Raw genomic sequence first — 70,211 nt, 5'->3', positions numbered from 1 at the left:
ACGTCTGCGTGTTTTACGGTTCACCCCCTCGCCCGCTGCTCGGTGGTCTCACCCCACAGACAGTGCTCACCCTGAGGTGACCAGGGGTGTTGATGCTGTGTGTGGGGACCCAGTGCCTCTGGCCTTCGTGTCTTTGTCTCCTGTACTGACCACCGGCCACCCCCATCTCTGCCCTCCCCCCTGCGGGGCAGACTCCCCCCCTCTTACCGCCCTCCCCTGGCCGACCTCCCCTGGTCCTCGGCGTCCTCCTGGATCCTGGCCATCGCGCCCTGTGGGCTGACGGGTTCCCGATCACGGTCTGCACCCCTGTCCTCCAGCCACGCCGCACAGCTGAGCACGGGCCGGGCATCCGCATCTGGACGCGCCTCACCCCCCACAACACTCCCCAGTACTTTCTTCCTCCAACCTTTTCTGACGTCGCCATTCTGCACCCTGACTGTGCGTTTCTCCAGCCGCCCATCTCAGAAGCCAGAAATCCACATCCGCACCCCACCGACGGCTGGGTCTGCCCGCTCCCTCACCCCTCGCCACGCTTCGGTCACGCCCGCGCCCGCCGCTGTCCTAACAATCTCCGCGAGCCCCCTGCCTCCGCCGGCTGCACCCGCCCCCACTCACAGCCAAGCGCCACAGGGCCCCGTGGGGTGTCCCATCCCCAAACAGCCCTGTTATGCTGTCCCACCGGCTTCCCGTTGCCACAGGTGAAGGCCAAACTCCTGAGTAATGCGTCCCCTCCGGTGTGACAGGCAAGGTGCCCCTCACAGGCCCGCCTGCGCTCGGGGCCACCTGGTTCCATGCCCAGGACCTCCCGTGTGAGCAGGCGCACGGACGGAGGGGGCTGTTAGGGGACAATGACCTGGGAAGGAGCATGGGGAGTGACCACCCATCATAACCGCCCTCATGAGCTGGTCTCTCCCTGCAAGACAGGAGCACATCTGTCGTGTGGGCACTGCGGGGACAGGAGCCGTGGCCGGCAAGGTGGCCCGGGCACCAGAGGCGTGAGGCAGTGGGGAGGGACCCCACCGAGAGCAGCGGGCCGAGGGGTGGACTGTAAACACGCAGACAGGGAAAAAATGGTGCGACAGGACAGCCCTGGGGAAGCCGTGTGGCCGAGGGACAGCTTCCTTTTCCTTCCTACAGCGTCTGACCCCCAGCAGGGGCTCACGGAGGACGGAGGGACCCGCCCGTTAGCCAGCCCGGCGGCCGTTTCCTCTCCCGAAACCGCAACAGGCTCAGGGAGGTTAAGGGGAAGAGGAGCGTCGTGAGTCCAGAAGAGCGATCACCTTGGCTTCATCTCTCGCGCCGGTTTTCCACCGCGAGCTAACTTCTTATCGGAAAGAAAAGGCGGTCAGCTGCAGGGACGCTGCCCGTCAAAAACGGGGACAATCGTAGATGGCGCTCTAAGCTGCTGTCGCGGGCACGACGCCCGCGGGGCAACTCCGAGGGGCCACCCCAGTCCCAGCCCCGGGCCCGCACCCCACAGGCAAGCTGCTCCACGCGGCCGTGGCAAGTGGGGGTCTCGGTGGCTGTCACCTGCAGGCCGCCCCAGCTGGGCCCCCCACCCCTCCTGCAGGGGGAGGGTCTCTAAGGAGGTGGAACAAAGGGAAAGAGAGGCCAGCGCACACCGCCTCCTCCAGGCCCCGAGCCTGACCGACCGGCGCATGGCACAGCATCGCGTGGCACAGACACGGATAACGCTCGCTCGCCCGCAAGTGAGGGGCCGGAGGCCTGAGGAGCCGAAGCAACGGGTCCAAAGTCGGGGGAAAGTTCTTCCCGGGCCTGAGCCTGACCCCCGGTCCTGGGTCCCAACCTGCAGGGAGAAGGAGTGGAGGCAAGGCGGCGGCGGGAAGGCCGAGGGCCACGTGTGGTCAGCAGGCGGCTTCTGCAGAGGCTGCGCGGGGAGGGGAGCCCACGGGGACCGGCTGCGCCTGATGGCACAAGGCAGTGAGTGGGGTGAGGTGGGGTCCATCAGGCCATCTCCAACCTTCCTCCCAGGGGGCGGCGCCTGCAGCCTCCGGCGCGCCGCCAGGGGGCGCCGTGCCCACGCTAAGAGGAGCGGGCCGCCCGCTGGCCCGTCTGGAAGGGAGGGCGGGAGCCACATCAGGCTTCCGCCTGACTCCAAACATTGGCAGTTCCCACCTGCTCTGATTTTCAGAACGAGCCCGTCGGGGGCTCCAACACATCAGAACCGTCTTCCCTTGTCTCCAGGGGAGGGGCGGGAGACCCGTCCAGAGGAGAAGGGAGGGTCCCGGGCCCCCGCACCCCCCCCCCCGAGTGTCACCTCCGGCCACAGGTGTCACCCTCGGGCGAGACCCCTGCTTGCTCTCTTCGCTCTGAAAACCCAACATTCTGAATCAAGCGAAACAGACACAACGTGAAGGCAGGGCATCAATGTTCAGTCTCAGATGAGGAAAATGTTGGAAAACACAGAATGCTCTCTGGGCAGGGGACGGCCAGCGGTTTCCAGCCCTGGGGTCCTAGCAGGACAGCTTCTTCCACAGCTGGGCCTGGAGAGCGGCCCGACAGTCCCCTCTGAGGACACCCACCTCAGGGGAAAATCCCAACCGTGGAGCCATTGCGATACACAAAGATGTTCACAGAAGTGCCTCTGCATTGGTTTCTGCACCTGTTAAGGAGGCGAGAATACCGCCCGCTCCTACTTCTTGGGGCTCTTGTGAAGCTTTAAATGAAATGACTCGTGACAGCACGCTCCTGCAGATGATAATTACAACCACAGAATATCGCAAGCCGTAGATGTGAGTACAGCATCCCCTCCAGGTGACAAGTGCTAACGCATTTATTCACCAAGCATTTCTTCGTCTTAGTGAACATACTGAGCATCAGTCGCTCAGTATGAGCTCAGCGCTGGGGACGTGAAGCCGGGGGAGGCATCGCTTCTTCCCCAAAGGCTTCCCCAAAGCCTTTTACAAATTCCTTCTGGAAAAGCCAAGCAGACCCAGAACTTGCCCATGATGCAAGAACTTTTCTCCTGGAGCATATGTTAATCTTCAACTTTAAAGTAGCTTCATATCTCGGGGTTATGACATAATTCCTTTATTTTTAAAGAAGTATATTTTTAAAAGTCCACTTCTAGAATTTCCGGCAATCACATTGTTCTGGTAGAAAAAGGATCATTTCAGGGCACCTGGTGGCTCAGTCGGTTTAGCGTCCGACTTCAGTTCAGGTCATGATCTCGAGGTTTGTGGGTTCGAGACCCGCGTCGGGCTCTGTGCTGACAGCTCAGAGCCTGGAACCTGATTTGGATTCTGTGTCTCCCTCTCTGCCTTCCCCTCCCCTGCTCATGCTCTGTCTCTCTCAAAAATAAATAAACATAAAGAAAAATTTTTTTAAACAGAAAAAGAATAATTTTTCGTTTTAAAGAAAACCACTTATCTCTGGAGTTTTGACGTGTTCACATGCTCTAAGTGGCCAGCGGGAACACAAGTAAATACCCATGTTCCCAAAGAAGTTCAGGGAAAGCCTCCTACCCTCAAGTCCTGTGGATCATCTGCTTTCTCCGTCCTTGAACCGTGAGCAGCTCGATGGCTCCCCCTGTGCCCCTGGGTCATTGCCTACCCCCTGGTCTTCACTCATCTTGACATACATCAGGAAATGGGGCTCAACGCTCTACCTACAGCCTTAGACATCCCAGCATCCAGAATCTTCACAAGGCGGGAAAAGAGCAAAGCACTGGTCCGGAAGGGAAGCCAACGCTGGCCAACGTCTTTCTGAGCAGTACTCGAGGTTTTACGCCTAAAGATCCAAGTCATTTGCGTGGTGCCCCTGCTCCCTGGTGGGCTGGGAAAGGCCACAGACAAGGTTTTTCTGTTCGGTTCTAGAACCGTGTTACCTCATTGCAAAGCGCCTCAAACTCTCCTTACAAATCACATCACAGTAAACACAAAAGTGCACTCTACGTGTCCTTTGTCATAAGTCACGGCAGCTTTATCGGTGATGGAGTAGCGGTGCCCAGAGCCGGGTGAGGGGACAGGAGAACCAGGAGAACCAGAGACCGTTTCTGTGCATTTTCACTGCGGAAGCATCCGGGTTCTAGAAAGGCAGGGCCGCCGGGGGCCCTCCACGCCTGGGGCTCCCCCTTCGCTCTGCGTACTCACTTGCAAACTAGCTGAGCATGACGTGCGACTCTTTCTCTCCTTTGACGCCCAGGATGGGAGCGAGATGAGCCTTTCTCCAGACTAACCTCCGCCCCCCGCGGCCACCACCACCCAGAGCCCTCCCTGCTTTCGGTCTGCCCCTCGGCCAGGTGAGAACCCGCCTGGGACAAGGGTTCCCTGCATGTTCTGTGAGGGACAGACGACTGCCCCATTTTGATTCGGCCCCGTTATGTTTTTTCAGCCAGGGTTTGCAACCGAAAAAAAAAAAAAAACTTTTTGAGCGTAATTTAGTCATAAGTGAGACTTATTTATAAGCAAGAATTGCTATAGGCGAGCATGAATTGTGTGCAGGCCCCACAGCAGGGAGCTGGGAGCCACACAGGGCTTCGTGCCGGAGACAGCGGCAGCCTTCAGAGCCCGGGCCCCGAGCCCCGCACCCGCTCCCCCTGCAGACCCTCTGCTCTGCACCCCTCTTCCTGCCCGGGTCAGCGGACTCCGGCCGGCCCGCCAGCTGTTCTGTGCAGCCCGTGAGCTGGGGATGGTGTCTACGGCCCTTAAAGAGGGGGAAGAACAACCAAAAGAAAAAACCTGTTTCTGAAACTCCGGTGTCCGGGCCACGCGGGAACTGGCTGCGTCTCTAGTCCTCTGAGCACCTGCGGGATTGCCTCGGTTTTGTCTTTGTCGTCCGCCAAGAGGAAAGTACTCGTGCTGTGACGCTCCGCGCAGGGAGCCTGTCCCCACCCCGCAGGTGCAGCTGCCTTCCCTTCTCGATGCGGCGAATCCGCAGGCAGGAGAACGGCTGGAGGTGATGTTGAAGCCCGTGTTCCGGCCTCTGGACAGACAGGAGCCAGTGCCCCCCCATGCCTCCCCCTGCCCCTGGTGGCCCCAGGCTGTTCGCCTGTGAGGCGCTGCTGTCCCCAAGGAGCCGCCGGGAGGAAACGGGCAGATGGGCTGGGTGTGCGGAAGAACCTCAGAAAAACAAGGCAGATCGACACCAGCTAAGCCGGGGTCCTCGTTCCTTGTACTCAGAGTTCGGGGCCGGAGCTGGTGAGGATTTGGGGGCTCGGCCGCCGCATTCCTTCAGCTAGAATGAGACGTCGCGAGAAAATCTAACAATGAGGCCAGATCTGCTTTGTTTGTCAGGAGAAAGAATAATTGTCTCGACTCGCATGTTTTCTCCACAGCTCTGTCCCTAGATCCTTGGTGGCACGTGCTGTCGGTGTCCCCTGTGGGGGAGGGGGGGCTCCTTCTGAAAGGCCCACGGGAAGCCCACCCCTCGAGGGGACCCTGAGGACAGACGTGGCCAGCCTGGCTTGACTCCAGGCAGAGCAGGAGAAAGTCACACAGCCTGGGTGTCGGAATTCAACCACCGAAGCTGAAACGTAGATCAAAGGGGTCCTGGGGCCCAGGGAGCATGAATCCTACCTGACCGCACATGGCCTGGGAGCACGGAGCTGGGGAGGACCCAGCAGCCTGGGGGCACGGAGCTGGGGAGGACCCAGCAGCCTGGGAGCACGGAGCTGGGGAGGACCCGGCAGCCTGGGAGCACGAAGCTGGGGAGGACCCGGCAGCCTGGGGGCACGGAGCTGGGGAGGACCCGGCAGCCTGGGAGCATGGAGCTGGGGAGGACCCGGCAGCCTGGGAGCACGGAGCTGGGGAGGACCCAGAAGCCTTGGGGCATGGAGCACGGGAGGACCAGGTAGCCTGGGAGCATGGAGATGGGGAGGACCCGGCAGCCTGGGAGCATGGAGCTGGGGAGGACCCAGAAGCCTTGGGCACGGAGCAGGGGAGGACCCGGCAGCCTGGGAGCACGGAGCAGGGGAGGACCCGGCAGCCTGGGAGCACGGAGCTGGGGAGGACCCAGCAGCCTGGGAGCACGGAGCTGGGGAGGACCCAGAAGCCTTGGGGCATGGAGCACGGGAGGACCAGGTAGCCTGGGAGCATGGAGCTGGGGAGGACCCGGCAGCCTGGGAGCATGGAGCTGGGGAGGATCCAGAAGCCTTGGGCATGGAGCAGGGGAGGACCCGGAAGCTTGGGAGCACGGAGCAGGGGAGGACCCGGCAGCCTGGGAGCACAGAGCAGGGGAGGACCCGGCAGCCTGGGAGCACAGAGCAGGGGAGGGGAGCACGGAGCTGGGGAGGACCCGGCAGCCTGAGAGCACGGAGCAGGGGAGGACCCAGAAGCCTTGGGGCACGGAGCAGGGGAGGACCAGGTAGCCTGGGAGCATGGAGCTGGGGAGGACAAGGCAGCCTGGGAGCACAGAGCTGGGGAGGACCCAGAAGCCTTGGGGCACGGAGCAGGGGAGGACCCGGCAGCCTGGGAGCACAGAGCAGGGGAGGACCCAGCAGCCTGGGAGCACGGAGCTGGGGAGGACCCGGCAGCCTGGGAGCACGGAGCAGGGGAGGGGAGCACGGAGCTGGGGAGGACCCAGCAGCCTGGGAGCACGGAGCTGGGGAGGACCCAGCAGCCTGGGAGCACAAAGCTGGGGAGGACCCAGAAGCCTTGGGGCACGGAGCAGGGGAGGACCAGGTAGCCTGGGAGCATGGAACTGGGGAGGACCCGGCAGCCTGGGAGCATGGAGCAAGGGAGGGGAGCACGGAGCTGGGGAGGACCCAGCAGCCTGGGAGCACGGAGCAGGGGAGGACCCGGCAGCCTGGGGGCACGGAGCTGGGGAGGACCCAGAAGCCTTGGGGCATGGAGCAGGGGAGGACCATGTAGCCTGGGAGCATGGAGCTGGGGAGGACCCGGCAGCCTGGGAGCACGGAGCTGGGGAGGACCCAGAAGCCTTGGGCACGGAGCAGAGGAGGACCCGGCAGCCTGGGAGCACGGAGCAGGGAAGGACCCGGCAGCCTGGGAGCACGGAGCAGGGGAGGGGAGCACAGAGCTGGGGAGGACCCAGTAGCCTGGGAGCACGGAGCTGGGGAGGACCCGGCAGCCTGGGGGCACGGAGCTGGGGAGGACCCGGCAGCCTGGGGGCACGGAGCTGGGGAGGACCCGGCAGCCTGGGGGCACGGAGCTGGGGAGGACCCGGCAGCTGCAAAGGAGCAGATGTGGGAAGCCGGGGCAGGAGGCCTGACAGAAGCGGGCTGACCCTCGGCCTGGGAAGGCTCGGCCACCAGCAGGAGATGCCGGGTCCAGGTGGCCCGGCCGAGGGGCACCCCCAGTCCCGCCGGCAGGGCCCCTGCCTGGAGCCACCCCCTTGCAGGCACAGCTGGCACAGAAGGCAGGGAGGCCTCTGTCCGCCCCGGGCTCCCCTGAGAGCGCGTCCTTCTCTGCTGTCCTGGCCTGAGCAGCCGGTGCCGCGTGGACACCCCAGCGGGCGTCATCTCCTGGAGGCGTCCTCACCCTGCAGCTGATTCACATCACGGTGAGAGCGTCACTCACCACTTGGTGCCGCCCTCGGCCTCACACCCTCCGCCTGCCCCCCACCCCCGGCGCCTGGGGCCTCCTCTGTCTGGGACGTCACTCAGTGCCCAGCCTGACACAGGAGCCACACCCGAGCTCCCCGCCCTGTCCCCACAGCCCACGTGCCGGGGAGAGTCAGACCTGCTCCCCCTCCGTGCTAAGAGCACCCTCTGCAGAGCCGGCACCCGTCCCCCACCCGCGCACTGTTCCTGTGGGTTCACGCCTCTGCCCATATTTGCACACCACCCTCAGTGAAGGTGCCCGGCGGTGGCTGGCATGGAGCAGACCCTCACACGGCGGCTGATCTCTCCACCCCGATGTAAACGTCCCCAGACGAGGCTGCCCCTGCAGCTCTGTCCCTCCCAACGCGGGCGGGTCTGGGTGGGTGCTCATTCACACACACTCGGTCACTTTTTACGCCCACGCCTGGAGGGGGGGGCTCCTCTTGGGGCCCACGGTTCACAGACATAGGAACTGAAGCACTGAGGGTCCCTGCACCCCACAACCCGAAAGCGGCTTGAGCCTCGAAGCCACTTAGTGCTTGCGGCTGGTTCCCGACGAGCCCCGCTGACCCCGTCCTTTCGGGTCTGGACATAACTCCTCCACCCTCGTGGGGATGCAAGAGGCAGGTGACCTCTGTTTACAACAGTCTGAGGAGCCCGAAGGCGCCTGACCCTGAAGTCCGTGCAGTTTTAGGCCTAGGAGTTCCCGCCATCCCATAACTGGCGCCATAACGAGCCTGGTGCCGAGGCCGCGGGGCCAAGAACCGTCGGCATCCAGGATGCCCCGTCCCTGCCAAGATCCGTTATTGAGAGCGAAGCCGGACACCCAGTCGACGCCTCCACGGGGAAACCGAGGCGGGAGCCACGGCCGCGGGAAGCCGCCCGAATCTGAGCGTGTGCTGTCCCTGACGGGCAGCACTCCCTTCGCAAGAAACCCTCTGGTGCCCTCACAGCCCGTCAAGGCCAAACTAATAAACACGTGGACAGTTTAAGTACCGCTGAGCCCACCACAGCGGGCAGCTGACAGGGGACGGGGTGGGACCCACACGTGGACACTGACCCCGCGACCTGCCCCCACGCGTCGGCATCACCTGGGGGTTTCCAAGCGGGGCCAACGCGCGGGCTCTTCCCGTGTCGACAGTCTGAGCAAACGGTGTGAGGAGGGGAGGGGCGGGGGGCAGCGGTCATTTCCAGAGGTTTCCCGGAGAACCCTCCAGGGCGGGGCCCGGGGACAGCCTTGGAGAAGAGAGCAGGAGGCCCTGGGGACCGCGGATGGAGACCTCTGCCACGTGCACACAGCCGTCACCCGCCCGCGGTCCCCCCCCCCCCGCCCTTCCGTGGCCCCCACTCACCGTCCCGGCCCCTCCGCAGAGCTTACCCCCGAAACACCGTCACGTAATGAGACCACATCGCTCAGTGTAGAGAAACAGAGGGAGGTGAGCCCACTAGCCGTCCAGCTGGAGTCTTCCTCCTTCTGGCGGTTTTCTCCTGCCCCCACCCCACCCCCACCCGCGATGGCAGAGCCATCTGTCTGTCCCTCTGCCCTGCCAGGACGTCTGGGGGCATGGCCCTAGGGCCGCCTGTACACGGCTCCGCTCCGTGCATCGGGGACCCAGGCAGGGCTGACCTGCCGCGAGCTGCCAGCCTCCGGGCACAAGCCCCCGCTTCCTCACCCGCGTGGGCGACCGAGCAGACCCTCCTGGGCCGGCGCAGGGCGGCTGGAGCCCCGTGGCCCTGCCGCTTCCCCTCAAACACCGTGCCTTCTGCTGAAAGGGCCAGATGTTGTGGGGCGTCCCCCGGTGCGTGGGGAGGCCGTCTCCAGAAGGCGAGGCGAGCCCGCGGCCCCAACACACGGCGGCCGTGCTCCCCCGGCTCCACACAGAGTGACAGCGGGGCGCCCGTCGGGGTGGCTGTGGCCGGCGGGAGGGAAGCTTTGAAAACCGTGCACGCCTTCTCCGCCTGCACGGCGGCCGCACCCCTGCGGCAGGGCCTTCGCTCCCCGGAGGTGGACACCCGCGTCCGGATCCCGCCGGGAGCCCCGGGAGGCCCACCGTCCACCTGCCGCTGCGCCTGCACGGACGGCTTCTCCTCCCGGCATCTTGGGGGCTGCGCGCAGTTCCCGCTCGCCCGCTGGGAGCCACGGCCTCGAGGTCCACTGTCTCCTGCTTGTGCTGACTTGGACGTCAGACGCACTCGGGCTCTGGCCTCACGCAGGTGGAGCGACAGCCCACGGCCAGCGTCCTCAGCGGGTGACGAGGACCAACGCGCCCGCAGAGAGTGCCCCTGAGCCAAACCCAGGCTGCTGTGTGCAGAACACGGCTCCCGACTCCCGGAGACACGTGACGAGACGGAGCTGCGGTCTGAAAGCTGAGAGGCTCCGCACGGAATCTGATTCCCTTTAAGTCCTTGCTTTTCAGGATTACCTAGTAATTTAACACTTATGTTTAGTCGACTTTACTAAGTTATACTTTTTTAACAAACGACAACGTTAAAGGTAAGACTCTTCACTGTCCCCAGGTTGTGTGGCCACGTCCCCATCTTGCCGGAGGAAGTCACAGTGAGCAGACATCCCGAGGGGCAACTTTGAGTGCGTTTATCGAAAAAACGTACACGTGCCGATGAGCGGGCGTCTAACAGCCGGGGGACTCGTGCCAGCGGGTACCTGGCAGAACGCGCACCACGATGTGACGGAGGCTTTGGCGTAGCTGCTGGCTGTGTACTAAAGGGAAAAGCCGTCACAGGACCCTGGGACGTCACCGAGGCAGCGGCTGCAGAAGGCAACTGACCCCGGAGGCCGAGGAGGACAGGCTCACAGGACACGGGGGCTTGGGGGGGGCAGGGGCCGCGCAGGGGTCTCGGGGCCGGGATGTGGCTGCGGTGGGGGCCCCGCTCCCCTGGACTCGGGGTGAAGGTAGGCACAGAGCGGCAGGGAGCACTCGGGTTAGGAGAGCGTCCCTCGTCTGCCCCCCCGGGGTGAGGCCCGCACACAGTCGCTCGCGACCGGGCTGGCAGGTAACCTGGGTCCAAGTGGGGATTCGTAAACAAATTGTTTTGTCCAAACAAGAAACACTAAACGCACATGACACGGACACCCTAAATGGCACAGGGGAGAGTGCCCAAAATCACAAGTGGAAAGAGTGGGTTCAGTTTGCATCACATGATTTCATTTTTATCATAAAACATAGGGCCCCAGAAAAGTTCATAAAAAATCAGACAAAATTGGTCATGGCAGTTAAGCTCTGGGAGTTGAGAGCTTTTTGGGGATTTTGGGAGATTTTTTTTTTCTTTTTTTGCTTGTCAGTATTTTTCCTTTTTTTTTAATGTTTATTTCTTTTTCAGAGAGACAGACAGAGACAGAGCACTAGCAGGGGAGGGGGAGAGAGAGACAGAGAGAGAGACACAGAATCCGAAGCAGGCTCCAGGCTCTGAGCTGTCAGCACAGAGCCCGACATGGGGCTCGAACCCACGAACCGTGAGATCATGAGCCAAAGCTGGACACTTCACCAACTGAGCCACCCAGGCGCCCTGCTTGTCAGTGTTTTTCAAATGTTGCATGATAAACATGCATTACTTTTATAATAGCAAGAAAACAATAAAACATGTTTTAAAAAATAAACTAAATGGGGCGCGTACTACACGTTTATTTCTTCCACCACTCGAGTCCCACCGTGCTGTATACGACTTCACATGACGTCCCTTGAGCGTGTATTGACATACGACACGACTACAATACATGGCCAACATTCAGCCTCTTTAAGTTGAAGGAAAACCAGTCATTTCCTACAGTTCAACCGAGTAGGAAGCACGATTTGATACTGAAACGGGTTCTGGAAATTTGTGTGGATTTTTAGTTTCATCGAGCCGTTCCCATGGAGTCTTATCGTCCACGGCACGGGCTCTAACCCAGTCCTGACACTGACTCATGGAGCAGATCGTGGCTGCCTGCAACAGCTGTTACCTTTCCTCTACATTTTTTTTAATGTTTATTTATTTTTTAGAGAGAGAGAGAGAGAGTCAGAGACAGAGTATGAGCAGGGGAGGGGCAGAGAGAGAGAGAGAGGGAGACAAAGAATCCGAAGCAGGCTCCAGGCTCCGAGCTGTCAGCACAGAGCCCGACACAGGGCTCGAACTCACAAACCCCGAGATCGTGACCTGAGCCGGAGTCGGACGCTTAACAGACTGAGCCACCCAGGCGCCCCAGCTGTAACTGTCTTCTATTCTTGTAAAGTATTGCTTTTCTCCCTCTGACATGCTTCCTTCCCACGGAAAACACTCTGTTCTCACTCATTTATATTCTACTTATTTATCCTCTCCAGTTATGGTCACTTACTAGATCTATTAAAATAGTTTTCTAATGTTAAATGTGTGTCATACAAACATAACCATATGTGTGTACAATATGATACAGAAAGGAAAAAACTCGTATTTCTTCCACAAATATTGAGATTCCCAGTGAAACTTCATGTTTAAAAAAAACCCGTTTCCAAAAGTATTCTTGTACGATTTCTAATACCCTTTCCTTACACAGAATGTCCTACGATCACGAGCGTCGTCACGTCGTTATGCGGACCGGCCACATCTTTGCATACCTTCCCTCGTCTGACGGTTTTAACCGTTGGGTCCATAATTGCAAACCTCATTTCTACATCCTCTCTGGAAGGGGCTTGGTTTTCCTCTCCCGTTCACTCTCCTTGGCGTGCAGACGGGACGCTGCGTGAGCGCGACGACCACGGGAAATGCCTTGGGTCCCGTTCACCGAGAAGACGTGAGTAAGTTCCACCGCCAGCGGGGCCCCTCCGTGCGCCTCTGAGTATCTGGCTGCTTGATCTCCTGCCCCTTTTCTTCCTCACCGTCTCCGCTGGCAGGAACTACTGTTAGGACCCTTACTGCACGGATACTGAAGCTGATGCCAGGAGAGACCACGCTGGAGGTCACGCGAGGGTCTAAGCTTGACTGGTGACTTGCAGAGAAGACGACCTTGATGTCGGAGACGCGCATGAGGACGTGAACCTCGGACTGAGCAGCTCTAGGTGCGGGGAGTCGTGGCGGCCACGAGGACCCAAATCTCCACACGCCCCCTTCGGAGAGAAGGTGCGCGGGAACTCGGCGGGTTCGTCGAGCCCTGAGGCTGTGGACCAGCCAGACCCGTGTGCCGATCTGCACACCGCAGGACTCAGAGGCCTCGGCCAGGGGAGATGCTGGTCCTGTTGCCTCAAAATCCGTGCAACCCTGCACAGCTTGTGGAACGCCTAACTTGAAGATCGACCACGCCAAGCACAGGCCAGGATGCTCAGCGGTAGCAGCCGTCCTGCATGCAGGCTGAGTGTAAAACGCACAGCCACTTAGGAAACTGGCGGTTTCTTACAAGGTGAGCACGTGTGCATGCGATGAGCCAGCTACCCTCACCCCTCCAGAGACTCGGAAACACACAGCCACGGAGAGTCCTGCACCCACAGCCACGGAAACACACAGCCACAGAGAGTCCTGTGCCGACAGCCACGGAAACACACAGCCACGGAGAGTCCTACACCAACAGCCACGGAAACACACAGCCACAGAGAGTCCTACGCTGATGGCCACTCGGTCCATTCACAACAGCGAGGACCAGAAACGAGTCGTGAGCAGATACACAGGACCATCGGCTGACTCACACAGCACGGACCACGGTCAGGAATGTCGCGCTAAGTGAAGGAAGCCAGACACGAAGCCTGCACTGCGGGATTCTGGGAAGCAAAAGTGATAAAACACGTTTCTAAACGAGAATTGTCCCTTGTGGCCTCTGTGCAACCCTGGCCCAGACCGCAACCCAGAACATGTTACTGAAATGCAGGGTGGGTTTCCAGACGCCTTCACCTGGTCAGGACTGACATTGTGCATGGGGGCAGTGGGGCCGGGGGTGCGGGGAAGGGGGGGTGTGGACACGGTTCACGGGCGGGGTGGGGGGTGGACACAGGAAGATGAGTCAAGAAAGGCCAAGGAGCAGGAGCGCGGCCTGGGGCAGCCCCAGGTCCCCGTTTCTCTTACAGCAATCACCAGAGAATCCAGACGGTTCCTGGAACAAAGGTACAGACAGAACCACGGCAGGCCTCACGGCTCCAAGAAGGATTTCCAAACAGCGCCACGGGGAAAAATACATCTTTTGTTTCCTTTTTCACAAGTAGCTTCAGCTTTTCACTGTTACTCACTGCCCATAACCTTCCACAGCCCGAGCAAAAATGCCAGTGTTTTCCACTCGCTTAGCGCTGAATCTCAGAAGTTGCTTTTCTTGTGATCAGCTTCTTTGGAGACTCACGCTTCCAGGATGCTATGTTTCCGGTCTCTCAAAGATTAAAGTGCATCCTTATCTTCTAGTCACCGCTGAGTGTTTGTGACACTGAAGCTTCTGTAAAATGATAATCGTGGACACATCCACGCGGTACTTTTGGGGACCCCCGAGCCCTGGGGGTGTGCCGTGGAAAGGGGTGCCGGGGACCCCCGAGCCCTGGGGGTGTGCATGGAAAGGGGTGCTGGGTTTGGACACACAGGAAGGTGGGTGTCAGGACCCATCATCCTGGCCAAAGCACTGACACCCCATTTCACTTTCAACAATTTCAATAAGCTTTATTGTGACACATAATTCCCACTTAAAGAAAATACAGCTACTATAATCGCTTCTCAACCAGTTAGGATCCTATGCTGAGCAATTTTTCGTTGTTTTCATCGTATTGCCAACGGCCCGGCACGTTACTGAGCTCGGTCCCTTACGTTAAGTGGTCCCAGATTTCTCCTACTTTACAGTATTTTTCACAACTTCTCACATCTTCAATATAGAGCCCTTACAGGCCCGTAATAAATATCCCAAACGAATATCAGACAAAAGGCTTGAACAAGGAAATACCAAACACGACATACAAACATGTAACATACATGAAAAAAGATGTCCGATCTTAATATTAATGTAAGAATCACATAAAACTGGAGCGAGTGTTAAGGACAACACCTTCTTCCTGGGGGTGGGTAGGAACGAAGCACTTCTATCCAGGATGATTTAGGGCAGGGAGAAAGCTTTATAGAAATGATGGTTATATAAATGTCCATCAATAGGGGGTTAGTGAAATATGCTGTTGTATAATCACAGAATGGAATGTGTACGTATTAGCAGGAGATAGCCAAATATCAAGTAAGAAAGAGATTCGATTCACGTTAAAAATTATATGTACGCAGAAATCTCTGGAAGGGATATAATATATTCAAAACGGCGCACAAGGGGGTGCACTTTATGGACAATTTTCTCCTGCAACACATTTACCTACGTGTCATTCTACATTTCTTTAATAATCAGCACAAACGCTAAAGTTATTTCCACATGTGGGGAGAATACAGCAGCCGCCTCAGGAGTGTCGACCAAGAGCGCTGTGTCATCGGCACACAACCACCTTCCTCCAGGGCCTCCTCTGGTGGGTGGACGCACATACACCCTGCACGCCTGAGGGTACAACGTGGCATAATGTGCACAATGTGCCCACGTCCCCTGGGACACGGACGACACACACAGCTTACTCAGACGACTAGACGTGGACATTTTGTAACAGCCGGGTGGATCACCGGGACCCATATGCACCACGGGACAACCGGAGGAACATAAAATACAGTCACCACCCACCATTGTCCACGTGACGGACGGCCTTAGATGACAGTCATCTCCGGCGCTTACGTGTAATAATGCTTAGGGCACCCTTCATTGAGGACTAATTACTATAACTGAAGTTATAGGATGGCTTTATCTTCTTTAATTCGATTTCCTCCTTTAAAAAGTTTATAGATTGGGGCGCCTGGGTGGCTCAGTGGGTTGAGCGTCCGACTCCGGCTCAGGTCATGATCCCACGGTCCGTGAGTTCGAGCCTTGCATCGGGCTCTGTGCTGACAGCTCGCGGAGCCTGGAGCCTGTTTTGGATTCTGTGTCTCCCCCTCTGTCTGCCCCTCCCCCACTCGTGCTCACTCACTCTCTCCCAGAAATAAATATTAATTTTTTTTTTAATTTATAGATTTACTATTTTAGTCCTAGAACAAAAACAACGGTGCATTGACTACGAACACAGTGCATCCTTTTGGTTGTTTTTGGTTTTTAGCAGGGGACACACACACACACACACACTTTGCCATCCATATCTATACTCCCATGTGCCACTGTACGGACACACACAGACACCTGGAGCCTTTGTCACGGATTATCTGCCATCTCAAAAATCCTGGGGCAGTAAACGAATTCACCCAGGAGGTCATCGGGAAAGGAAGCGATATTAAAGTGTTACTGAAATAACACTATAAGTCACTGAATACGGGGACAGAAACCAATGAGGAAATAAAGGGAATTAAGATAGGACTTCATCTTTAATAACTAGGGAGACTGCCGGAAGTACGTAGATCCATTCATTTGGCTACTTGGGACACGCTTTCCATGTTGTAGAAATTCACGGTGCCTCTGCAGATCAAGCCACGCCAAATCAGGTCAAAACCCCTGAGTCTGAAACAGAGCTTTCATTTTATGAGGTTTAGAGTGGCTTTAGGCAAAACACAAACATGGAAATATCAGTCCTGTCAGCTCTTCCTTGCTTATCCTGATCTATTCCGTCCCGCGCGGGGGCCTCTTCTCTCTGGTTTGCACACGGGGAGTCCTTTCTTGGGCACAAGCTTCTCGGAAGTTCAGTGGGCTTCCCGCACACACGTCGTGCCTTCTTGCTCTCCACCAGGACACGAGGATGCGAGTATTGCTTCCAAACAGCTGAATCCACAGTTTACGTGGAGAAGCCAAAATACGGAGAATTCTTAAGGCACCTCGTGAACATCAAGAAAACAGAAAACTTATACGAAAGGGAACTCCGACCCAGAACATCATCCTTTAAGAGTTCTGAGACCAAAAGAAGCATCATCGTGGAACGACCCCCGTTAACCGTGCACGGGAGCCTCGCCAGGCAAGTGCCGTCGCCGGCTGCACGCGGAGAGAGAAGCACGACGTGACCCCGTCCCTCCCGCGTCCGCCTCCATCCGGGGCCGCGTGGCTGTCTGCACACGTGTTCGTGCAGCGTGCACACATGACTTATTGCTGCCTCGACGGTGGGCCACCATTGCCCTTTTTAGAGAGGTAGGATCGTCTGCAGGTGCGTCAGGAGACCCTCCCCCGCCCTCCAGGCAGCAGCCTCCCACCACGGCGCACGGTGGGATTCCACGCACAGGAACCACACAGACATGGGGCCAAGCGAAAGGAACGTCCGCGCTCGGAGCCCTAGACACACACAAGTCCTACCGACAAGGCTGGTAAAGGCTCAAAAAAATGAGATTATTTTATAGATAAAGAAAACTCTATCTGCTGACTGGTGCACTTAAGCAGTACCTAACTGCATAATCCCTACTTGCCTCTGGCAAAAGTATAATTATTAATACGGTTGATTTGCATGCATAGAAGCCAGTGTATATTTGCTACTTTATAAATGTGTCATTCCTGGGGCGCCTGGGTGGCTCAGTCGGTTAAGCGTCCGACTTCGGTTCAGGTCATGATCTCGTGGTCCGGGAGTTCGAGTCCCATGTCGGGCTCTGTGCCGACAGCTCGGAGCCTGGAGCCTGCTTCGGATTCTGTGTCTCCCTCTCTCTCTGCCCCTCCCCCGCTCATGCTCTGTCTCTCAAAAATAAATAAATGTGTAAAAAAAATTACAAATGTGCCTTCCCTTTAATCAAAATAAATACACTCTTACAGTCTTTATTACTAGGTGAGGAATATCTGTAAGTTTCTTTGCTTTTAAACTTTCCCTTGATTATTGTGCAAATGTGGCCATATCATAGCTAGAGGGGCTTAAAGACAAAAGGAAGCTGGTAGGTTTTATTTTGTAAGTCAAGGAGAGTCACTAAATTTTTAACTTCTTCATTTAGTTACTAGGTAATGCTTATAGAAAAATAAAAATACAGGAAGAAAAGCACTCGAGTCACCTATAATCACTTTACCCAGATTGAACCACTGTGAACGTTTCAAGCGGATAGCCTTTCACACTCCTCTATGTACGAAATACACACACACACACACACACACACACACACACACACATTCCTGATGGAGCCACAGTGCTTTGTAATCTGCCGTTTTGTCTAAAGAATATACCACGAACATTTTCCATGTCAATAATTACACATTTGCTCCAGTGAACGTCACCTTCAGATTCGACAGTAAGTGATTGGCATCAGGCCTGACAAACGGTCAGAAGGACAAGTGAGGCAGCATTTCAATTCAGTAAAAAAGGGAAGTTTGTTTAAGCCAAGGTGGTGGGGCTGGGATAATTATATAATCATACGGGGGAGATGTCAGAACCTTCCGCTGCGCCGGGTGCAACAATAAATTCTGGGTGGGTGAACGATAAATATGTAATATCAGAATAACGTTTGCCAAAACGCTGACCTAATGTTGAAATAAGGAAGGACGTTTTGAGTCATCATAAAAGACATCAAGGAAAACATATTAAGTGCTGACGTGTCCAGCATACCACAAACAAAGCTGGAGAGAAACGACAGATTGGGGGGGAGAGCATGTCTAACACATCTGACAAATACCAGCCAGGACACACAAAGTTCCTGCCAACTGACGAGACGAAGACAGACAGGCAAAGACCGGGGCAGGCAGGCCCCGGGGGGAGAAATGAAAGTTGAAACAAACACATGAAGAGTTGCTCACACTCACCAGGGGTCACAGCGCCGTGCACACAGATGAACACCGAGATACTGTATTCTTACCACGCAAAACAAGGTTTCAAAACGAAGCATTCGGCCTTGGCAACAACGCGGGTTTGGAGTTTGCGTTCGCACACCGCTGGCTATTGCTCGATCTTTCTGGGAGAAAATCTGGCCAGGTTCAGATAAGAACAGAGATGCTCGTGGACGTCAGAAATTCCACTTCCAAGAACCCGGCGCACAGAGACAAAGGCAAGGCCATGTGCGTGAGAATGCTTTCTGCGCTGCCGCCGTGGCAGGAAGAAAGGAGACAACCAAAGGTCCGTCAACACAAGCGTGACTCAAGTGTGTCCCTTCGGTGAAACATCGTTCATCTGGTGAGAGTGGACGCTGATGAAGCTCTAGGATGAGGTGTGTGCTGTAAGAACTGAGGAGATGAGGCGGATGATGGACAGGTGGAGAGGGAGGAGAGACAGATGGAGAGAGAGGAAAAAGAGAGAGAGGTGGGTACAGACAGTAGACAGATCACAGGCAGATGATACATAGATAGATAGATAGATAGATAGATAGATAGATAGATAGATATAATAGATGGATGGATGGATGGATGGATGGATGGATGAATGGATGGATGAATGGATGGATGGATGGATGGATGGATGGATAGATGGGTTGGCAGACAGGTGACAGAGATGAAGTGATCACGGTGGGAAGTGTCAGGAATAGGCATGTTGAAGGTGTGTGCCCCTCAGTAGGACCCATGACAAGAGCACAGAATCACTTCTGTGACATTCCTGCCTCACCTGCATGACAACCTGAAGCAGGAGGAAACAAGGCAACGCCAAGGAGTGGCCTACAAAATAACTGGCCTGTAATCTTTGAAAGTGCAGCCTTGAGTCAAGAACAGTTGGGCCCCTGCCCCAGGCTCACAGGGGGCAGCAGGATGGGCCAGGTTAAACGCCCGAGTCTGGATGGGATCGTTCTGACCTGAAGGACATTAACAGGATAATTGGTGAAACCTGGTAATTAGGAACCAACACCAATTTCCTGATTTGAATTATTAAATTTTGTTTGCTTAAGATAATGCCTTTGTGTGTAGAAAACGCACACTAAGGTTTTAAGGGCAATAGGGCCACAGGTCATCAAAGTGTTCTCAACGGTTCTGGGAAAACAGGAGAAAGTTCTTCGCACTGCACATGCAACTTCTTCATAAGCTTGAGACTTGCAAAAAAATTGCTTAAAGGCAAAAATTTCTAGCGGATTCTGACTATTGCGAAAACTTTGCTTAAAGGCAAAACTTTCTAGCGGATTCTGACTGTTGCAAAAACTTTGCTTAAAGGCAAAAATTTCTAGTGAATTCTGATATAAGATAGTGCATGGAGCACATGTCTTCCTCCTGAAACCAGATGAAAATGACCATAAACAACAGTGACAACAAAACCAAAGCATAATCTACATGTATGGCCACATATAAATGAGATAAAATGCCTACCTGGGGGTGTCTGGTGCCGGGGCCACAAGGACGGCCCTGCACATCTGACTCTGGGGCACACAGAGCACCCCGGTCTGCTCTGCACTCTCTAATCCCACCGCAACACCAAATTCAAGGACGATGTACCCCTTCCTACCGCCTCACAGGAAAACCGCATCCGGGAATCGTCAGCCACGTGAGGAAAGTCTACAGCATGAAAGAGCCAAAGGCAAACAGAAATACTGACACTATGCAACACAGAAGTCACTAAAAACAAAATAGAAAGTCACTATTCACAGAGCTGCAAGAACCTACTGTATCCACAGAATAAAAATGGTGTAACATAAAAATCATCCAGAGAATAAGGTCTATCACATTTTTAACTTTGACGGATACGTATCTTTACAGAGAACTGTGTAAATACTAATAGTTTAGACAATATGACTACAGAAGAACAGACGTGGTTAAACAAGAGCAGACAAGGGCACCTGAGTGGCTCAGCCAGTTGAACGTCTGACTTCAGCTCAGGTCATGATCTCATGGTTTGTGAGTTCAAGCCCCGCATCGGGCCCTGTGCTGATGGCTCAGAGCCTGGAGCCTGCTTAGGATTTTGTGTCTCCCTCTCTATCTGCCCCTTCCCTGCTTATGCTCTCTCTCTCTCTCTCTCAAAAGTAAAATAAACATTAAAAAATTTTTTTAAAAAAGAAAAATAACAGATGATAAAGGGGTAAAACTCAAAAGCTCTCCCTCTTTTTGGCCGGTCTATGTCCTTATGTGACAGAACGTGGAGGATGGTGCTTACGTAGTGAACAATAACAGGTAGCAGCAGGTTTGCCTGTTGGGAGAGTCAGACGCATTGGCTGAGGACGCTGGATTCCCGACAAACACACCCTGGTTCTGACTGGCTCTCCAGGAACCCAGGAAACCATGTTCTCTCCGGGTGTAAACAGAGAAAGATAAAGTTCCTCAAAAATGGACAAGGATTTCAAGTTCGTGGAAAATGAAGGATAGGAGCAATAAAACAGGAATAAGGTGAGCGGTGAGAAAGCCAAAAAAAATACAGACCGTCTGTGAGGGAGCCTGGGGCCAGGGTGCAAACCCAATGTGAAGACCTAAGTCAGTCCTTCCCGCTGGGCCCAAAAGTGTCCCCTGGGCTCAAACCCATTCTCAGGGGGCACATTTCTCTTGCGTGTGAGAGACAACAGAATCCACTATTGTCCTGATTTCACAATGAGAAATGGGGAGAGGGTTAGACAAGTCAGTAAAAATGAACTTTTCGGGCCTCTTTCCCACCTCTGACACGAGGGACAGGAGACAATGGCGGAAGAAAACAGCACATGGTCGCTAAAGTTCCTTTTATCTCTCATATTCTAGGCCACCCTAAGATTGTATCCACGACTTCCCCTCTCGAAAGCCAGTCCACGAGAGTCACACTCATTGTCCTCTGCAGAAAGCTCCGAACACAGATGTCGTCCAAGCAGGAAAGGCAACCCCACACTTTGTTCTCAACGTTAAGACTGTGCACACAATCTAAGATGGGGCAGGACCCAGTGTTTCTCCAGGTACAAGTTCTTGTCACCACAAATGAGCTCTGAGCACTGTCAAACGGAGGAAGATGTCAGTGAGCGAAGTTAGAAGAGGTAATCTGATAAATTATAGCCAGAGTAAATAGGCTGAAGGAAAATAGATTGACGGATGAGAAAACAAACGAAAACAGAGGATCACCAAAGTCTAAAGTCGGTACTTTGAAAACACTGATAAGATTGTTAAACCTTTGCTAAGGATGACCCAGGAGGAAAGGGAGACGAAGCACAAATAACCAAATGGAAAAAATAGAAAAAAAGAAAAAAGTCTGGGCAGGGAGACACATCACTATTACAGAACATTTACGTCAACACAATTGAAAATATGGTCACAATGAGAAAAACACTGCAACAAACTGACACAAGAAGAAACGGAGAATCTGAGTAATTACACGGCTATTCAAGGACTTCAGTTCACTATTTAAAACATTTACACACACACACACACACACACAACCCAGACATAGATGGCTTCATTAATATTCTACCAAACATTTAAGAATGAAATTGTCTTAATCTTACACAAACCCTTACACTGAGTATCAAGAAGGAATATTTTCGCTCAGTGCGTGAGGCCAGCATAGCATTGATTCTGAAAACCTGAGAAAAAGTTTACGAGAAAAAAGGATGGCCTGACCCAGTCTCACGAAAATGGAGGCAGAACTCTAAAACAAAAAACTATCAAACGAAATCCAGCAATATGTAAATGAGGAAAATAAGTCATGACCAGGTTGGTTTATCCAGAAATGCAAAGTTAGCTTTGCTTTTGTAAATCGACTAACATAATTCATACTAATAGAAAAAAAGAAAAAAATAACATAATCTCTTCCAGGGTAGAAAATACATTTGGTAAAATTCAATATCCATTTTACGTAGAAGACAACTTCCTTCATCGGATAAAACACATACAGCAAACATCCTTAATGGTGAAATGTGGAAAACTTTCCCACTGCCCCTAGAAATGATATAAGGATGCTTGATATCATCACTTTCCTGACAGTGTACTGGAGGTCTTATCCAATGCAACCAAACCAGTAGAGAGAGAGAGAGAGGTGATAGATGATAGATAGATAGATAGATAGATAGATAGATAGATAGATAGATATAAAAGAAACATAAAAGATATGAGGATGGAAAAGAAAAAATCAAAACTTCCATTAGTCACAGATAACATGAACGTATATGGAAAAAACCTAAAAAATCTACGTAAACTATTCAAGTGAATAAGTTTAGCAAAATTGTTAGATTTCTTCCAAAGTCTTCTAACTTTGTTCTTTGTCAAAATTGTTTTGGCCATTCTGGGCTCCTTGCATTTCCATATGGATTTCAGTATCAGCTTGTCACTTTCTTGCTTATTTCTACAGGCTAGCAATGAACATTGTAGAAAATCTTTATAAATAAATGAGTAATCCATGTCCATGGATTAGGAAACTAAATATTATAAAGGCATCATTTCTCTCCAAACGTAACTCTGAAGTTGATGTGATCCCCATCAACATACCAATAGGATTTTTGTAGAGATCTACCTGCTGATTCTAAAATTTACATAATATTGTCAAGTGCCAAGAATGCTCAAGACATCCTTCAAGAACAGGTGGCGGGACAGGCTCTACTGAGCATCAACACGTCATAAGAAGCCACGATGGCTAAGACAAGTGCCAGGAAACTAATCAAACAGAAGAGGGTGTGCAAAACAGACCTAGAAACATTTATGACAAAGAATGCACAGCGAACCCTTACATCTCGATAATTAAAAGTCAACCCAATTTAAAAAATGGGCGAAGGATCTGAACACACATTTCTCAAGAGAAGATACACAAACAGCCAAAATGTACACGAAGCCATAGGGAGATGCAAATCGAAATCACAGTGAGACACCTTTTCGCACTTACCAGACGGTGGTAGCCAGAAGGACAAATGCCGGCCTCCGCGTGGCAGAACTGGACCCTCCATACGGTGCCGGTGACAATGCAAAATGGCGCGGCCGCTTCAGAAAGCAGGCTGGTCGTCCTTCAAGAGGTGGCTCTCAGTAGTTACCTACGACCCATCAGTGCCACTCTGAGGTCTGCACCCAAAAGAAATGAAAATAACTTTCAGCTAAAAACTAGCACATGAAAACCCAGAGCAGAATATTGCCAGTAGCCCAAAAAGTGGCAACAACCCAAATGTGCACCAGTAAGTGAACGGGGTACGTAACAGTGGTCTATCCAAACAATGGGATATTATCTCCCAGTGGAAAGGAACGACGGACGGAGATCACGCCACAACATGAACGAACCTGGAAAAGCCTAAGGGAAGAGAAAAAAGCCAGGCACAAAGGACTGCCTGGTGCATGATTCTATTGGCAGGAAACGTCCCGAACGGGCTGGGGAAGGATGGGGGCGCGGCGGCGGAGGAGGCTGAGGCTAATGGTACAGAGTTACTTTTTGGAGAGGTGAAAATGTTCTAAAACTGGTGGTGGTGACAGTTGTACAGCCCCGTGACGGTTGTGCACACACTAAGAACCATTGGACTGTGCGCTTGAAATAGGTGAATTGTAATGATTCCTGCACAGCATCTCAAAAAGAGCGATTATTAAAAAAAAAAAAAAAAAAAAAAAAAAGACAAGCTGAGGATTCCGACTGCAGATACGCATCAGGAAAAGTGGATAACACGCTTTCCGAGTCTGTAACGAGTTTACGGTGGTAACGTGGCCCTCACAATGCGCTACTGGGCCAAGAATGTATATTTTTACTTTAAACCTAAACACAACCTTTCACCGTGTTCCCCCTCCGGCCCTTTGCGGCTCTGCTGCTGGGCTCCCCCTTTTCCTTCGGTCCCCTCCGGCCTCCAGGGAGAGCTTGGGTCCCAGGGCCCCCGAGGGCGCGGGGCTCCGTCGACGGGGCGGGCCCGGGGGCGGCCGCTGTGACCTCGGGGCGTGTGCAAACACCGCCCTCCGCGGCCACCGATAGGTCCCACCCCACCTTGGCGACCTGCGGGGCGGGGGCGGGGAGAGGCGGCGCAGGAGGCCGCGCGCGCGGCCGGGAGGCTCCGAGGAGGCTCCGGGAGGCCGGGGGAGGCCGGACAGGCGCGGGGCGGGCCGGGCGCGGGATGTGGGCGCCGGGGGGCCCGCCGGGGCCCGCGGGCTGGGACCGCCGCAGGGTGGGCGCCCGGCTGCGCGCGGCGCTCGCGGGGCTGCACGAGCTGCAGGGGCTGCGCGACACGCAGCAGGCGCGCGTGCGGGGCGCCCTGGCCCTGCACCCCCCGGCCGGGCCCGCGCGCCCCGAGCACCCCCGCGGCCCCCGCGCGCGCGAGCTGCGGCTGGAGGCGGCGCTGGCGGCGCTGCAGGAGCAGCTGGTAAGGAGCGCGGGGCCCCGGGGCGGCTGGGGCGCGCGCGGCGGCGGGGGGCCGTGCCACCTGGTGGGGGAGCGCGGCGGGTAAGGGCTGTGCGACTGAGCGAAGGGCGCCCTTTGGGACCCCGGGGGACTGCGCTCGGTTCCAAATGACGCAGCCAAGCACCGGGATAAGGAAGCCCGATTTGTGAAAGGCGCCCTCGGCTGCGCCCGGGCTCTGCCTCCTTCCCCGCGCGGACGGACTCTGAGCGCGCATTGCTGTTTGTTTCACTTCCAGTGCTGCTCTGGCGAGAACGCCTGAGGTCGGTTTCCCTTGGCGGCGGGGGCTACGTGGGGTCAGACCCCGGATACCAGGCGTCCCTGCCGCGTAGGTTCAGGGACGACATAGCCAGCGTGCCGAGCGCACCCCAAATTGTCCCCGCCTTGTGCTCAGGTTAAATGGGATCGCGTCGTTGAAAGAACACGTTGAGGAAAAAGCTTGTATCCCATGAAAGCGTCGACTTTAAATTGCAACCTGACCTGTGAAATGAGGCGTGTTCTCTGCAGCCCAGAGGCCGTAGGTAGAACCCGGGACCCTCTTAGGATTGCTTGGCCTTTGTGTCTTCTCCTTGGCCCCCTCCAAGTGCCAGCTCCTTTTTACAGGACTGAAGACACTCGTCCAGGTTTCAGTCCGCTGTGTGCTTTCACTTCGTCCCCTGGAAACAGCTCGGAATTTTTCCAGTATTGCAGTGTTTTTTTTTTTTTTTAAGGAAAAACAGAAAGGCTGTATAGAAAAATTCCTATCTGATGGGAGTTAATTCCAGGACTCTTCAGTGGAATTTTCATTTTTTTATAATTAGAAATTCAAATCTGTTCTGTGTAAAAGCTGCTTCCTTACCAAAGCAGGCCTGGAAGGATCTGCACCCTCACTGTCAGCTTAGCTCAGGCAGGTGACGGACTTGTTCACCGTTCCTGGACTCAAGAATCCGGAAGTGCAGTGCCCTGAGATGCCTGCCAGGACTCCGGTGGGTGGGTCGGGGGTCGGTCGTCTTCCCGAATTGCGGACTGCAAAAACCAGGTGGCAAGATCGGAAAATCCAGAGCCTGCCTTTGCAGACCGGCCTCTGCCTCCGGAGCTGCGGGGGCACAGAGGGCAGGGGTGGGCTCTCAGGGCGGCCTGCTCTCCCGTGGCGCCCGCCGCGCTCGGCAAGCCGGTGGTCCCCGTGACCCGGAGCTCGGCGCACAGCGGCCACGGGCGTGCAGGACAGTGAGCTGGAGTGTGGACCTGCTCCTCGCTGTCGGAGGGCGGCTGATGGTTAAGTAACACACAGATCAGCCTTGTGAGTCGTCAGCCTCCAGTTTCCAGTGCCCTTTGGAAGAGATCAAACAGGGCTGGGGTTTTTGTTTAATTTTTTTTTTAACGTGGCCGCCAGAAGGAACACGCGGACTTTGTCTTCAGACGGTGCTTGGCGTGGATTGCGTGATCAAAAGAGAAGAGGAATTGCTTTTGTGTGACATCAGCTCGGGGCTTAACGCTTTCACATCTTTCTCGCAGGGAAAAAGGTAGGAGCGTTACCAGTGCCGTGATCAGAAGCCTGTTGTGCGCAGCACAGTTGCAGGGAGACCTCACGGCTGGGGGCCAGGCCCACCCGGCGTGGACCCCGCGTCACCGTGCAGGCATGAACGCAGGAAGGACGTTTATCTGACCCTCGGCGGTCTTGTCCAGCAGGGGTTCCCCAGGAAGCGTTGCTCGGGATTTGAACTGCCATTAGGAACCCGGCAGGTCTGGCACGTTAACGCTTGCCAAAGTGGCTGTACCTTTTTAATTGCGGCATCTAAAGTCTCCAAAGAGCGCGTGGTAGGTGCCTCGTGGTACTCGGGGAGCAAATGAAGGAACAACTTCTGTTGCTCTAACAGAAGAGAACATTTACCGTCCCCTCGTCTGCGTCTCTGATGCCCCGTGACCTCCGGTACTCCGCGGCCAGGCCTGTGCTTATCTGTTCATATGTTCAGGGAGATTCCTCGTTCCCTGAGAAGTGGCTGCTGTCCCCATCTCCGCAGGGGTTAGGTGCCCCGCAGCGCCCACAGGGACAGGGATGCCCCAGGGGAGGCTGGGAGCTCCAGCTGCCACCAGGAGGCGCTCCGGAGTCCGTGGGAGAGGTGCCCTCCAGTGGAAGCTGAAGAAAGGGTTCTGAGGACCCTGCAGTGAAATCTTTTCCGGAAGAATTTCCCAGTAGTTGACTTGGCTGGTCGTGACTTGTCCTAACAGAGGCAGCGTGCGATGATCCCTTTTCACTGGCGGGTTCTGGCATTAAATATACCGCAGGAGCGCGCTGACTCTGCAGCTGTAAACATGATGTCTGGGATGTTCCCTGGACCCGCCATGCCTGCTTCATGCACTCACAGGGAAATGAACTTGCTCGAGGTCGCCGGTGAGGGCAGGGCATCCACAGGACCGTGCGCAGCTTCCGTCTCTTATCCGTGAGGCTGATGTGTGTGTGAACCTGGACCCTTTGCTGTTGATCGACGGACCTCTTTTCAAGCTGGGTAGTGACACGTCCCTGCCCACGGGGTGCGTGTGCTAGCCACGGAATTCCTGTGTGTAATCTTTCCTTTGCGCAGGCTCAGCTTTCAAGGAGAGAATAAAGGGGTTCTAGAGGCCATCGCTTGTCCTGAACTTGAGGGCAGGTCTCAGTTTTTACCCTTTGAATCTGCCTTAAAGGTTTAAGGAGACAACAGTGCTGAGTTGCGGATGGCAGGCAGGAGAAACAGGTGGGAACCAGGCCGTTCTCCCGCGGTTCACAAAGCAAGCATTTCAAAGGAAGGGATGAACCGAATATTTGTTTTTAATGGCGTTCCCTGGATGCAGTTGTCAGACTTTCTCATGGTCACAGAAAGCCTTGGCGGGAGGCTTGTCAAGATGCAGGTGCCCGGGTGTGGCCGAGAGTCTCAGGTGAGGGGGATGGGGGGATCCCAGGAACCTGCACTGATGCCCAGGTGATCCCCGTGCCCGGGGAACCGTGGCTGTGCTGTCCTCACCCCAGGCCCCCTTACACAGCTTTGGGGGACTCTGACACCATACTCCACCCTGATGGTGAGCCCGAATGCTGGGGACAGGGCTGGGGAGGACGTGACCCCAGCGACTTGCGGGCTGCTCCGAAGAGAATCCACGTGACTGCCACGGTCACGTTCACCCAGCGAGTTTGGAATGATGTTTTCCCTGTGGAAATACACGGGTGGAGATACTCTGCGGCCGGCTTGCCATGGATTATGCTTTATCCTGGTGTCAGAAGGGACTTTTGACTCTTTGCACAAAGTTAGACGCCAAGTAGGAGTTAATGAAAAGCTGAGACATAAAAACCCCAAGTGAGGGAGGGATGGGGGAAGGGTTAAGGAGGACGGTGTAAATCCGGAATGGTGAAGCCCTGTAGACGTGCAGGGCCCTGAGGATGTGGTAAATCATCTGTGAATCCCCGGGACCCTGTGTGTCCGTGGCCTCTCGACATTAATCAGAAACCACCCACTGAAGGCCTGGTTGGCCAAACATTAATCACAAAGCAGTGAATCTCAGCACAAGCACACGGGGGGACTTTTTTCTTTTCGGAAAGGGGTTCAGAGAGGGAGGAAGAAAGCCGACTGGGGCGTCCGGGGTGATCTCCTCCTTCAGAAGGATGAGAGCACGGTGATTTGGAAGAGAAGAGGTCGGGTCGATGCTGGTAAGCGTCCAGGTATGACCTGACAGGGCGACGTGGTTGATTTCCCGTTGCCACTGACAGGAAAGGAAAAGTCATTTGCAGTAAAAATCTACACTAGCCCCTTTGCCCGATCTAGTATTCTTTACGTGAGAAGCCCATCTTTGCCTGGCTCTCTCTGCGACCGATGTTCACCTGGGTAATCAAGGTGAAAAATAATCAAGGTAAGAAGCCAGGATGTTTAGGCTAGACTGGATGGTTCTGGGATTATCACGTTTTTGTTAAATTCAAGTCTGGTCTTCGCTGTGTTGTCTGACCGTGTTGTGGCTGTGAGACTCTTGCTGTAACACTTGGAGCTTGTTCTGAGAGCCCTGGTTTGGGTCCTGGCGGAAAGGGAAGCTCAGCACGGTGGCTCAGGACGCACCGGGGGCAGCATCAGGCCCTGGGCTTCTCACCCACTTAACCTCCCCGGGGGCTGGGATTTGAACACTGTGCCCACGTGATTCCCTCGTCGGAAGCGCACATTACTGCCGCCTGCCTCTCCCTTGGACCGAGTTCTCACGGTATTGGGGTTGCTGGAATAATTCATTCCCCTGAGTCCCGTAATTGGGGGCTCGGGAATTGTTCACTTTCTATATAAAAGTCTGAAGCACAATCATTTTCTCAAACAGGGCGAACCACGTAATTACATTCATTAATTATTTGCCTTAAACTTCATTGTTGACGAAAACAAGAAATCGGCACAGCAGACCTTGAAAACGGTGTTGTTTTATAATCGAAAGAAGGAAATCCGCGTTGGTTAAACGGTCAGTGCTCTGGGTGTCCCGCACGTACGTTATCTACGTGTGCGAACATGTGTGAGTACGGACTATGAGTATTAACCACGTACACGTGTTACACGGGTGTAACATAAATACACACAGGTGTGTGGCTGACGCTCATAATAACCCATTTTATGGCTGGGGAAGCTGAGGCCTGGAGGGGAGAGAGCCTCTGAAGGCAGGGCTAAGATGTGAGCCTCCAAACCAAGAAGATTTCAGGCAGATCTTGAGGCTCATTGAGTGCAGGCACTGTCCTCTCCCGCCGTGCCTCTGTCCCTGTCCCTGAGGGCTCCGTGAAGCCTGGAAGAGCCTGTAAAATGGGATGTGGGACACATGCGGAAGGGGGACCTTTTCTCTCCGGGGGGGGGGGGGGGGGGGGCTTCCTGTCAGTTTCAAAAGTCAGAAGGTCACCCGGGGTCTGCTGGGTAAATGAATACGGCACTGCGGGCACCAAACTCCAGGTCTGTCACCCGTGAGCGTGTGGAGGCAGCTTCTTGCGTAAAACTGAGGACAGCAGCACACATATCCGTGGCGCGTGCCGGGTGCCGCTGTTTAAAAAAATTTTTAACGTTTATTTGAGAGACACAGAGAGAGTGTGCGCGTGCGTGGGGGGAGGGGCAGGGAGAGAGGGAGACACAGAGTCCGAAGCAGGCTTCAGGCTCCGAGCTGTCGGCACAGAGCCCGACGCGGGGCTCGAACCCACGAACCGCGAGATCGTGACCTGAGCCCAAGTCATGGAGGCTCAGCTGACTGAGCCACCCGGGCGCCCCAGGTGTGGTTTTGGATCCTGACTTTGTATCCGTCTGTCCTTACAAAGAAATGCCTAACTGGGAACTGCGGATTTTTTTAAGCCTGCCGTTGAGGGGGGACAGGGGTGTGAAGAGGGAAGGGTCGTGGACATTTTCCTCCGGTGACCAGAGAGCAGGGGACTGCCTCCGAGGGGGAGGTGTAAGCCGTATGCCCAGTGCAGACGTCACGTGCGTCACGTGCGCTCGGCTTCTGTACCCGAGACGGTTTTCTCTCCCATGCTGTCCCTTCGCAGGCCCGTCTAAGACGCCAGGACGTCGGCCTAAAACCCCACCTGGAGCAGCCGGACGTGTGCAGACCCTGCGGCGAGGCGGCCGACAGTGACAGCAGGCCCAGCTCAGGTAGCCCGCGTGCCCCCTTTCCGTCACCCCTCCTGGGCCCCGCCTGTGTCCTCAGCCCGCCCCCGACGGCACGGCGCCCGACCCGGGAGGCCCCGTTACCGAGGGCTCTTGAAGACGCCACACTTCTCTCCTGGCACCTAAATGTGCTTCGGAACCCGGGAGAGTGTGCACGTGTGTGTTCACAGAGAGAGGGCCTAGCACGGGAAGCGCGGCTTCTGATGGAGGAAGGCTCGCCAGCCTCTCGCCTCTCCGGGCGGAGACGATTCAGGGTCTGCTCGGGCTGGGCTCACCGGGAGGTGGCGAAGAGCCGTTCCATCCGGCTCAAGCCTGTGTAATGGGTCACAGATGACGAGGAGCTGCCCGTGTCCCTTACTGTGAAGCTGCAGGGAAATCGTTCCGGAGCCATTGTCCAGGGCACGTAATCCCATCCGTCCAGACGCTGGCTCACGTGGCAAACCCAGGGGACCACGTCCAGCACTGGATGCCGTCTCTTCCTGTTGTAAACTTGCACAACCACGGCCTGGCCTGGGTGTGCAGTGTGTTCGGCAGGTCCGGGCTGGGGGGGCCCCCTCTGATTGCCACCTGGGATGGACCCCACGGCACGGGGGAGGGAGGGAGAAGGATAACAGAGGCCTGCCCCGCAGGGGCCGGAGGTTAACGGTCACGGAACAGCCACTCGCCGAGGACGGGGGCGAGTGGTGGGGCGTGGGGGGCTCCCACTGGCCTGCTCGCGGGGCAACAGTGGACAGTCATGGGGAGCACTCCCGGGCATTCAGGAGTCCCCGGCCACCTTCCCCAGGTGCCTGCCTTGACGAGATCCCAAAGCCCCCCCAGCACAGGGGCGTCCTCGGGCAGGAAAGGGGCCGCCCCCCGGGGGAGCGCTGACCGCCTCCATCCACCCTGTCTAGGCTTCTACGAGCTGAGTGATGGTGGTTCCTGCTCCCTGTCGGCCTCCCGCACGTCCGTGAGCAGTGACCGCGTGTACTCCTTGGGCACTTTGCTGCCAGCTGACCCCACGGCCAGGCCCCGGTCAGCCGACGACACCACCGTGCACGGAGCCCCCCTGCCCACCTGTAGACCGCAGGCCACCGAGGAGGGCGAGTGCCGGCCCAGGCCGGTGTCTACAGGTAAAGGAGAGCCAGGAAGGCGGGAGGCCCCACTGCGGAGGGGTGGGGGCAGGGGGGCGGGGGAGGGGGCGGCTGTTGCATCACTGAGCACTGAGCCGGAGCCCCGTCCGCGTCTGGCGCTGGGCTCATCCCACAGGTGCCCCTCCGAAGTTTCTGCGGGCTTTTCTTGGTGTTTCGATAGACAGGAATCAAGGGCCCACTTCCGTTCGTTGCAGCAAGGCTGGCGTGACCAAAAGCGTTCTTTCTTATTACTTATGTGGACATCAGAAAGTTACTGTAAAAGTCCTTCCGGAACCTCACATAGCCTGACGGCGCGTCTCCGTAACTGGAGGGGGCTCAGGACCCAGAGCGACGCGGAGAGCGTTCATTTCCCACTTGGATGCCTCCCTCGCCCAGGCTCAAGGGAGAGTCTCCGTTTTTCCTTCGGTCCGTCCCGAAAAGAAAAGGCTTCATGTTTGGGCCTTGTTGGCTTTGTAGGAGCAGACCCGGCCTAGCCGTGCCCGGTGGTCCTGGTGGACCTTTCCACGGTCTCCTCTCCGTCAGCGCCTATTTGGGGGGGGTGGTCCGGAGCCCCCCGCGCGGTCACAGGCGCCCGTCTCTCTGGGCACCTGCAGACGCGGGGTGAAGGCTGGTGCGGGCTCTGCCGTGCACCTGCGACGGGGAGGCCCTGGGAAGGGGGCGGAGCTAGCGGCCGGCGAGACCCTTCCCCAGCCCCCCAGGCCCACACGGGGCACTGCGCCGGCCTGCCGCCCGCCGGGCAGGAAGTGACACTGGGGCTGTGCTGGGTTCTCCCCGATTCACCTGTGTGCTCGTCCTTCTCATTGCCAGGTGATCTCGAAAGAGTCCTGCTGTCTGCGGTGGTGCCCCAGAAAGCCAGCACAGACCCCACATCCACAACCCTCCTCTGCCACGGGATGGGGCTGCCAGCCCACGGGCCGGACCCCAAGTACCGGCGTGACCTGGTGTCCACGGGGGGCAGGGAGGTGTACCCGTACCCCAGCCCCCTGCACGCTGTAGCTCTGCAGAGCCCGCTCTTCGCTCTGCCCAGGGACGCCCTGCACGCCGACTCCCAGCCGCCCCCTAGGAAGCCCCCTCCCGGCCCCACAGGCCCGTCGATCCCGACAAGACCTGTCCTTGAGGCCGGCCCCGCTGCAGCCTATATAGACAGGCTACTGAGGCTGCGGGCCCGAGGGACCCCCGCGAGGAGCAGTGTGGGTGAGCAGGGGCCCCCATCCCCGCAGGCATTTGGTGGCCAGAGAGCAGACGGTCCAGACGGCCTAGAGAAGCTGGTGTGCACCCCCGGGAGAGCAGGAGCGGGCAGGCTGGCCCAGAGAGGGGACGCCAGCAGGGACCGCCTCGAGCAGCAGGGTGTGGGCACCCCGCGCCCCAGCAGCCTTCCAAAGGGGGGACCCAAGCCCTCCAGTGGCTGCGTCCGTGGGGACACCGTGCTGGGCTCCCCTCCGCCGAGGTGTGGGCGTGCCCAGGTGGCCGCCAGCAGTCAGGAGAGGACAGTCCTGTCGCCTGCCAGGAAGGCAGGAGGAGAGAGCCCCGCTCTGGCCCCCGAGGGGTGTGGCCGCCCCCCATTTGCTGTCAGCGGAGCTGCTCTCCTGGGGCTAAAAGCGGGCGCCCCCAGGACAAAGGCTGTGAAGATCAGGAGAGGGGCCAGTGACAAGGTCCTGAGGTTTGGGGGGCAACCGCCAACGGGGGGTGCCCTCGCCACCCCCCAGCTGCCTCCCGAGTTGGGGGCCGGTCTCAGGAGGAGGCCCACGCCGGCCGGGGTGGCGCCCAGCCGGTCCTGCTCTGAGCCCAGACTCTACCCCGTGCCCTTCCTGGTGCCCCTGCTGGTGGCCCGACGGGAGGCCCGCGGGGGCCCCGCGCTGGCCTTGTTCCCCTCAGAAGCGGCTGCTGTGGCGGCCGGGGGGGAGGCACAGAAACAGCGCCGGTGGCTGTCCTCCGTGGAGGTCTCGGGCGGCCTGGGGCCCCACAGGCCGGCAGTGAGCAGAGGGGGCGGGCAGCGGCCCGTGTGCGTCCGGGCCAGGCCCAGGCTGCCCCCCCGGGCCCCCCGCGCCAGGAGCGAGTCAGAGGGCTCCGAGCACTCTGCCGAGGGTGCCTCCCTGCCTCCATCTGCTGCCACCGAGACCAGCGAGGACGACAGGGCCAGCGACCACACTGCCAGCTGCTTTGGGGACAAGGAGTCCAGCAGCAGTGACTCGGAAGGCGGGGCCTGGCCTGGGGCGCGTCCCCCACAGCTCCCGCGGGCCCCAGCCGCCCGCAGGCCGCCCCTGCCCCCCGTGCCCAAAGTGTGCCGGATCAAGGCCTCCAAGGCCCTGAAGAGAAAGATCCGGAGGTTCCAGCCGGCGTCACTGAGGGTCATGACCATGGTGTGAGGCCCGCGGGAGACGGCCCGGGGCGTCCCCGCCCGCGCCAGGGAAGCCGCCCTGAGGAACCTCGATGACAGCACGCGACCAGCCCCAACAGGTGGACGGCCGACCAGAACTTGGGAAAAACCCTAAGAAGACTAGCCAAAGCGTCTGTGGGTTTGTGGACATTTCATGTAACAGGCAGCTAGTTTCAGGATGTGGTTTAGAGATAAACATTTTAAAAAGCAACTGGCGTTTTTTTTTTAATTCTAATGTTTATTTAGCTAAAGTCGACCAGCGTGTGCGTGCGAGCAGGGGAGGGGCAGAGACAGAGGGGGACAGTGGAGCCCACGCCGGCTCTGAGCCGTCAGCACAGAGCCTGACACGGGGCTTGAACTCACGACCATGAGGTCATGACCTGGGCAGCCCAGGTGCCCCAGTGACATCTCAGAACACAGAGGAGGGCCTACGAGGGTGCCGAGGCGGTGCCGGGAGAGGTGCAGGGGCCGCTTCCTGCCGAACGTGGAGAACGCAGGCTGTTCCAAAAGAGAGATCCAGGCACGTCTGTGAGTCCGGGCAGAATTCCCACTGTGCTTCCTGGAATCCGCTTCGTCACGGGTACGAGGGCCTCCCCAGCTTAAGATCTGCTCTGGTAGCTAAAGACGACGTCAAGCAAACGCACCCGTGATGGGGTTTTATTGGAAAACGTGTAGCACAGGGTATCTTACAAGGACTGTCTGAATGTCCATCATGGGGCACAGGAGGTGGCAGGCAGGGCCCTGGAGATGGGGCACACAGTCCGAGGGTCCAGCACTCCCCTCCATCCGGCGGCGTTCAGGGGCGTCTCCAGCGCTCCCCTCCGGGCGGCGTTCAGGGGGTGTCCCCAGGCTCCCCTCCGGCTCCCCTAGCAGGCCTTCCTAGGGAGACGGCCGAGGGTTCCACGTGTGTGGCAGGTTCTGCTCTGTCGTCATCGCTGCCGTGCGAAAGGAGTGTTGCACGATTACAGGATTGGGTGCACGGTTCGGCGATCGGACACTCGTCTCCCGTCCGCCATGGGGCAGCCATCCTCGAGTCACGGGACGGGTTGGCCAGGCCGTGTGTCTCCCACCGGGACTCGTGGACTGGTGAGGAGGGGACACAACGGGTTTGGGCCTCCCGGCGGGGGGGGGGGGGGGGGGGGGGGCTTCAACCGAAGACAGGAGGCAAATTGAAAGAACAGAGGCCTTTGTGGGGGGCGTCAGGATTGCAGCTCGAGAAAACACAGAGGGCTGGGGTCTGGGGAGGCTGGGGATATGGAGCGGAGGCTCATCCTGCAGTGAGCTGGAGGCTGACAGGTCCCGGGGTACCATCGGGGGTGGGCTGGCCCAGCACGTGGGGGCACTCAGGAGGGGAAATGAAGGAGGGCCGTCATGCAAGACCAGGCAGAGGCCACTCCATCAGTGGTGTGCAGAAGGTGTGGGGGGGCAGAGACCCAGGGCAGGCAGGGCAGCGGGAGCCCCAGGACACAAGGACTCAGTGGGGAGGCTACGGGCCTGGGGAAGGGGGCGCCCCGGTGACTGGGGCAGGGTGGGGGGCACACCTGGGTCTCTGGTTGGCCAAGGTGCAAGCAGGGACAGAAATCAGGACAGCTGTCATTGTCACTGGAGCGGAGGCATTTGGGGCTGATTGTTACAGAAATTACTTCAGCGCCCGAACTGTCACCGTAGACGACAGCTGACTTCCGGCCGGGCTTCCCCAGGGGCGGTCACAGGTGAGGGCTCGCTGTCCCCGCGGGTGGCTGCGGGTGGGAGCTCCGTCCGTCTGTCTGGGTGCGCGGCCAGTCTGTGGGAAGCAGCGTTGTGTTCGGAAAGGCCCTTATGGGGCTGCGCTGACCTGGGGCCAAGACAGGACCCCGAGGAGGCTGAGGCGCGGCAGGTGCCCGGGGAGCGGGTGCCGAGGGGGCGTGTGCGTGCGTGACCGGACCCACCGCTGATGGCGGGCCGTGGTTTGGGAGTCCCCGGGCTCCTTCAGAGTCACCCACCCAACAGCGACACACAATGAAAGGACACAAGGACACATCCAGTCACGCACTTGTCCCCGGAGACAACTCGGGGTTCTTACAGAAATAGAGCGTTCGAATCAGCGTCTTTATTTCCATCCGAAGATTCTTTTGTCCTTCTGTTCCATTTGTTTTCTCTCTTATTTCCGTCTTTACCTCTCCCCAGCCGTGGCCTCCTAACCAAGGAGGAAGTTCACCACAGACGGAACAAACCTTACGTACTTTCACTGCATCTTCCTTAATTATTTCCCCCATGACCATCTCTTGTCCCGTTTGGGACACACATGAAAGTTTCAAATTTCGGCCCCTGTGCCGCCCTTCCCCTCCCAGGGGACAGGTCATGCTGGCCACGTCTCATACCTGGGACAGTCTACCCTTTCTGCTTCCCCCACAACTCACTCCTCGTGGCTGCACGTCCCAGAGCGGCCCCAAGCCAGCAGAGGACTGTGACAGCTGCCGTCGTGGGACGCAGGTAGGCAGCAGCGTGTGCGGTGGGGTTCACGCGGAGCCCCCGGAGCGTCTATGCCCGCATACGGCGGAGGGGCCTCCTCTCTGCTGATCCGCACGGTTCGGAAGAATTCTGCAGGCTGTCTGTGATGAATAACGTCGTCTTTAATCCCTTCGTGATGCCTGGCGAGACACAGCTAATCTGCTTAAGTACGAGGCTCATCCTCCGTGGCCACGGATTTCCGCCCTTGCTTGAGTACATCTGGCTCTGACTGGTCATCGAGGAGGAAGAACTAGACGGTCAGCAGTTCCAGAAAGCCTGGCTCTCTGGGCGTGTTAACTTTGGAGAGCACTTCCTACAGCGGCTCTGTGCGCTCGGCTTCCAGACCGGCCTTCCAGCCCGCTGGGTGCCGCCCCCACGTTTAATTAACATCTGGGTGGTCCCACGGCCCCTGGAGAGCTGGCTTCCCCACCTCCTTCACGACAGGCCACCCCTGTTGCTCTCCGACCCCTTCACTGGGTCCCTACTACCCACCTTTGGAGCGGGTCGCACTGTGGGAACTTCCTTCAATGGCAGGTTTGTGTCTGCAGGGCGTTTATGACACGAGCACATACAGGCCGTGCATCGCGGTGGCCGCCCAGGTGCGTTCGCGGGGTGACGATGTGTGGAGTCAGTTCGCCAGGGTGCACTCGGATACAGCTGTGTTTGTCTTTGAGATTCGCTCCACTCCGAAAATCGGAGATGTCCAACCTGGCAGTGATGTGTGACTGGCATTGGGGGAAGCATCTCACCTCACGCAACACGAGTCGCAAACTCCAGGTAACGAGAGCAGGAGTTCCTGGAGTCGAATTTCATTTAAATTTTACTTCTGTTTAGTTACTTCCCGTCAAATATCTTTTTAATTTGCCAAAGTTCACACTGTGCAAAACAGTGGGCCTTTTAGGATCGGGGGGTCTGGCAGATGGACACAATTTGTTTGTATTTAAACGTGTTTGGTCAGGAGCTGTCGTAAGTTCACCGCAAAAAGATCGTAGAGGCGACAAGGTGAACTGATAGGGATCCGTAAAAGTCACTTCCTCACAAAGTGTCTCCAGGACGAATCCCACCAGGGCCATGGAAATCCAAACCAGCCCCTTGATTGGCCGAGGAAGCTGAGATATGTTAGAAACCCATTTAACACGAAGACTGTACTTACACGTATAATTTAGGGGAAACGATAGTTTATCAAAGGATTGTCAGAGGCCCACGGCCGGAGGATGCCGACTATTTGCGTTAAGAGAGGTATTAATTAACTCTGAGATTTGCAGCGCAGTCGGCAATGGCTGCTGTTTATCATCTACTATTTATTTTTAACAAGTATCTATGATGAGTAGTTAATGTTCACTTAGCACACTTTACGAAGCGTTTCCGCTTTTAATCTGTGGCTCCGGTCACTTCTGCCGGGTACATACGGTGGACAGTCCTCTCTACTCTGTATTTGAAAGTGAAAGACACTAACCGGAAAATTGCCAAGCGGCTGGGAAGCGTGCACACCTGTCTGAAGTTACAGGGAGCCCCGCGGACTGAGCCCGCTTGCCCGTGGTCCCCGCTCACAGCGCCTCGGGATGTCGGCAAGGCGGATGCGGGCCCCCGAGCACGTCGGCAGCACCAGAGCGTGGGAGGCTCTGGTCTCGGGAAGAAGCTGGGGTCCGAGCCGAGCTCTGCAGTGAGGCCTGCCCTGTTTCTGCCCTCCCGAACGGATTTCGGTTGTAGCACAGCGCTTAGAGCCTTCCTCGGTTGTTAAAACAAACCCGGTGTGTCAGCGTCAGGCCTTACGCTACCCCCGAACGCTGAAAGTTGGGCTCCGAGTGTGGGTGCTGGATCTCTTGGTTTCTGTTCGTTCATCGCCTTTTTCCTATTTAAAAACATTTTAAATTTAGAAGTGTTTCAAACCTGCAAAAAAATGCAAAACTCGCGTATCAGTCCCTCTTGTGCTCGCCAACTGAATCTGACACAGGTTAACGTGTTGGCGGTTTTTCCTTCCTTCTCACTCACTGACGCTGACACCAGCCCATCACCATGGAGATCCCTTAGCACAGCTCAGTGCCTTCTGCAGGGGCCCACGCACACCCACGCCCAGCGATGCGACACCGAGCCCGGTCCTGCGCTGCTCCCTGCCGACCGCGCCCAGACTGCTCTGTCCCCTCCCGTAATGAGGGGCACCTAATGGGCCAGAACCATCTCAGCATCTTTCCATCTTCTCGCCCGGGTGGGCAAGAACTTCTTCTCTTTACAGACATCACCACGTCCTCCCAGGTGGGACCCGAGCTCTTGTAGTGGCTGCAGGGGGGCTCCACAAACAGATCATCTCACCGCTCTGGAGGTTGGAGTCCAGAACGGGTCTCCCCCTCTTCAGGTGGTCCAGGGCAGGACCGTCCCCCTGCCTTTCCAGCTTCCTGGGCTGCAGGCGGTCCCTGGTCCTGTCCTCGGTCCACACAGCCAGCCCCGCAGGGCTGAGTCCTTCTCTCTGCCGTCTCTCTAGTGTTCTCTCTTCTGCCCCTTCTTGCATGCCTGTGGATCCCTGTGATGACATTGGCCCAGCCCGTAATCCAGGATAATCTGGCCATCTCAGGCCAGCTGAGGAGCGGCCTTAGCTTCCTCTGCAAACAGTAATTCCCTCTCTGCCAAGTAAGATCCACTCCGAATTCCTGGTACAAGGCTCCTGAGATCCTTTGAATTCCCTAAACTCTGAGAGTGACCAAGGTGTCCTTTGTTGTGTTAACGAGGTGACCTCTGGAAAGCCCTAAGGGTGGGGGCAGCTGGCCAGGGAAGCAATCACAGGATTACAGGTTGAAATTTTCCCTCCCACCCCCTGACCTCCATGGGGGGGTGGGGGGCGGAGGTTGGGTTCAACCACCAGTGGCCGAGGGTTTCGTCAATCACACAGGTTTCATCAATCACCCCCGTGGACGGTTTGGAGGGCTTCTGGGTCGGTGGACATGCAGGGATTTGGGGGGAGTGACGCACGTGGAGAGGGCGTGGAAGGTCGCCACCCCGTCCCCACACCTGCCCTGCGCCCTCCTCTCCCATCTGGCCGTTCCTGAGTCCCGTTCTTTCTTAATAAACCGCAGCTCCTCTGAGTTCCGTGAGCCGCTCGAGCAAATTAATTGAACCCAAGAAGGTCTTGGGCACTTCTGATCTACAGCCGGTGGGGTCAGGAGCACAGGTCGGGTGACAGTCTGGACCGGAGACTGGCATCCCAAGTGGGGGACGGCCTTCCGGGACCGAGCCCCTGACCTGTGGGGTCTGATGCTCCCTCAGGGTAGTAATGTCAGATTTTCGTTTGTCAACCTTTAAAAGTTATTTCATTAGCAAAATGACTTGACTCCGGAATAGCAGTTCAGGACGAGTAAACTATGGTAAACCCCAGGCCAAGTCCAAAGAGACAAGGGGAAGGTCAGCTTTTTTAGGTTTTAGAGGAAATTGGGGACGGTTGTTTTAAACACAACTGCACTGGAGAACAAGCCTGTATTTGTGGCTCTTTCTCATCGGCTGCCGGTGGTGCTGAGTGCGTGGTCGCTCAGGGAGAGAACTTTTCTCTTAAAGCAGGAGAGAAATTCTGTCTCTCTCTCTCTCTCTCTCTCAAAAATAAATGAAGATTAAAAAATTAAAAAAAACAAATCCTATTCACAGAATTCTTCAGTGTGATATCATAAAGATATTCTTTATATCTATTAAAAGTTAAATTTTGCCTTTCCAACCTAAGTCTTGAATCCACTGGTACCTATATGTGTGCATATAAGAAGGAGCTCTCTTGGGGCGCCCGGGTGGCGCAGTCGGTTAAGCGTCCGACTTCAGCCAGGTCACGATCTCGCGGTCCGTGGGTTCGAGCCCCGCGTCGGGCTCTGGGCTGATGGCTCAGAGCCTGGAGCCTGTTTCCGATTCTGTGTCTCCCTCTCTCTCTGCCCCTCCCCCCGTTCATGCTCTGTCTCTCTCTGTCCCAAAAATAAATAAATGTTGAAAAAAAAATAAGAAGGAGCTCTCTCTTTATTTTCGCGTGCCTTCCTTCCGTGGTTGTCCTCACCGCCCCCCACCCCCACCCCGGGAGAAGCCAGCTTCTCACGCTCCTGTCCATAGCTCTGCCTCCCTGAACACCCGCACGTACCAGACTGTCTTTCTGGGGGAATAGTTCACTGTTCGTTCTTGCATCCAACCAGGACTCTAAATAAATTCCACAGCTTTTAGTGAGTCCTAGTATCTTCTATGGGTCAAATATCCCAACCTTGGGGCGGCTGGGTGGCGCAGTCGGTTAAGCGTCCGACTTCAGCCAGGTCACGATCTCGCGGTCCGTGAGTTCGAGCCCCGCGTCGGGCTCTGGGCTGACGGCTCGGAGCCTGGAGCCTGTTTCCGATTCTGTGTCTCCCTCTCTCTCTGCCCCTCCCCCGTTCATGCTCTGTCTCTCTCTGTCCCAAAAATAAATAAATGTTGAAAAAAAAATTAAAAAAAAATATCCCAACCTTTATTCTGCAAAGTTGTCTTGTCACTTGGGCTCCTGATACATGGATGTGGGTCACAGGGTCACCTTGTCGAGTTCTGTGAAAAACTTCTTATGGATTTTAATGCTGTTGCCTTTAAATGTATAGGTTACTTTGGAGGGAACTGCCATCTTTATGATAGTCAATCTTCCCATCAGTTAACATTTTTTTGATTTTTTAGTGTTTATTTATTTTTGAGACAGAGACAGTGTGAGCAGGGGAGGGGCAGAGAGAGAGGGAGACACAGAATCCGAAGCAGGCTGCAGGGTCTGAGCTGTCAGCCCAGAGCCCGACGCGGGGCTCGAACCCACGAACCGTGAGATCATGACCTGAGCTGAAGTAAGATGCTCAACCGGCCGAGCCACCCAGATGCGCCCCCCCTCAGTTAATATTACATCTATTTTATGTATCTCAGTAGATTTTTCAATTTGCTCTTTAATATTTTGAGCAATTTTGGTTACATTTTTCCCTACATACTTCATTTGTGTTATAAGTGAAATTGGAATTTTAACTTCCATTTTCTAATTGTTTGATGCTGGTGTGTGTGTGTGTGCATATGCATTTGTCTTATATCCAGCAACCTTGCTGAACTCTCATGTTAGTTTTAAGAGTCTATCCGTGGCTTCTGGGCTTTCCAGTGGACACAACCAAAGCAACCCAAGAGTTTGTTTGAGCCCCAAATATTCCTCCCCTTCCTACCCAGGTTCTGAAGCAACTGAAAACTAAGTCAAAATCCAAGCAGCCATAGGTCATAATATCAGCTCTATTTGAGAAAATGCTACTATTAGAGATTATATTATATCTGCAGACAAGTGGGCTTCCCAGTTTTAACCCCCAAGTCAGCACATTTGCCCACCTGACGACCAGCAGAACACAGAGAACTCGGGAAGGGCCCAGGGACCCACACAAAGGGGGAAGGACGAGACCCCGGCTGCGCTGAGGTTGGGGGTCCCGGCAAACCAGCGACACAGAGCCCTTGTACAATTCCACCGTCTTCTTCCAACCTGTCGTGATGTTTACGTGCTATTTAACGTCATCCTAAGTCTAGGAAATTTTGGGTTGCAAGTTCCTAGAACGAAGTTTACCATTTGTGTTGTACGACTCCAGTTTCAAGGTAAATATGAGAGTATGTAACTCGTACAGGCAAATCCCTGAAGTTACACAACGTGTGTCTCGCTCTTACATGCTTACGTATTTCGTTCCTCCAACAGTGAAGTTCTACAGGACCGACCTCAAGGCTCTCGTTCCACGCCCCTCCCAGCACCCCAACAAGGACAGAAGGAAGGGGAGCTGTGGACCCCTGTCTTTCCCCCTCCATGTCCTGGTTCTCAGGGTTATTGGAATGGCCGATGCAGGGGACTCACAAGAACTCGCCAGTTCGCGGAAAGGAAGGGTGCCTCTCGGGGAAGCCTCCCCATGTACTGGGCTAGAGACGGAGCACATCACCCTGAACCCCACCATTGCAGGTGCCCAGATCCTGTGCTCCGGGGGCCTCGTGATGGCTGCATGTGAAGGGGGAGGCCAGCGGCAGAACAGACACACGATGAGCCTCCTCTGTTCACACTCCATCCAGCGGACTCAGCCCAAGGCCATGGACGAGACTGTTAAGCATCACAAGACAACGGCAGAGAGCACTGAGCCCGCTGGATAGGCCACGTGCCCCTGAGGGGGGTCCTGGCTCCAGTGTCACCAGTCACCTCATCACAGCCTCCCCCCAGGGGGGCCGGGCCTGGGGCCACAAAGGGATATGAAGAAAGGAGTGTTAGGTAACTGAGTTCATGCTACATGGAAGGAAAGGTTTTCGGGGGGAGGCGGAGAAGAAATCGGTATAAAAGGGAAAAGATGTCTCCCTAACAAATACTGAGTTCAAATTCTAATCTTGTATTTGGGGGTTGTCTTTCAGCAACCCTGTGCCCCCCGGGAGCCCCGGCACCAGGTAAACGGCAACTGGAACACAGGAGGAAAGACGTCAGAGAGCACTCCGTTCCGTTGTAAAGAAAGTTCCTCTAGTGTTTCACAATTTTTGTGTGACTCTTGCTGGATATGCTATATTAGGTTAAGAAAATGCTCCTTTCTTCCCTGCATACACACACATACTATTGCAAGATGGTGTGAAGCGTTAGTATTCTGGGAGATAGTTGTGTTTCTCTCATTTAATCTGTTAATACAGCCAATCACACGCAAGAAAATTGTTCATTGTGAAACCAATCGCACATTCATGGAATGAACAACGTTGGTGGTGAAGTTTGGGCTCGCACTTTAAATCACTTTGTTGTGGAAACTTTTAGCCATAAGATTTCTGGGACGCCCAGCACACAGTTTCAACATGTATGAATTCATGACCCCCCTTTCCCTCTACCCCGACCCTCATTCCCACCGCCAACCCCCACCCCGGATCAGAGGTTTTTGCAAAATTCAGACGGGAGATCGTTAAAATTTGTTTAGCGCATCGCTACAATCAGTTTGCTAACCTTCTGTTGAGGGTTGTATCCTATGTTCATAAACGAGATTGGTCTATAAAATTCTCTTCTTGCACGAGGCATGTGGGGATGGCTTACCAAAGCTCTACCAGCTGATTAAAGGTGCCGTGAAGGCTTCCCTTTTGTTAGATCCTCATGACCACATGTGAAAGTCAGGAATCACCTGTTCATTAAATGTTTGGTCAACGCCACCTGAATAATCGTCTGGCCGTGGATGGGTTTTGTGGATTTTGAACATTTATTCTTTTTCCTTAACGCTTGGAAGTCTCATCATATTTCCATGAGTCTTTGAGTCATCTTGCAAATCTGCACTGTGCTGGAACCTCTTCCATTTCCTCTAAGGTTTAAAGCTTTTGGTTACATCAGTCTGCTCACGATTATCCCCGAAGCGTTGGCACATGGTTGCTGTGCAGGTGGCATTGTTCGTTCCTGCTCTCCCTGGTTTTTATCCCAGGTCAGCCTTGCCGAGGTGTTAACAATGTGCTTCATTTTACCAAATACATTTTTTCTTTCTAATTTTTTTGTCGAGCCGATGTTGCCAGAGGTGTGTTAATATAATTTGGCTTTCACCTGTCGTACTCACACTGTGCTCTCGATGTTTCCTCCATACGCCAGCCCATCCGTGTCTATGCTCCTGTCTGTGATTCCCTTCTTTTTGTTTTCTTTGGGGTGAGGGTGTGGTTCCGAGGGCTGCGCTCAGCTAAGCAGTCTCACAACCAAGTTAGCGAAGTCCTACGACCTGGATCTGCAGTGTTTGTGTGGGCACGAGCTGGTAAATGTTTGCAGTTGCCAGGAGGCGATGCTTTCTTCTCTGGCTTGTGAGTTATTTAGAAGGTCTTTAAGGGGAGCCGGGGGACTCAGTTAAGCATCCGACTTCGGCTCAGGTCGTGATCTCATAGGTCGTGAGTTCGAGCCCCGCGTCGGGCTCTGTGCTGGCAGCTCGGAGCCCGGAGCCTGCTTCGGATTCTGTGTCTCCCTCTCTCTCTGCCCCTCCCCCACACACACCTTCTCTCTCAAAAATAAATAAACATTAAGAAACCTTTTTTTAAAAAAGAAGGTCTTTAACGGCTTCCAGTCTTTCAGTTATTCCTTCCGACTCACTGTGGGGTCGATGAATCTAGACCCCGGGCGGACGGTTCTTTCTGTTCTGTTGTTTGCACTTCCTGATTCATCGTTACCTTCTTGGGTCAGTCTGGGGTGCTTGTTGTTGGCTTGTTGTTGGCTGGGGTGCTTGTCGGGTCAGTCTGGGGTTTTTGTTGTTGTTGTGCGTGTCCTTACCATTTCTGCGTCTTTCTGTCACGTCCGTCCGGCCTGGCGCATCGCCACCAGCCCGCCGGGCTTTGTATTTTCCTCACAGGTTCACATCATTCACTTTCAACCCGTCTCTAGTGTGTCCCGTTCCTCGTATTACAAGGTCTACTTGGATTCCCTGACAAGTACTGGGTTTATTTGAATTTTTCCAATATCGGAATTTGCTCGCTATCATACTTTTTCTTTATTTTACCCCACGTTTAGAAATGTCCTCTCATTCGATGTACTAGTTGGAAAGGTATGGAATATTTTCATTTTTTCTTAGCGAGCGGGGGAGGGACACAGAGAGAGAGAGAGAGAGAGAGAGAGAGAGAGAGAGAGAGAGAATCCCAAGCAGGCTCCACGCTGTCAGCACGGAGCCCCACGTGGGGCTCGAACCTACGAACTGTGAAATCATGACCTGAGATGACATCAGGAGTCAGATGCTTAATTGAGCCACCTGGGCGCCCCGGAAAGCTACATATTTTTCTTTTTTTTTTTTGGATTTTTAAGTATAATCTCTATGTCAGTGGTCGTGCTTCATACTTTGACTCGCACAACAAAGTTTGGATTTACCAGCTGTGTTTCCTCCCCTGTGATGCAGATACCACAGAGCACGTAGGCTCCGCGCCCTCCTTGTCCGATCGGCTGTGCGCTACTCGCTGGGTCTTAGCTGCGTCTTGCCGCAGCCTCCGCCGTGGCCTGTTACGACTGCCGCCGTGACGTCCCTCGGCATCGTGTGCAGAACCACGTTTACAGCTCCTGGGACCAAAGTCGGTGTGCTCTCCTTCCCTCTGGTTTTATTTTTCTTCTTCCTTAAGAACAACTTTTAGAAGCTCTTCCTTTGGGGGCTCAAGGTCTCATTGTGGGCCTGAAATTTCCCTGATGTGGCTGTCGCTCTGAAATGGCGCTTTGCCTGGGAACAGCCTTGGACGGACGGCGGCATCCCCGAGACGCTCAACGTCACCTCCCGGGTCCTGCTGTCCTGGTCACAGCTCCTTCGCCTTATGTTATGTGTGAGCGTGCCTTACGAGCGATAGCACCCGGTGATTGTGTAAAATAATAACACTGCTTGTAAAGGAAGACGCCTCAGACTTAATGAACTACGGCGTTAGCGGCGAACGGGCCGTGGCCTGTTTCGCTGTCGCAGGCCATCTCTCCTCTCCCTCCCTCTCCCCCTCTTGTCTTTGCAAGTATTTCTTTCCTTGTCTTCCCTTCCTTCTCTCCTTTCATTCTGCCCACGCATTCATATTTTCTGAAGATCCCTGCCGTGCGTTTAATTTTACAAAACGTCCGCCTCCAGAAATTCTGTGTCCGCAGCAGAAAGGCCCTTTCTCTCGTTCTGGCCTTTTGCAAGAACGTTACCATGTTCCGTGGGCGGAAATGTGGGGCTGGGTGACTCTCCGCCGTCGGGACGGTCAGCAGACTCCCTGGCCTCCACTCCCAGACGCCGCGGCCCCCCACAGCTGTGACACTGTGTCTGCAGACTCCCCCCCAGAGCGCCACTGCACTGGACCACGCTCCACACTCACTGAACCGGGGCGCCGGCGCCCCAATGGCGTCCTGTCCTGGGCGCTAAGTGTGTGCTCAGCGCACGCTCTCCAGTGACGGGCACAGGCCATACGTGCATCCAGGAGTGCGTCTGTGGGAAGAACGTTCCCTGTTTCCCTTAGCTTGTGACTCACCTGCCTCAGCTTGTGACCGGAGGCTTCTCGTTTCCAAAAACGGGGGGTGAGAAACAGAAGCAAACGCCATTTTCAGATGTCTTCTTGCAACCTAATTCTTTTGAGAAGATTCTCCCACTTTTCCCAAAGACTTCTTCCGGGCTGTCTTCGTCGTGCCGTCGGGTTTCCTACCGCTTCATCCACGTTTCCGGGACACAGGACCTCGGAGAGCAGAGTCCGCGGCAGAGGTGCGGAGGGCGGGCTCACCCACAGCCACGAAGAGGAGCAGGGCCACAGCGCCCAGGCTGGGGCCGCCCCTCACCGCACGCCGGCGAGAGCCACGGCTGGGTTTGGATGGACGGGCTTTTTGTCGGCTAGAGTCACTAGTGTGCAGACTGGCGTTTCAGATCTGCACACAGGAAAAGGGCATTTGCTCGTGTACCAGACACATCAAAATCAAGGAGAGGGTAAGCGGAAATTAGCTCCAGATGAACAGACGTGACTAAAACGCAGAAGGAAGTAAAGGTGAGTACGGAAGACAACTCGGAAGCAATCGCTATCTCCACCCGTGCGTCTATCTATGCGTCTGCGTCCCTCTCCACTTTGACAGGAAAAGCAAGAGAGCTGACAGGTCACTTGAGAGCCTCCGTGAAGTCAGCCCAAGCCCTTCAGTTCAAAGGTCACCATCAGGGAGCGGCCCGACCCCCTAAGCCTCTCGCGTTTCCAGGGAGCCTGTGTTTAAGGCAAACAGAAGGACGGGAGCCAAGGGCCATGGGGAGAGTCACGGGGGCTGGGGGATGACGGATGTGTTTACGGGACTCCTGACCCCCTCCTGCCCCTGCGGGTGGAGGTCACAGCTGCGAAGGGGATTTCATAAGGCCCCTCCCTGCGGTGACCTGCCCTCACCCCCTTCCCACCCACACCGAGTCATGTCCTGGCACATCTGTCCTGGGAGCCCTCGCGGGCGAGGCGCGTGGGGACGCCACGCTGGACGGCCGGCTGCACTCCTCAGGCCTCAGGTTACAAGATACAAGTTTGTCTTCCTCTGTCAGCTGCTGACCTGGGGCCAAGGATAAGGCAGCACTGAGTGTCCGTCTTCAGGAATAAATGTCCCTGCAGCAGGGGCGGGCGTGTGGGATAAGAGGCAGGTGAAGGACTGGGCGCCCGGGCCTGGGGGGGCGGCCGGGCCACATGGCCCAGCGGTGACAGCGCTGGTGTCCCGGGTCATTCTCTGGGCTGTTTCTCCAACTGCCCGGAACGGCTCCAATGGCCAACAGCTGTGTGCGAGGCCACGCCAGGGACTGACCCACGGCAGTCACAAAAACAAGTTGTGTCAACCCAAAAATGTGTGATGTTTTAAGAAAAACATCTACTGGCAAGTGGTTGTCCCCACAGTGTTCATGCTTCTTGTTCTCAAGCATTTTAATGTGCTTTTCTCTCCCCAACCTCCTTCAGCACCGGCTTCACCCACGGCCTGAGGCATCGCTTGTAACTTCCAAAGCAGTGTTTTATTTAAAAAAAAAAAAAAAAAAAAAAAATTTTTTTTTTAATGTTTTATTTATTTTTGAGAGAGAGAGAGAAAGCGTGAGTGGGTTAGGGGCAGAGAGAGAGGGAGACACAAAATCCGAAGCAGGCTCCGGGCCCCGAGCCGTCAGCCCAGAGCCCGACGCGGGGCTCGAACCCACGAACCGTGAGATCATGACCTGGGCCGAACTTGGACGAACAGACTGAGCCCCACAGGCACCACCAAAGCAGGACCCTAAACCTTGCGGTGGAACAAGGGTATCAGAGGCAGAACCTGGGAAGGAGGGGCCAGACCCAGCTGGCGTGCATGACCCCCACCTGCTGGGGACGGGCAGGGGCTTGTAGGTCTGACCCAGGAGGGGTCGGAGACCAGCCGGGCCCGCAGGGTGGACATTGCCAAGTCCCTTAACTTTGCACACGCTCATCTTCCTGGTTCAGAAAACGAAGATGGCGGCCGTTTGGACACAACTGATAAAAGACAGTGGGCCTGTCGCCCACGAAGTGAGGATCTGTTGCCACCCACCCTGGTTTGTATGCGCAGAGCCCCAGGCTTCCAGACCCGCGTGTATCGATGCTGTCCCTGGTGTTTGTCATTTGTGCACCGAAATAACAAAACACTCGCAGGACAGTTTATCCCCCCAAACAAATACGGCTTCCAACATTGAGTCAAGGACGAGGTTTTACAAACCCCTGCGCTGGTCTTCTGCATCAGGTAACAATGAGGGGCTTGTTGTTTGGGGGACGGCACCCTTGTGAGGGTTTCGCGCTGAGCAGGGTGCCGGTTGGTGCAGGAGCCCGGCCCCCGGGGGCGCTGTCCTGCCTTTCTGATCCGCGCAGGGACGCTTTTGAAGTGGCAGAGGTTTGCCTGAAAGGCCCAGTTGTGTTCCGTCTGGTTGTTTTCAGAGCCGGCTGGGAAAGAGATCCGTGTAGATCGGGTGCTGAGAAAGCGGGAGGCGCCTGGTTTCACTTTCTAACGCATTCAGCTTGGTCTGGAGAAGCGGTTTCCTCTCTGGGTGAGGCACCGAGGACCTGAACGCCCGCTGCGTCCCGACACAGGTGCCCAGGCCTCTGCGGGGGATCCGCGTGAGGGAGACTGGAGGGGGTGAGAGGGGTGGCACCCTCCCGCGGCCCCAGGACGGAAGCGGGAGCCGGGATGCACCCTGGGGCCGCCCAGAGCGGGGCTCCGGACCCCCAGGGACCCCCGTCCCCCACCCCAGGCCTGCATTCTGTCACATGTCGGTCCAGCGTACAGAGCTCTCAGCCTTCCTTCTCCCCAGAGGAGAAACGGGGGCCGCTGTGGACTGAGGGGGGCGGGATGAGGGGACCCAGCCTGAGCCCAGGGGGCACGAAATCCCACCCAGTTAAAACCTGCTGCCTGAGAGCCCGCAGCCTCTCTGCCGTGCGGAGGAACAGCCTGAACCCAAACCCATCGTCCCTCCCCCCGAGTCACCGCCAGAATCTGCTGGGTTGGGCGGGCAGCCTGGCAGGGGACATTCGGGCACATTTCCGGGCCGTGTGCTCCGACTGGCCTCAGGGGGACATCAGGGGAGCAAGAGGTAGACTGTCTCCACGTCCGCCTCGGCGGGGGTGGGGGGGCTGCTTGAACTGGGCTGAGAGAGCGGCTTGTCGCTTGTGTTTATTCTGTGTAGCACCTCCTGCTGGCGGGGAGGGGGGGTCATTTGCCTCCACAAAATACAACATGTCACGCGTGATGGGTCCACCTTTCGGGATGTTATCTCGCCTGCAAACCCAGCAAACTGAATCCCGCGCTTAGCGTTTCTACCTGTGGCTGAAGAGGTCTTGGGTCTCTGGGAGTTTCTTGTAGACAACGGTGCCCACCCTGCCAGGGTGGAGATTTCTGCTGTTCCTGAGAAAAGGTCCCTCCTGTTGGGTGTCGGGGCCCGGCAGTGGGCTCTGGGATGGACGTCTGTCCCTCTTCTGCTCCTCCAGTGTCTCCCCTCCACACTCCGGGGACCCGCGGGAGGGGGCGGTCTTCACGGTCAGTGCCGTGACGACAGAGGGGCGGGACGCGGCCGTGGCTAATCACAAGGGCTTCACCAGGACCTGGGCCTCGAGCAAGCGACCCGACCCCAGGTGCAGCCGGGACGAGAGGTGTCCTGCTCGGTCATCTCCGATTAGTGGGCCTTACAAAGGGAAAGAAAGTTGGCAAGGTGAAAATCAGCACACGGGTCAGCCAAAGTTATGAGATATTAGGAATCCAAATTAGTAACCTGAAGACCAATGAAGTGTGCCTCAGATGCCCCGGGTAATGGACGAGTTAACAGGTTTGGCCTTTTCGTGACATGGGATACTCAGACGATCCAGATGCTACAAAGTTAATTCGACCAGGACGGCAAACGAGACGCAAACAAATACAAGACATCACGGTAAAAGTGAGACTCACCTATTTAACATCCTGCGTAAGTAGATCTGGGCTTCATTTCTGTACACGGCTCCTACTCTTAGCTTAAAAGGCAAAGTAAATAGTAATCTTTAAAGCGTCTATCGCACATAACACAAATCTTTGGTAACTGCTCTGATGTTCAAAGGCAGAGAAACATGGAAGTGAACTGTTCGATTCCTCGAGGGGCTCAGTTCACCCCTGGATTTATTTTACTGCAACTCATCCAGTGTGGATTATCCCTGACTACATAACCTTTCAAAATTAGGGTCTCGTGATATCATCACCAAAAGGCTTTGAAATGTCTCCGGGATTTCTGTCATTTGGATCCCGAAAAGCCTGCACTAGCCTTGACCCACGTCATTCCCTCCTGTCACGTGCCCACCGAGTTCACACACGCTCTTATCCCCGAGCCCTGGAGGCTCTCATGGCAAAAGGGAAACACCCAGCAGCTCTTTATAGTGACCTCTAAGGTCTAAGCACAGCCACAGAGAGCAGGAGGGGGACCTGGGGACTGCGGGGACCCCAAGACTGTGTTATAGGAGACCCCGAACTGTATTGAGGGGACCCAGGTCTGTAGTCTAGGAGGCCTAGGAACTAATATAATAGGGGACGATGGGACTGTGGGGACCCAGGGGCTGTATTATAGGGACCCCAGGACTGTATAGGGGACCCCACAGACTGCAGGGCCCCCAGGACTAGAGCAGCCGTGAAAGCCCCTCATCCTTGGAGTGTCTACAGTTATATCTACACTGTAAGGAGAAGAAAGTTCGTCCATGAAGCCGGCCAGCAGACCCGACTTGGCAGTGAGTGCCTGTCCTCTGAAATCCAGTCTGTCCTCGGGTCCAAGCACATTGCCCCTCCCCCACCCGCGGAGGTGCCCCCGCAGTGCAGAAGGTCCTGGCTTGTGTGGTGTAAACGCAGCCCGGGCAAGTCTGAGGTCAGCTGCAAACAGCCGGCAGCGAGGGACAGTCCCCTGATGCAGAGCGCCCTGCGGGAGGGGCTGCAGCTTGGGTCCCGAGACCCCGCGTCTGGCACCTGTTTGCGGACCCTGCCCAGTTTAGACTCTCGCAGAGATTAAGATTTCTAAAGTTAAACAGTCGATTGAGCAGGATCGGGTTTGGCCCATCGTATACGTTAAAGATTAATTGCGACCCAGAAGGACAAACATTCTGCAGTGCAGCTGGGGGCCGTGCGGTGGGGGGTCCTCACACACTTCCTGGAGGTGCCCGCCCGCTGGTGCCCATCCCGTCCGCTCCAGGCCTGCGCTCAGGGGCTGGGGCTACTTTCCCAGGAGAGCCGGCGGTGGTGGGGTCTCTGACAGGAGAATGTCATCATCCTCTGCTCCACGTGGCCCTCGGCCATCAGAGCGGGAGGGCGCAGGGTGAGGGGGGCTGACCGGCTCTGGCCCGGGCAGGACTTCTTCACCGCACCCCGCCCCCCAACCCCTGAGAACGCTCCAGAGCCGTGCAGCTTTGTGCTGCAGGACGAGACCGCCACCCCCAGGCTGGCTGTGCAGGGGAGCCTCCCGCCGCCCGGGATCAGAGTTTGGAGCCAAGACCATCAATGGAGGGGAGAGAGAGAGGAGGGGCCCCCACGGTCCCATGTTTCTTCTCCGTTTGGATTCGCGGAGACAGTTGGATGAAAATAAAACCCCAGAGAGCGAGTTCCATGCTGAAGGACGCCCAGGAAGGGGGAAGGCCGGCAGCGGGGGCCCCAGGGCCAGGCTCCCGGTGCGGCCACTGCCCTTCCCAGGGCTGTGACCCCACCGCACCCTGATGCCCCGCCCAACCAAGGCCGAGGCCTGGGGACACGGCTGGCGCACAGCAGCGGCCCGAATGGGGACCCCACGCCCCCCAGCCGCCCCCCATCTGGCGCATCCTCTAATTTTCCGGGTGGGAGAAAGAGCTACCTAAGCTGCAACACGCACGTGGACTGAACCACTGGGAAGGAGCAAGGGGGTTTCCTCGTTCCAGAAGCCGCGGTGGGGGGTCCGCAAGACCCGGGCACGGGACCCTGGCATCCGCCCAGAGCGGCTCAGCAGGGCACGGCCCCTCGGACGTGGCTCCTGCCTCACCTTTTATGGCTGCAAAATCCATCCCAGCTAGGAGCAGTCCACACAGAAGAGCGTGGATGTCGGTGGAACGGTGTGGGTGGAAGATGAGAGCAAATAGAGAAAAAGCCGTGCGAATTACACCCGGCATTTATCGGTTGCAGGCAGGCCCGCGAAGAAAGAAGTCGTAATTGCAAAAATGTCTAAACTGTTATTATATAAATAAGGGATTTCCAGGAACTGTCTTCTTCCTCTTCAGAGCTGCACGGACTTGCTAATTTGACAGAAAAGCCTCATTGGGAGGCTTAATGCACGCTTGTTAATGGGTCTCAGCTCGTACGGAAATTCAACACACAGTTTCTCGTCACCATACCCCACCTGGCATGTAATAAATAGTGAATCTCACTTAACGCATTAAGACAAATGAAGGTAAATTAAGCTTTGTGCATGGGAGGGTCTCATACGTTTCTTTTTAAAAAGTGTGCCCGATAAAATGAGAAATCTTGGTGCTAGAAAGGCCTGGAAGGCACCGGCCTCACGCGTCCCCACACTGATCGGGGACCAGCCCCGGCAGCAGGTGCAGCCGTCTCTGTAGTTGGGTCTCTCGTCAGCCCGGCCGGTGGAACAGAGATGCTCCCGGGTGTCCCTGTGGCTCGCAGACAGGGGCCACCTTGAAATCCTCCCAATGGCAAAGTAGCAGCTGTGGAAGGCGGCCGGCCACCCTTGTGGGGATCGGGTTGTGTGGCTTCTGGAGGAGAGCAGAGGGGGCTGGGGGCCCCGACCCCTGTCCCCCCATCCCGGGCAGAGTCACACAAAGCCCAGTGGGCCTCCTCCATTCTGACTCCGTAACAAAGTTTTAACAGAATAATCTGCACCCAGAGAGGGTGACGGTGGCCAAACATGAGGGGTTGAAGGGTAGCAGGGGAGAGGAACGGGGTCACGTATCCTCACGCAGACCCCTGGTGTCCTCCCGTGTCCCCAGCCCCCACGCCCGGACTCCCCAGCTTCCGTGAGCTTGTCCCCAGGCAGCGTGTCTGCACCGAGAGATGGCTGCTGGGGGCCTGGCCCCTCCCCCCAGCCCGAGCCCGCACCCCTCCCGGCCCTGCCCCCGCTGTGCTCCCAGTGTCCCCTTGTTGCAAACCTGCGCCCACAAAGTATTTCAGTCCTCAAAGTCAGACGAAGCGCCCTCTCCTTTGTTTCAGTTCGCATCTCCCTAATGATTAATCAAGTTGGGTGCCCTTTCCTGTAGTTAGTGGCTGTTTGGATACTTCACGATGGTTCAGCCCAGAGGATTTCCCAAGGGCGGGCTGTGGCCAGCGTTTTCTCAGGTCAATACCGGCATGTGACATCCCTCAAGGAGCTAACGCCTGCGACAAAGGCCCGCCCGCAACACAGGGGCCCTCCACCCCTCCCGCGTCCCCAGCCCTCCTCCCCTGCATCTGCCGTGACCCCACCTCCCGCCCTCCTCCCTCGTCTCCCAAAGTCAACAGGGTCTGGAGTGTCAGGAGGTGAGGACTGTTTCAGGGTCTCAGTTAATGGGAATTCTCTGCCTCCGGAAAAAAAGGACAAGCTACAACACAGAGGTGCAGGGAGGCCGTGGGTGCTGAACGGAGGACACATCTGGGGGAGAACGTGGGCCCCACATCCACCCTCCTCCTCTGTGCAGTCACTCGGGAAGGACAGGGCGCAGTTCCCGGCCCTCCCCTGCTCCCGTAGGCCCGTGCCTGCCCCGAGAGCCCAGGCCGTCCTGCCCAGCGTCCTTCCAGATGCTTCCTTCCACAGCGTTTGGGTAAATGTAGCAATCCTTCTGATAACAGATGCCCCAGAGCCTAAGTAAGCTGGGAGGGCACAGGAACGGGGGAATTCAGACAAACCCCCCACCCCCAGCTGCTGTATCACGTGGATATTTTCTCATTCACTTGAGGTGGGAAGTTCTAGAACGTTCCCACAGACCAGTTTCTACAGGCGCAAAGGAGAGGATTCCAGGACCGGGGAGATCCAGAACACGACAAACTGAGAGCCGGTGGGGATGAATGGAGGCAGTGCACGGAAGAGGACAGCGGTCCGACCCCCGTGGGCACGAGGCTGCCGTGCACCGCCTGGACAGCCGTCCCCTCCGGTTTCCTGCTCACACGCGCCCCCAGCTGTCCCCCAGGTCATCCTCAGAGAGGGGCGCACGGCCGCGGGGGAACCCACGACATGACCAGGGAGCACCGGAGTCCTCACGTCCGGGGTGCCGGGCTTTGGGAGAACCGGCCGCTAACCCGAGGATCTGGACGGTTACGTTAAATCCAAAGGAGCACTGGAGAAGATGAGTTTTTTTGTACGAAAGTGTCAGCAGTTTGGGGAGCCCTACATCCCTTCTTCCCGAAGTGAATTAGCGTCTCTGTAATAACACCTAACGGCCCATATTGGGTAGAGAGTCAAGGACAGTACCCTTCATCAGCTCCGTGGAACATTCCACGAGTTTACAACTGTCGCCCTAAGGGATTTCAGGGTCTCACACGCACACATCTGGACGCTAACAATGAGCAGAGGGCAAGGTTACCTTTAGCGCATCCAGAGAGCAGTGCTGGATGGAAGAAGCAAAAAGTGTTGCTAAAGTGGAGAGCGCCTGACGGAAAATATGTCGTAAAGTTCAGTTTGTGAGTTGCAAAAAAAAAAAGTCGTAAAGTTCAGTTTGTGAGTTGCAAACAAAAAAAAAAGTCGTAAAGTTCAGTTTGTGAGTTGCAAAAAAAAAAAAATGTATGTTTCGAAAATGTGCTGCTGTTCTCCAAGCGTGACTCCGCGGATCCAACCTCCTCGGCCAAAGGGCGTGAGCGCCTCCGGATCCCCCGCAGTCTGTGCACGGAGAAGCTCTGTTTCTAAATGTAGCTGCGGGAACAGCAGCTTTTCTGAAGCTAAGCCAACACTCGTTTGCTCCATTACAAGAGATGCGAGTAAATGAGAGTTTGTAGATCAGGCTTTCTTTTCAGCGGTGGCAGGCTTATTTGGTTTTCATAATGCCTCAGGAACAGGGGACTGCCCTCTGGGTACCACGCTCCCCAACACCTAAGCCTGTGGGTCACAGGCATCAGCGAGCCTCACCCGGGCGGGGGTGGATCACGCCCTGGAGCCCGGGCTTCCCCACGGTCACCGCCTGAGGGTCCCCCCCTGCAGCCGCACCTGACGCCCCGGCTGTGCATCTGGAAATGAGCCTCTGGGGGCCTCGTGAGGTCGGTCAGGCCCCAAAGCCTGAGACCGTGAGGACCGAAGACCGGACGGGACACAGGCCCGGACGGCATTGGCACAACTCGGCATGGACGATATGGACTTCTGTCGCTTGGAAAGCGGCGGGGAGCTCAACGTCTGGGTTTTTCTCCGCGTCTGCCGCCCAGCCCTGCGTGTACGTGACATACTTCTCATTGCAAGGAAATCAAGGGCCCACATCGCGCGTGATAACTCACCCAAGACATTTCTTAAGAGATTTTTATTCTCACCTTACACCCCACGGGTCACACCTGCCAATTGGGGAGCTGCACCTAAATGCGGAATCCGCGCCTGAGGTGGGCCCTGAATGCTGACAAAGGGCACACTGTGCTCACCCCAGGGGCCTCTTGGGAGGAACTAACGTCTGCCGTGGAGGCTCAACGTGTCAGTGAGTGTCGGGATGGGAGAGGGTCTCGCCCCCTCCTGGTGACGGCAGACCCGGGGCTGGCGACCGTCGGCCCACGAGCCCCGCGAAGAGGGGAACTTGGCAGGACAACACTGCCGCTCCAGCCCAGGTTAAGTGTTAAGACTGGTGTGAACTCTTAGAGGCTCCCGGGGAATAAATAAGTAAGAGCCTCTCAAGTTTCCCCCCCCCCCCCCCCGGGGAGAAAGCAATGCGCCCTGGGAGGGAGGTCGCTGAAGGTCAAGAGGAATCAGGGAAAAGCCCTTCCGTGGGGCCTGCAAATGTTTGTGCTAAATAAACATTTTAAAAGTCGAAGATCCCGAGAGCAGCCATCGGCCTCCTTTCTGAGGACCAATTAGCCTCTGTCGTCTACAATTTGTTCAGCAGGGCGTGGCCTTTCCAGACTCCATCAGGGCCGGGAGACAGAAGTTAATGAGCCGACCGAGAGTCCACTCCCAGCGACAGACCACGTGGGGTCACACGGAATGCCTTCGTGAGACGATTCCCTGCAAGGGTGCAGAAAAGGAGAATTCTAAAGAGGGAAGCTGGATTTTTCAGGTGAGATTTTCCTTTGAGCTCAAGAGAAGGCTCGCGATCACGGTAATTTATTTAAAGTCAGCCTTAATTTTTTACGTTAGGACAAATTACCTTCATGTGTGAAATGCCCTGTGTTTTGAGAGTTGCACCTGTTTTAAAGGGTTCCCAAGCCCTCCGGCTCTGCCCTCCAGCGGGGCCCTGGGTTATTCAGCCATTGTGGCCGCGAGGATTCGGTGGCTTGAGGTGCCCAGAGGCGAGGCGGCCTGGTGCTGTCCCTGCAGGTGATTCGTCCACCCGCCTCCTCTGCAGACATGTGGACGGCAAGCGGCGGGGACCAGCGTCACCCGGCTCGGCGCCCTGACCTCAGCAGTGCCCAGATTCCCCGGGCGGGGAGGGCCCACACCCCTCGCCCACCACCTGCATGGACGGAGCCCCGCTGCTTGCAAAGGGCCCACGCGACGGCACGTGCTCCCCTGGTGACCCGACGGCACCAGGCGCTGACATTTCCTGCCGAGCCCCTCAGACCCCCCGGAGGAGGAGGTCGCTTCATTCAGAAGCTTTCCCTCTTTCCGGAGCCCTACTATCTGCAGATGAGGGTCCGAGGCCTTTGAGTAGAGGTCAAAACGCATTTTGGTGGCTGCCCCTCAGAACACGGGGTTATTCGTTATTTTTTATTGTAAATAGAAACAGGGGAATGAGGTTTCCCATGAAGGGCAGCTGGTTTTGCAAAACACGCATGGAGTGCACATATTTATGTGGGAACTGACGGCAGACGAGGTCAAGTGCGTGAAAACAGATGAAAATCGCGGATGGGTAGGAGGCCGAGGAAGCCGCCACACCCTCCACCACGTCCACCATCACCGTGGCGGCTTGCGGCAAGGCCACGCTCGGGAGGAGAGCAGAGGCACCCAGCACAGACAGCCCTCGGCCCTTCCGGGGTAACGTGTCCCTCCAGGCCCGCCCCCACCGGCCCCCGTTCCCTCGGGCCCCTGCACGCCCAGCACATGCCGGGTGACAGGCCTGGCCCCTCGCTGATGGGGCCGGGAGGTGTGTGGGCGCCCAGAGCCACCTGGCCGTGGCCGGAGGGGGAGAGCCGCCGAGCGAGGGCTGCGTGGGCCCTGCTGTCCCGAGAGCCTGGTTCTGACGTCTGTTTACATGTCAGGAGCTGCCTCACTTGCAGGAGTGAAGTCCGTCCGTCCAACGGGCATCACAGGAAGGGGGGAGAGGCGGTCTGTAAAGACAGGTGATGGGCTCCCGCTCTGGGGACAGAAGGACACTCGGCCCCCCGGGCCCCCGTCCGACGGCGTCTCCCCCTTCCGCTCCTCTCCCCCCCGGCCCGCAGCAGCTCTACAGCCCCCCCCTCCACACGACCCCACGGCCCTTCCCTCCACCTCCCACGGCCAGCCGTCCTGTGTGCTCAGGGCGGAAGTTCCTGAGAGCCTGGCTGGCCCAGCGAGCATTCCTGGGACGAGGGACGAGCAGGGGGCATCTTGGATCAAAGGACACCCCTCGAGCTGATCAGAGTCAGTGGGGAAGCAGCGTCCAGTGCTTTGGGGCAAGAGACTGAAAAAAGTCTTATACAAATATCAAAATATCAGACAGAATAGATGCACCGGCCGGATGTTATTGTCAATCTTGATGAGAATAGAGGAGGAATTTTCAGTGGGTCACATTAGTATACGATAGAGTCCTCACCTGGTGAGGCTGGGCGGGGATTTGATGGTCTGAGCCAACCGCCCGTGATCACCTGAGACATCTGGGGTCACGGCGGGGACTTGTCTGAGGAGCCACCGCAGGCTCGCACCAGAACCGGAGGGAGCCTCACGCCCTCGACGGACAACCCGGGGGCTGCCCTCCACTACCGACAGCCGGCCTGCGGGGATGCAGAGGCTTCCGACATTCCGTCAGCTGTCCGCGTAGGACTCCTGAGATGAAAATCATCGTTTAGGGTTTTTTAATCACCAATAATGAAAGTTAACAAAGTGCCAATATGGAATTGTGATGGGTAATTTTGCGTCAACTTGACTGAGCCAAAGATATCCAGGTGGCCAGTAGAGTGCCTGGTGTCTTTGGGAGGGTGTGTTCCAGAAAGTTGACCGCGTAAGGAAGAGGGTCGCGTCCGTGCCCAGGACCTCATCCAACCCTTTGAGGGCCTGCACACAATGAAACACAGAGGAGGGGCGAACCCGCCGAGATGCCCCCGTCTCCTGCCCGTGGGCACCAGTGCTCTGATTCTCTGGCCTGACTCAGACCAGGACTGACACCAGGCTCCCCCCATGCTCAGGTGCTGGGGCTCAGACTGAAACCCACCATTAGCACCCCCGGGTCTCCAGCTTGCAGGGGGGGCAGATCATGGGACTTCTCGGCCTCCGTAACCATGAGCCAGTTCCTGTAATAAGTCTCCCTTATGTACCTTCACATACGTCTCTCCAGACAACATGAGAACAGCCCCATGTTACCCAAAACCCTATAAAATGTAAACGTACAAATAACCGCACGTTAAGGCACAAAGAACACTTGGGGAGCTGATACAATTCAATGGTTCTGTTGGACTGTAGAAAGTATCATTATCTCACATCGCTTCTGCTCTTGTCTGTCTCTGGGCCGCTAACAAAGTCCACTCTCCTTTCCAGCAGGAAGGCTGTTCCAGAATGCAGAAAGGAGGCGTGCGAACTCACAGCCCCAGCGCTGCCAGGCGCATGTTCCCTCCCTTGGGGGCGCCCGTCTGTGAATGCGGTCAATGCCGGTAACCACCTCGAAGACCGTCGTGTTGATAACCTGGCACGTACGTGTCACTTAGTGTGTAGAAAGTTAAGACCTAAACGACGTTGAGTTCCCACTGTTTAGGATATGCTCGCCTTCAGTGCGGGGGATGGTCATCTGTGGGCATTCAGTAATCTTGTGCTCACACTTGCCATCAGAGACATCAGAGACTCAAAGAGCTCATGTTTGAGGCCTAAGACGTTTTCACTTAAAATTCACTCACCCTTTTGTGTTTGTCGTCATGACACTTTGGCATGGTCACTGGGCGACTTTTATCTTCCACATTGGCGTTGCCCTCCAGTGTGGGACAGGCTGTCTCTCTGTGCCCGCCCCCCTTTGCAGCCTGTCAGGAGGGGACAGGGCAGGGCAGCCAGGGGTGCACCCCCGCCCCTGGGCAGGGCTCGGGGGCGGCTGGGGACCCGGTTGTCCCAGGGGCCTGGGCGACAGAGACCCCTGCCTGGTGTCGGATTCACAGAGCAGCGCGCCCTGCTATGAGCTCAGACCCCTAGATGTCGGACACCCTCCAGGGCGAGTTTAGAGAGAGCCTCTGTCATCATCGATGCTCCGTGTTTCATACAAGAACGTCCCTCCCCACAGTGGTCGCCTGTAAGGTCCCCACCTGTAAGTGCCTGGCGGTGCCCCTGAGGGACATGCCCTGCGGTGCTGGGGGGACCCTTCTCTGCGTCGCACCGGCTCCCCTCCCTCCGCCCCCAACCACTCAGGCCTCCCAGGGCACTCTGGGCTGGCGTGGGGCTTGGGTCGCAGCCCAGACACGCCGGGACACTTCTAGAGAAGCGTGGACAGAGTGCTGTCGGCACCCACGGGGCCGCCTGGGGAGGAGCACAGGACGGGAGGTGCAGCGATGATTTCCAGCCTCGGGGACACTTGGCTTAAACAGACCCTGGAAAATGAGAGCTTGTGGGCGACACAACCAGCAAGTGCCTGTGCTGTGTTTCGGGGCCGTGTCTGTGCTCTTTCCCAAGACCCAACCCTCTCGGGGCAGACGTCGGGAAAGAACCGAGTCCACGGTGCTCAGTGGTGCTGGTCCTGCCCAAACGGGAACTGGACAGACCAGAGGTCCCAGAGATGCCTTTAGGTAAACGCCTGACGAGGTGGGGCTGGTTTCGGTCCGTGGGGGCTGCCGTGATGTCTGCCGTCCCTTCTCCGCCGGCTCAGGGTGTGCGTCAGGAACGCCTACAACCCACCAGTGAAGAATTAACAAAATAACGTTCTGGAGGATTTTCCTGGAACCAGAGCTCAGGTGCCCTTCGGGGGACCCAGATCCTTACTGATCCTACAAGTTCTGGTTGGGTTAAGGGTTATGTTATGTGTTCAGCCAGGATCCAGGCTGAGTGTGAACCAGGAGCCTGGGGGTGCTGGAGTCGCTCACACAGTGTGACGTTTCATCCTGGGCTGTATATCCTGCTCGCCTGCCGTAGAGGACGTGTGTGGTCAGACGGCCCCACATCCCTCCTTCAGGAAACCGGTCCTCCCCTCCCTTCCCCTCCCCTCCCCTCCCCTGCCTAGGGCTGCGCCCTGGTTTAGCCTCCAGGATGGCCGGCCGGCACCCGCCCTGGCGCTCAGCTCGCGGGCTCCATCACAGTGGCCACAGCAGTGTGACCCGGGCTCGGGCTGCCAGGAACCCCCCACCGAACCGTGCTGATGGCTTGAGTGAACTTGCAGGCAGAACTCAGGGTCTCTCGGACAGACATTTTCAGGATAAAGAAGAGAAACTTCTTTCCCTCGGGTCACTAATCTGGAATCATGTACACCAGAGTCATTAATGACGTGGAAGGAAACTGAAGAATGAAGCCAAGCAGAGACTATATGAGAGAGGAATGGAGTGTGGGAAGGAAGCAGGGAGGAGGGGGAGCAGGGAGGAGGGAGACCAGGGAGGAGGGGGGAGGGGGAGGAGGGGAAAGGGAGAAGGAGGGAGGAGGAAGGAGGGGAGGAGGGGGGAAGGAGAGGAGGAGGGGAGAGGAGTGGAGGAGGAAATGGGAGGAGGGGAGGAGTGGGGGAAGGAGGGAGGGAAGGAGGGGAGGGGGGAAGGAGGGGAGGGGGAAGGAGGGGAGGGGGGAAGGAGGAAAGGAAGGGAGGAGGAGGGAGGGAGGAGGAGGAGAGGGGAGGGGGAGGAGGGGGGGAGGGGGAGGAGGGGATAAAGGGAAGGCGGAGGGGAAGGGGGGAGGAGGAGGAGGGGGAAAGGGGGAGGAGGAAGGAGGGGGAGGGGGAAATGGGAGGAGGGGAAGAGGGGGAAGGAGGGGAGGAGGGAGAGGAAGGGGGAAGAGGAAGAGGGGGGAGGAGGAAGGGTGGAGGAGGAGGGGAAGGGGAGGAGGATGAAGGGGAAGGGGGAACATTAGCAGAATGTTAACTTACAGACTGCCTTTGGCCGCCTCTGCGGCCGTGTGTCTGTCTGCATGTAAAGCTTCCTGTCTGTGTCCCTGAGAAGTGGGCTGGGAGTGTGGGGTCTAGACGGCTCCAGGGAGTCCTTGGGTGTGGACAGACCAGGCCAGAGAGACCTGAGAATGAGCAGGCTGAGAAGCTAGATTCTTTCCTCAAGCTTAGGGGATAAAGACAAACACTAAGAAATACTCGAATTACGAGTATGTGAACAAAAAGAAACATCCAGAATAATTGTTCCAAAGACAACTGAAGCTCATCTGTCTTAGTCTTCGGTCGTACGGAGATGAGTCAGCCTGGCTTGAAGCACAGGGTTGGGCGGATGTCTTAGTCCAGGTTCCCTACAGAAGTAGAGGAACAGCAATCCCATCAAAACAACACCAGAATTCTTCACGGAGCTGGAACAACAATCCCAAAATTTGTATGGAACCAGAGAAGACCCAGAAGGGCCAAAGCAATCTTGAAAAAGGAGACCAAAGCAGGAGGCATCGCAAGCCCAGACTTCAAGCTATACGACAAAGCTGTAATCGTCAAGACAGTATGGGACTGGCACAAGAACAAACACTCAGACCAATGGAACAGAATACAGAACCCAGAAATGGAACCACAAATGTATGGCCAACTAATCTTGGACAAAAGAGGGAAGAATATCCAATGGAAAAAAGACAGTCTCTTCAGCAAATGGTGCTGGGAAAACTGGACAGTGACCTGCAGAAGAATGAACCTGGACCACTTTCTTACACCAGACACAAAAAGAAACTCAACATGGATGAAAGACCTAAATGTAAGACAGGAAGCCATCAAAATCCTTGAGGAGAAAGCAGGCAAAAACCTCTCTGATCTTGGCCACAGCAACTTCTTACTCAACATGTCTCCAGAGGCAAGGGAAACAAAAGCAGAAATGAACTATTGGACCTCATCAAAATTAAGAAAACAATCAGCAAAACTAAAAGGCAACCGACAGAATGGGAGAAGATATTTGCAGATGACATATCAGATGAAGGGTTAGTATCCAAAATCTACAAAGAACTTATCAAACTCCAAACCCAAAAAACAAATAATCCAGTAAAGAAATGGGCAAAAGACATGAATAGACACTTCTCCAAAGAAGACATCTAGATGGCCAAACGACACATGAGAAAACACTCAACATCACTCATCGTCCGGGAAATACAAATCAAACCCCCAACCAGATACCACCTCACACCTGTCAGAATGGCTAACAACTCAGGCAACAACAGACGTTGACGAGGATGTAGAGAATCATCCTCTGACGAGGATGACGAGGATCTCTTTTGCACTGTTGGTGGGAATGCAAGCTGGTGCAGCCAATCTGGAAAACAGTATGGAGGTTCCTCAAAAAATTAAAAATAGAACTACCCTATGACCCAGCAATGGCACTACTAGGCATTTCTCCACAGGATACAGGTGTGCCATTTCAAAGGGGCACACGCACCCCAGTGTTTATAGCAGCACTTTTGACAATAGCCAAAGTATGGAAAGAGCTCAAATGTCCATCGATGGATGAATAGATAAAGAAGGTGTGGTATATATATACAATGGAGTATTACTCAACAATCAAAAAGAATGAAATCTTGCCATTTGCAACTACATGGATGGAACCGGAGGGTATTATGCTCAGCGAAATTGGTCAGAGAAAGACAAATACCATGTGACGTCACTCATATGAGGCTTTTAAGAGACAAAACAGATGAACATAAGGGAAGGGAAGGAAAAATAATATAAAAACAGGGAGGGGAAAGGAAGAGACTCTTAAGTATGGAGAACAAACTGAGGGTTACGGGAGGGGTGATGGGAGAGGGGATGGGCTAAATGGGGAAGGGGCATTAAGGAACCTACTCCTGAAATGGTTGTTGCACCATATGCGACCTAACCTGGATGTGAATTAAGAATAAAGATATAAATTAATTAATCATTTTTAAAAAATAAAAATAAATTTAAAAAGTAACAACAGAAGTAGAGCCACTAGGATGGGCGGATAGAGGACTGACAGGGAGCTGGACGTTGAGAATGGATTATAAGGAATCAGCCCACGTAATTAGGGAGCCTGGTAAGTCCGGCGTCTACAGTGCGATCCGTCAGGCGGAGACCCCGGAAGGCCAGCGACACAGGGGCGATCTGAAGACCGGGAAGCCAAGACGCAAGAGAGCAGATGGTAGGGGTCCGGTCTGTGGCTGGTCTGCTGGAGACCTTCTTCTTGCTCAAGGAGGCTGGTCTTCTGTTTTATTCAGGCCCTAACAGACTGGATGACGCTCGCCCACGGGACGAAGGGCAACCTGCTTCGTCAGAGTCTACCCACTCAGAAATGTCGCTCTCAGGCAGAAACACGCCCAAGTGGAACACAACATTCGCCATCTCGGTCCACCCTTACCAACCTGGCCCCGAAACACACCCCCTCAAACCAAACCCAATCTCCAAAGAGTGCCAAGGCTCTAATCCCGCCTGACACGATCCCGGCCAACCTAACAGAGCTGCCCTGCGTGCAACCAAAAATGCACCGACCTTTACCCCAGATGGGTGTGTCACATCATCGGTTGGTGTTTACTCCTCCCTTGAAACCCTGGGGCTGAAATACTGACATGAAGTTAATACACCAACTAAGAGAGGGAAGAGAACAAGGATCTTTTATAACTATGCTTGTTTACCTATTTTTGTAAAATATAAAGCATAGGTTTGTTTCACAGGTTACACACACAGCCCCAAGCATATCCATGAAAAACTCAGGAGCACCACACGTCCAGCCCTTGTCCCCATACCTGGTGTTTAGAGCGCCCTTCGTCCACCACATGTTCTGAGCTCTCTTCGCTTCAGCACTTCGGTCGGTCACGGTTCTCTGCCTGGTGGGGTGACCCAAACCTTCGTTCCCAAAGGGTCTGGGCCATTGGTGGTCCTGCGTGGGGTGGGATGTTGTGGTTTTCCACTGACATTCGCACAGACGCTCTGTAGGGATCTCCCGAGCTCCACACGTGATCTCCCTCAGCTCCGTTGTAGAATCACAGTCCAACGTCCCCGCTGCAGTCAGCCCACACCCGCCAACACCGTAACCCCCGGTGCCTGTTGATTCACAGGCATGAGGCCTCCAAAGTGGCTGGGAGGCAGTCTTAGCATCCAGTTCCATGGAACCTTCTGCTTCATCTGGAACGAAGACCTCTTGGCCAGTAGAGCAAAGGTCTGGGAACAGGAAGCAGAAATCTGAGGGATGGGTCACTAAAGGTGATAATGAGTGGTGTCACCCCATGGCCGGACAAACCCCGCCTTCCCTGAGCAAGCTCCAAAAACAAAGGCATAGCATTCAAGAGAAAGGTCATAGTGTATTCCCCTCCGGTGCTTGGGGACACAGAGGCGATGTCACGGATCGCTGGAGAAATTAACTTTGAGCTTCTTCCCAAGAAAGTGAGGAGATTCCACCTTTTAAATACATTTCTAGTTATCTTACGAACTGAGACATTAACGTGTAGCTAAACACTGGAGGCCAGAAGCCATAACTCCTCCTATGCCCTCGGTTTACAGACGGGGAAGCTGGGGATAATTGTCCTGCTCAGCGTCGTGACATGTTGATGTCGGTGCCGGGGCCAGGACTCAGCACCCCTCACCCCCGTCGGAGAGCCCCAGTGAGAACTGCTGAATCGTGACCATTGTGCTTGACATGTTCTCCTTATGAAGAAGACTGAAAAGCCAGTTAAAAATCCACACGCAGCCTCGATTCCCCCTTTTGTGTTTGTCGAGGAAACACGTCGAAGTTATTTTCAAGATGTAACAGCAGCTCCTGAGGTATCGGGACCCTGAACACTCCCTGACCTATATTATTATCTTGGCTGGGGGCTTGCTGTCCCTGGTGTGTTCTCACGTCGGCCCTCAGTGCCCTTCCTGCCCCGAGGGAAGGGAATGTGCTTCCCGAGCGGATGTGGGGAGCCGGTCACCAGGTTGCCAATGGCCGCCCGCGGTGTCACCCGGCCATATGACTTGTCTCCTCACGGCGGCCGCATCCCCCGGACCCCGGGAGCCAGAGGGTGCTCTCCGATGGGGGACTTGGCTGTCACTCAGACCTGAGTGTGAGAGCACCCTCGTTCCCACCGGGACAGAAGCACAGCTGCAGCCCGCAGTAACACGCAGGAAGCCACCATCACGGCACCACGTTCCGGATGCTTCCGTGGGCAACTTCCGTGGCGATGGCAGGAGTAACTGCGAAGAGATCAAGACACGGTGAGTTTAAGGACCCTCCAGGATCTCCCCGCTAGACAGTGTCGAGCTAGCGCTCGAGTCCAGTTCTTTCAAACCTCAAAACTCAACATTTTCATCACTCCCTCTTGCATAATTGCTACCTGAGCAGCCTCTGAGGTCCGAGCCAGGGGATGGCGGCATTGACGTCTTGTGCTTCCCTAAAAAGTCCAAGATGCCAACTTCACGTCTGGGAAGCGCCCCTTTAGATCATAAAGACTAAAACCTGGGGGACACCGCCATCGTTCCCAGAGGCGCCCGCATTGTTGGAGTGCAGGGGAGGGGACCCAACACCCACCGTCTGCGTGCACTTCTTTGCTCCACGTCGTCACCAAATGGGAGGAGACAGTGCGGAGGACTCAGTCTTGCTTTGTTCCAGAGAGGATTAAGGTGACCTCAAGTTCAACCGAGTTCCGTAAGTTTGGTACGAGGTGGAAACATTAAATAGTCATGACTATGAAATGTTAAAACGACCAGTAGAAACGATGCGACGGGGTCCACGACTTAAAGGAGAAGGTGCCCCTCTCCTCTTGAAGAGCCAGACTTCGGTGTATTTTCATTTTCATTTCTTTTCTTCCAATTCAGAGTAGAGTTCGGGCAGGGGGAGGGGCTTCAATTTTGCATCATCAAAAAATCACACGCGAGCACTGTGGAAACTGTAGAAGGTGCGTTAAACCCAGAAGGAGGCGACGGGAGGCGAGCGGTGTGGAGGCATCTTAGTGTGGCTGTGCAGACGGCACGTGTGCCTGGCTCTCCAACAGCGGTGTGTGTGTGTTTACAAATGAGGCACCTGATGGTGAAGCCGTTTGAAATTGAGGTTTCCACGTAATAGACGTATCAACAACTCCTTCCCATAAAACACTGGCTTTTGATCTGATAATTTGAAAACAGACTTCCTGGTATGCTAGAAATAAACCCAATACAATTGTTATGTTAAAAAAATTTTTTTTAATGTTTATTCATTTTTTGAGAGAGAGAGACAGAGTGTGAACAGGGGAGGGGCAGAGAGAAAGAGAGAGAGAGAGAGGGGGAGAATTTGAAGCACGCTCCAGGCTCTGAGCTGTCAGCACAGAGACTGACGCGGGGCTTGAACCCACGAGCTGTGAGATTGTGACCTGAGCTGAAGTCGGAGGCTTAACCGACTGAGCCCCCCGGGCGCCCCAAAGCCATAACAATTTTGAAGGTAATAAGAGGAGAAGAATAAATTAAGGTGAGAAAAGGTCATGGTTTTCGCATGCTTCTCAAACCACACTGCCATTCTGGAACCTGTGTTCGAAAGTGTTTACGGGCCTCAATTTCAACACTATGACATTTCGCAGCAGCCAGGTGCCCTGGAGACAGAAGGGAGGCCGGCATTTCTTCCAACAAAACGTCTTTGCTGGGACACAGCTTTCCTGGGGGCGACTCCGCGGCTGGTCAGGTCAGGAATTCCTGAACGGAACCCTGTGTCCTGGGGACGGTGGGGCTGAGGTCAGGGGTCCAGGAGGTGCAGACGCACTTGGGCGGGAGAAGGCCTGCCTCGCTGGGAGCTGGGGCGCCCTGGGTCCGTGCCCGGCCCTGGGAGAGCGGACCGGGCAGACCCTTCCTCGGTGCCACGTCGGAGACTCGTCGCCTTGGTCCTTCCCGCCGCACCGTGAGGGATGGCAGACGGACTGTTGTGTTACCCTCCCCGCTAAATTCAAAAGGTCTGGACGTTACCACGTTCTGGCCATAACACCCAGAGGTACTTGTTTCTGGACTCACACGTCTTTGTCTCTAATACTGAGTGTGCGTTTTCATCCGGACGAGGGGCCGGGGGGTCTTGTCACACACGGCAGAGAAGGAGCCCCTCCGGGGTCAGCGCGTGGCTATGGCCGGCGGGTCCCCATCACGCTGCCCACTGCTGGCCACCCACTGGCCTCCCCCCGCCCCCGGCTGGGGTGCTAGAAGGTACTCAGGGGTGTTTGTTCAGTGAAGCTAAAACCCACCGAAGGCTTCAAAAGCCACTTCAAAAGTCTGTTACCGCCCGCGGTTCCTTCCCTCAACCTCCAGCTGTGACCCCACCCACACGCCTTCCTGATCTCTGTCCCTAAGTGCTCCTCATCCGGAAGCCAGCCCGAGCGAGTCCCTGAGAGGTACACAGCACGCGACTGTCTGGCTGGCGTGGGGCCACCGGGGCCTCCGTTCCCAGCCTTCACCCTGCGGGCCTCCGCTCGCCCGGCCTCTGGGCGAGTGAGAGTTGGGGGGATGGCTGTGTTCGCCTGTCTCCCCACTTGAGCGAGCTTTGCACGCGGACCGGCACCACAGGGAGACCGCCCCTTATGGACGCCGTTTCAACACCAATGCCTCGTGGCTGTCACGGGAGGCAGCTTCCTGACCCCTTCACTGGAGAAGCTGACACCCCTTTTGGCTCCCTTTTCTGCTCCAAAAAAAAGCGCAGAAGCAGATACACCTCTGCAGCCGTATGTCGTTGACTTCACCCGTGTAGCCACCGAAGTCATTCACCCTGCAAAGCGCATCACGCAAGTGCTGGCCGAACCTGCTGACCTGAGGCTCCAGGCGGGGAAGGGGACGCGGGCACCTGGACACAGGGAAAGTGGAGGGTGAGGTGGGCAGGGGCAGGCCCCTTACCTGCAGAACCGGGCGCCCGGCACGTGCACTGTCCCACAGCGTCAGTGCCACCTTGAGACGGACGCCTCGTGGGCAGAGCCTTCTCCTCAGTCACACACCTGCCCCACCCAGCACACACCTGGCCCGTGGCCGAGGCTCTGTGGGTGCCTACAGAACAAGTGTATTAATAAAATAGTGAAATTATGCACAAGCATTTGGAGTCATTCAATAAACGATCAGGCGGGCTTAGAGCCTGAGTGGTAACGAGCCAGCATCACTCCACAGAGTGGCATCCGTGACTCCTTTTCTCTGTGTAAACTTACAGCCTGAGGAGAAAACAATTTCCAAATCCTTCTCCGGCGAGTCAATAACCATCCCTCCAACGGTCACCACGGAGGCTCAGACAAAGCTTCCTCTTATCAGAGAAGCTATTTCGAAATCAATAAGCTTTGAAGGGAGGGGGAGGGGGCAGGCAGGTGATTCTGACACGAGGTCAGCAGGGCTGGAGAACAACCGACACCCTGCCAGTCGTCACCCACAGACAGACACCGGGGGGCACGTCCCATGGCCCCGGGGCCACTGACGGTCAGCGAGCACAGCCGTCTCTGCTGGTCTCGAGGACTCACTTGGCTCTGTGCCCGCCAGACTTCCCAGTAGGTTTGTTTGAGTTCTTTAGAAAAACAAGCTAATGGTTAGTTCTACTCCCAAACCCCAGGCCTGGGAGGTTTGCTTGTAACAAATAACTACGGGAGGGTTCCAGCCCTTCAACTGTTATTTAGAGGGTTACGACCTGTGCCCGTCTCGAGAATTGGTTTCTACTTGCTGCTCCGTTGATGTATTTCCCAAAGAGCATTGTATTTTTCAAATTTTATATTTAAACGTAAACTACACTCCGCGAACTTCATCTGTGACATACGTTGAGGTGACTACGGAGCGCAGAGCCACGCCGGCCTCCGAGGGGACAGGGACTTATTTTTCAGCCTGGCGACGGCATCTAGGGCCGTGGGCATCAGGTCCCCACAGGGCTCTGAGGGCACTGACACAGGGTGCATGGAGCGCGTGAGCACATCGACGGGGGCAGGGGGAGGCGGTTCTGAATTCTGTCCTCGGCTGTCAGGTTGTGTCCCCAAGAGCACGGTGGGGCCAGCGGATAACAGGGATCTCGTCATCAGCCTTAACGATAATGGTTCCAGCCAGTCCTTTGGCATCACCGAATGCACTGTGACCGCTTTCCAAAATGTCACGCCGGTGGGCAGGCGGTAAACCCAGCACCGATGTGGGTCAGCGTATAGAGCCCGGGCCCAGAGTTAACGTCCCGACCTTGCCGAGAAGCGTGCCAGGCAAGAGCCACTTACCTCCTGCCCCGGCCCCTCCGTCTGTCCCTGGGAGACCAGGGTCTCTCCTTCGTCCGGGAGCCATTCGGGTGGATGAAAATAATTGCACTGCTCGTCATAAAGCTGACACGGTACGTAAGCGATGCAGGAAAGCCCGGTCAAACAAATGCCAGACAGACAGACTGGTCATGGACCAGTGGGCAGGAAATAGAGACCAGTGTCTCTGGCCCCGTGAACTTGACCTCCGGATGCAGTCACAGTTCTGACCGCTGTCACAACCGCCATTCGTATTTCGGTCACGTCTTGATAAACGGAGGAGCCGAAAACTGACCTAGGTTGGTACGTGTCCAAGGATCTTTGCTTTCCAGAGCAGCTTTCCAGGGATCGATCATTTCCCAGGAAATCGCTTTCAGTCGAGGGATCGGCCCCTTCAGTGACGTTTCTTTCCCACGAATGAACTACAAAATCTTCCTGTCTGTTAAGAGCCCTCATGGCGCGGAATGCCTTACCCTATCTGCAGTCACTCAGAAACAGCCAGTACCGGCCACGTCCCACACACTCTGCT

The 70,211-nt window shown here is 55.8% G+C and overlaps 1 protein-coding gene across 3 annotated transcripts; it reads left to right on the top strand.

Annotated features, from left to right (window-relative positions):
* Nucleotides 1–24,340: 24,340 nt before the first annotated feature.
* DACT2 (dishevelled binding antagonist of beta catenin 2) lies at nucleotides 24,341–33,972 on the top strand. Of its 3 annotated transcripts, none has more exons than XM_043592773.1 (4): nucleotides 24,341–24,601; nucleotides 30,131–30,236; nucleotides 31,145–31,363; nucleotides 32,192–33,972. In XM_043592773.1, exons 1-4 carry the CDS (start codon nucleotides 24,356–24,358, stop codon nucleotides 33,748–33,750), a joined length of 2,130 nt encoding a protein of 709 aa, XP_043448708.1. In that variant the 5' UTR covers nucleotides 24,341–24,355; the 3' UTR covers nucleotides 33,751–33,972. The 3 variants fall into 3 exon arrangements, with proteins under 3 accessions (XP_043448708.1, XP_043448710.1, XP_043448709.1); XM_043592775.1 differs by lacking the exon at nucleotides 24,341–24,601 and adding an exon at nucleotides 24,691–27,903; XM_043592774.1 differs by lacking the exon at nucleotides 24,341–24,601 and adding an exon at nucleotides 24,692–27,528.
* Nucleotides 33,973–70,211: the final 36,239 nt, after the last annotated feature.

Source organism: Prionailurus bengalensis, chromosome B2, assembly GCF_016509475.1.
Source record: "Prionailurus bengalensis isolate Pbe53 chromosome B2, Fcat_Pben_1.1_paternal_pri, whole genome shotgun sequence".
In the NCBI taxonomy this organism is placed as follows: domain Eukaryota; kingdom Metazoa; phylum Chordata; class Mammalia; order Carnivora; family Felidae; genus Prionailurus; species Prionailurus bengalensis.
The sequence above is the reverse complement of the archived record's forward strand: the minus strand, read 5'-3'. Positions and strand labels throughout refer to the sequence as shown.

What these genes read in the sequence shown, in the direction of transcription:
- DACT2 (XM_043592773.1), top strand. Translation starts at nt 24,356, where the DNA reads ATGTGGGCGCCGGGGGGCCCGCCGGGGCCCGCGGGCTGGGACCGCCGC. An exon ending in CGGCGCTGCAGGAGCAGCTG is followed by an intron (nt 24,602 to 30,130) that starts GTAAGGAGCGCG and finishes GTCCCTTCGCAG; the next exon opens with GCCCGTCTAAGACGCCAGGA. An exon ending in TGACAGCAGGCCCAGCTCAG is followed by an intron (nt 30,237 to 31,144) that starts GTAGCCCGCGTG and finishes CACCCTGTCTAG; the next exon opens with GCTTCTACGAGCTGAGTGAT.